The sequence below is a fragment of the Photinus pyralis genome, unplaced genomic scaffold (genome assembly GCF_008802855.1).
Source record: "Photinus pyralis isolate 1611_PpyrPB1 unplaced genomic scaffold, Ppyr1.3 Ppyr1.4_LG1, whole genome shotgun sequence".
Lineage (NCBI taxonomy): Eukaryota > Metazoa > Arthropoda > Insecta > Coleoptera > Lampyridae > Photinus > Photinus pyralis.
In genome coordinates this window covers 9,776,044-9,843,321 of record NW_022170249.1, presented here as the reverse complement: position 1 = coordinate 9,843,321, position 67,278 = coordinate 9,776,044, and the positions used below count along the sequence as shown (strand labels likewise).

The 67,278-nt window shown below is 36.1% G+C and overlaps 3 protein-coding genes across 4 annotated transcripts; 2 read left to right on the top strand and 1 right to left on the bottom strand.

Annotated features, from left to right (window-relative positions):
* The first annotated feature begins 2,026 nt into the window (after positions 1 to 2,026).
* LOC116167592 lies at positions 2,027 to 4,381 on the top strand. Its single transcript, XM_031482987.1, has 2 exons — positions 2,027 to 2,250; positions 2,531 to 4,381. Exon 2 carries the CDS (start codon positions 2,537 to 2,539, stop codon positions 4,331 to 4,333), a length of 1,797 nt encoding a protein of 598 aa, XP_031338847.1. The 5' UTR covers positions 2,027 to 2,250; positions 2,531 to 2,536; the 3' UTR covers positions 4,334 to 4,381.
* A 21,878-nt stretch (positions 4,382 to 26,259) lies between these two features.
* LOC116159018 lies at positions 26,260 to 27,392 on the bottom strand. The gene is made up of 2 exons (XM_031471910.1): positions 27,119 to 27,392; positions 26,260 to 27,066 (listed from the first exon to the last, which is right to left on the bottom strand). Exons 1-2 carry the CDS (start codon positions 27,296 to 27,298, stop codon positions 26,446 to 26,448), a joined length of 801 nt encoding a protein of 266 aa, XP_031327770.1. The 5' UTR covers positions 27,299 to 27,392; the 3' UTR covers positions 26,260 to 26,445.
* A 2,292-nt stretch (positions 27,393 to 29,684) lies between these two features.
* LOC116159261 (4-coumarate--CoA ligase-like 7) lies at positions 29,685 to 40,673 on the top strand. 2 transcript variants are annotated; one of them, XM_031472216.1, is made up of 9 exons: positions 29,685 to 30,032; positions 31,309 to 31,386; positions 33,476 to 33,677; positions 33,732 to 33,942; positions 39,005 to 39,135; positions 39,189 to 39,414; positions 39,464 to 39,649; positions 39,705 to 39,848; positions 39,894 to 40,673. In XM_031472216.1, exons 3-9 carry the CDS (start codon positions 33,477 to 33,479, stop codon positions 40,523 to 40,525), a joined length of 1,731 nt encoding a protein of 576 aa, XP_031328076.1. In that variant the 5' UTR covers positions 29,685 to 30,032; positions 31,309 to 31,386; position 33,476; the 3' UTR covers positions 40,526 to 40,673. The 2 variants fall into 2 exon arrangements, with proteins under 2 accessions (XP_031328076.1, XP_031328075.1); XM_031472215.1 differs by lacking the exon at positions 29,685 to 30,032 and having other exon boundaries at positions 31,241 to 31,386.
* Positions 40,674 to 67,278: the final 26,605 nt, after the last annotated feature.

The following is a 67,278-nucleotide window of genomic DNA, read 5'->3' as shown; positions in this document are numbered from 1 at the left end:
ACATTTCGAATAGGAGAAAAATCGTTTACTTAAACTTAACAAAAAAGGGATGAGCGGAATCAGGGATTAATAATTGTAAACAAGGCACAACTTTGACAACGGAAGAAAAAAGTTTGTGAAATACTATAAGGTGTGGGTGGCTGCAGAGAAATTTAATAATTTCAAAATCTATGTAGCCTACTTTAAAATTCAAATCAAAAGTGAAAGATGAGAAAATATTACATTTCGTTCTCTATTCTTGATAAGCATACCTTCCATCGCCTTACGTATTTTCTTGCCGAAATACAATTTTGCCAAACGAAATTTTAAATGAAAAACGTAAATATGGGAAAATGTTTACTAGGGGACGTCATTTTCTACGGCTTTGTTGCGTCCTGTAACTCATTATCGTTTTATGTACGATATCCACTTAATGCAAAACCCATTCTATTATCTGTCGGAGGAGGGTAAGTGGAAACTTTATCTTTAGGGGTTGTTTTCATAACTTATTCTCGTCTTTCAGGTTTTAATGCTTTAATGTTGTAATTCGCAGTCTTTTGAATTCCGAGCCTTTTTTGTCACAGCAGGTTTTTCTTGATAACCTCTCGATTAACCATTTTACGTACCTATGTTTTGTTACGTTACTGTTCTCCTTTGTTGGCTTAGTTGATTTTTCACCGTTGCAGTTCTGACAATAAGACACTTTCTGCCCTAGTAAATTTATTCTCACCACGTAGCTCTATGGAAAGAGTAATCGGCCACTCCGCTTCTGGACCAAAAGGACCAGAACACGATGTAAAATGACTTCCGGACTTTCCTCTTGTGCACTGACTATTATTTTTATCCCTGTTACGTTTCTCATTATTAACTGGAAACTCACTCTCCATTTGTTTTGCTGGTCTGATTCGCCCCATAGTTGGCCACATTTATTGATGCATTCAAAGAAACGCTGGTCCTATCAAGGAAAAATGGTTACATTCTTGACACCTTTGTTTAGAAGCGGTGCGCCCTACATGTGTATTTTCCGTGTTCATTCCAGGAATTTATTTTCAGCAATGCGGATATCTCTTAAAATATTACATCCGTTTAAATTAGGGCTACGCAATCGTTACTTATATCCAACCGTTACAGAGAACGAAAGAATAAAATCTTGAAGAAATGAGTTACCTTCATTATTAAGAGATTCAATATTTGCTTGCTCTGGGCGTTGACGTATCCTGCTTTTTGTGTTTGCAGTTGGATTCCCTTAAGCGCAATTCAGGGGATTGATAAATTAACGGTTCCCGCATATTAAGGGCGCCAAAGGCATCCGATATTTCGCGGCCGAAGTTCCGTTTCATATAGCAGTATACGCTGCTGATATACATACGCCTGATGAAATTTGTTAAGGGGTTTAAAACGCTTGCAATCCAAAACTTATTGTAGGTCACGCTTCGTTTAATGTTAAAAGGAAATCTGTGCCCGGTAATTTTTTATTTCGACGAATGCTTATAAATTTAATATCTAAAGTTAATTGAAAAATTTCAGGAAATTGAGTTTTCGTTATATTAAGATAATACTGTGGGCGTATAAATAGCGCCATTACAAATTAAGGCGGGTAGCGAAATTAATAGTTATTTACATAAGAGTCAGGAAAATGTCATATTGCTGGCGAGGAAATATTGAAGTACGAGGCCTCAATGGGGCCGAGTACTTTAATTTCCGAGTCAAGTAATGTCATTTTACTGACGAGTTTTGTATGTATTAAATTTTACCCGAAATCGTGCTTTAATATAACATTTCAATTTTTATATAGAAACTTTTGTCTGTTCTGCCTCTGTCATGGAAACCAAAATTTCCTGATAGAAAGTAGGCATGAAAATGAAGGTTTCAGCACGATTTTGGGTAAAAGGTGCTCAAGCTCATGTAACACATTTTCTCCGAATATCCATCAGCAGACCGTAATGTTATTGATAATTTTCATTTTTTCCTCGTATTAGATTTTGTTCTCTTTCTGTCTGCTTTGTTTGGTATGTTTGTTTGGTGTTTAGTCATGTAGGGTAAGGTAGCCATAATCGTACCGGGGCCTAAATCGTACCACGTTCGTTTTTCAATAAAGGCGCGACTTTTATCGCCATCTAGTATAGTATTCACCAGGACAATCAAACATTAGTCAGTTATAGCAGTATCATAGTTACAGGTGTAACCGCATTTACGCGCCAAACAGTGTTAAAAGAAAGTGATCATTTTCATACAAGATTTTGCGGCTTTTTGTAAGGGCGTGTTGCTAAGGTAAGTGGTGTAGTGAAGTATATGTTGTATTAGTTCTTTAGAGCAAAATGTTTGGAAATGTTTGTATATTTCAAAATTTAGTAACGATCCTCAGATTAGGTTAAATTAATTTTTTACTGATTATGCATCAAGTTGCCTAAATCGTACCACACGCTAGTCTCCAAAATCGTACCAGTACGATTTGGGAAACTAATTGTTTTCGCGCCACATTTATAAAAACAGTCTAGGCACATTTTTGAAAAATAGGTAGGTACACAATTTACATTGGGTTCATTTGCAGAAAAAAATGCCGAAGAGAGAATATGGAAAGTGGTCTTCCGAAACTATGAAACGGGCATTGAGTGAATATGAAAAGAATGATATAGGTTTTAATGAATGTTGTCGAAAATATGAAATTCCAAAACCGACATTTAGGAGGCACCTATTGGGACAGGTCAAGAGAGGAAATGATACCACGCATCAGGCCAAAAGACGTGTTAATGGACGTGAACTGGCCTTACCAGAAGAAGTCGAACGCCAATTGGTGGAGCACATTTTGAAATTTGAAGAATTGCTTTTTGGACTAACAATTAATGACGTCCGTAAGCTTGCGTATGACATTTTGGCAGCGAATCCGCATATTCCGAACCCCTTTAACAAGGAAACTAAAATGGCCGGAAAAAAGTGGTATTACGCATTTTTGGCAAGACATCCAAACATAAGTTTGCGACAACCAGAGAACGTATCCATTGCACGGTGCAAAGGCTTCAATAAGACAAATGTTTATAACTTTTTTGACATACTTGAAAACGTGGTCGATGAAAATGGAATTGACGGATTTCACATATATAATGTCGATGAATCTGGCTTCTCGACAGTTCAAAAAAAGGCTCCCAAGGTTTTAGCATCCAAAGGGAAACACCAAGTAGGTTTTGTAGCTAGCGGGGAACGTGGTATAAATACCACATTAGTGTGTTGTGTCAATGCTACTGGAAATTACGTGCCACCCATGTTTATATTTAAAAGGTTACGCATGCACCCGGCACTAAAAAATGGATGCTTTCCTGGTAGCATAGTTGAAACCAGTGAAAGTGGGTACATCAACTCCCAGTTATTTGTTTTGTGGTTGAAACATTTTATCAAGTTTGTGAAACCCAGCCCACAGGAAAAGTGCCTCCTATTATTGGATGGGCACACCACTCATTCGAAAAATCTGGAGGCAATCAAATTATCTAGAGAACATGGAATTATATTACTTCAGCTTCCAGGCCACACAACTCACAGATTGCAACCACTGGATGTGGGTGTTTTCAAATCCATGGAATCAAATTATACTCAAGTGATGGCTAAATGGCTTCGCACAAACCCTGGACAAAAAGTTACCCAATTTGAAGTTACCGCATTATTGACAGAAGCCTTTACAAGATCGGCAACTATCGATAATGCAGTGAATGGTTTTCGTGGTACAGGTACATGGCCAGTTAACCGCAACGTATTTACGGATGCCGATTTTGTAGCCAGTGAAAATTTAGATCATCAGTCCACCAATCCCGAGCCAGAACACACCGTAATTGAAGAAAATAACGTGTCCAATTCAAGTGGAAGCAAGATTATTCAACATGTGCTCGATGAACCTTCAACGAGTGGTTTAAACCATGAAGAGCTCGCAGAATTAAATAAAAGGTCCTCCTTAAAGGTGTCAATTGCAGAAATAAGCCCTATCCCAAGACCAACAAAAAAGCATGACACCCGAATTAGAAAAGGTGCACAAAAAGCTGCAATACTAACTGAAAGTCCCTACAAAAAGGAACTCGAGCTAAAACAAAAAGAAAAAGAAAAAAAAGAAGAAAAATCCAGAAGTAACAAACAAAAGGCAGCGGCGAAAAAAGAAAAGGTAAACAAAAATATTGCAGATAAAGAGAATGTAAAACCAAAACAACCCGTCATTATAATAGAAACAAACGAAGAAGATTGGTATTGCTCGTTATGCAATGAAAGCATAATCGAAGACATGATTCAATGCATGCAGTGCAGGAAATGGGCTCACGAAATGTGTGCCGGTGTACACGTTAAAAGCTCCTATATTTGTGACCTTTGTAGTTAAAATTAATTAGTTTTATACATTTAAACAATAAAGTGTGAATTACTTCCATTACACGGTTTTTATTAATGAAGAAAGATTTATAGTTAGTTCATAGTTCCTATACCATTTTCTCATAAGAAATTAAAAGTACGATTTGGGAAACCGCAGGTACGATTTGAGCAACTGGTTCCTTAAATCGTACCACTTGCACGCTCTTAGGAAAATTGAAATTTTGCAGTAAACATAGAAGTTTCGTGCCTACAAAAATTACTGTTTGAAGCTAAAACAGTATTTTATAATTTGCAACAAACGGATTCACATTTTATCACATAACTGTAGAAAAAATAAATAAAAACTGGAAAGCGGTACGATTTTGGCAACCTTACCCTATAAGGATTGGAAATAACAATACTACAAACACAGCATTTCGTGTCTAACGACGCACGTTTAGGGCTCTATCTGGTGGCTAGCTAAAATATTAGCAATTAGGTTCATTGGGAGGGCTATATCACAATGATGGTTTTGTAAAGTACCTCAATTTGGACTTTGTTTACCAAGTGTGACTTTAATGTTTTACCGGTCTTCCAATATATAGGGGCAAGGATCTCAAGATAGGTTCTTCTAACTTTAAGTAAATTGCTGAACATTTTTCTGTATACGAATCGTAGGTTCCACACGGCACATTCTCTACAATATTCATGTCAACATTTTTAGGGCCGGCCTTTGGTTTCAAACTCGACGCATCATTTGTCGAGTGGTTGGGGAGACTTTTCGCACCGTTGCCACAGCGAATACAGCAGATGCTGCCCTAAACTAGATCCGCTGCAGTAGGTAATACACTTCTATGTAATCAATGGCAATAATAATAATAAATAATAATATATAAGTAATTCGTGTTGTTATACATATTGTACTTACACATGTCAAGGTTGTACTGGAGTGAAGTTAAAACAGGTTACAATTCACATTAAAGTTTACAATTTAAAAACTTATCGTAAGAATAAGAGGAGTGAGATATCAACAGTTGCTTGATGACTAGTTTAAATTGGTGTAGTGGTAAAGACCGTATTTTTGGGGGCAGTTTATTATAAAATTTGTGAGACAAATAGGACAATGTGGATGTCGATATTTCGTCTAGACCGCTGAATTAATAACTGTTAGTCAAATTGTCTTTTCAAATTAGTTAATTAGTCTGGGGAGGTTTTAAGCACGGAACGATTATTGCGTATCTAGTTGTGGTTTATTTTTACCTTGTAAAAGATTATTCCCTAGAATTTTTAAATGTAGGGCAATTTATCGTTTATTTCTGTTTTGTGAAATCATTTAAGTGACAGTTCTGTTTTAATTTATGGGCACTTTGATTACTTTTTTTAAAAAGTTGATGTCATTTATTAGCAATAAGAATGCATTTTAAGGGTCAAACTGCATGCTTTTCGTAGAAAATTATTATCTGAGATAAGAAAAACGTAGTATTGATTGGTTGTCATGTTACGTGCTTGATAATTGGAGGAGGCTTTTTGAATTTTGATAGTAAGAGAGGCACATTATATAACATGAGCTTTTTGCCAATTTCGAAGCCGGGGGACTGTTCGTTAAAAGCTTAGAAGCGTCGCGTCTTGCGTTTCGTATTGTTCGCCGAGTAAAAGTCGAGGTCGAATGGATGTTTTGGAGAAAGACTTAAAAGTTGGGTGTAGCATTTGTATTGAAGGTCTCGTCTATTTCGTTTCGAACGGCCATCGTTTCATATGTCGTGTGTTTGGCCAGTCAGTCTAGTTCGATGGAGTAAAATTACATTCCTGTGACCCGAAGAGAAGTTAAAGAACAAGTGTAGTGCGATATGATTTATAAGTTCGGTAATGGTTTTTGCTCGGATTTTTGTGATTTTAACGGAAAACTGTAAGTAGTTCAAGATTTCATTAATTTGTTTAATTGTGATCGAACGCTTATGCGGGGTCATAAACGGCCCTTGTTAAGGATTGTTTTTATGATTATTTTGATTTGTGTGTTTAAAATAAGTTTCGTTTGTGTGAATTCATGTAAATCGTGTTTATTTGAACCCTTTTAACGATCCGGATGAATGTCTCATACTTAATTATGGCCTCGATTATGGCAATCAAACTCATATACGGATAAAACCTTTTATACGAAAATATTGATTATAAAATTTCCCAAGGCACGTCGGCATCCGCTACTACGAAAAATCTCGACAAGAGTTAAATTTAATTATGCCGGAAACTTAGCAGCCTTATCCCTCTCCCAACAAGTCCAAAAAGTTTGACATCTACCATAACCCTGGGTGAGGTGAAAATTTATCTTGAGAACACATATCCTGGGTCGTAATTTGGGCTCGATTAAACACAAATCTTATCATGTACAGATGATTTATTCCACAAAAATCAATGAACAAGGCTGTAAGAAAGAAATGCACTCGACGCCTGAGGACAAATACCACCCACATGTGATCGATTGAAACATTAAATTTAAATGAAGCTCTAATTACGTTAATATTAATAAATCCTTAACATCCAAAAGATCCAGAAAAGACACCAAAAAAATACAAACACCAACTGATGTTGCAATAGTGGCTTTTTGGTGGTGGATAAACTTCACTTTATCGAGTACCGAGAAAACCTTATAGAAAAAAACCCACCTGTCATTACTGCTTAATAGACACAACACTAAGTACTTTTTTATAAGCCTAAACAACGCTTGAATTATAACATTCACTTTTATAACGACGTAACAGAATCTCTCCGACCACTATCTAAACTTTCTTCTACATCAACTTTATAACCACCAAGACTGACTGTCTTCACCAAAATGCTTACAGAAACTTTTTCTTTATCATCTTGTTAACGTACATCAATCAAAATCACATTAGTCACCAGCAGAACTTCGAATGAAAGACCAGCGGCCCCCTACCGGAGGTAAGCCATTAAAAAATCACTACGCAATTGTTTCAAGATGTCCCTCAAATGTTTTAACGTAATTTCACTGAACGATAAAGCAATCGCAATACAAGGCGATTATTTATACAAAATTAAACATTTAATAATTCTTAAGCAAAACAACACTGACTTCGAACACAAATACTATGATCAAAATTGTGGCCAATTTAAATTGACAACCACATTTAATCTTAAGAAAGCTTGAAATTCGGCTCATAGGGGGTGGCCCATCATTACTATAGCTGCTGGTACCATTGTACGAATGACGTAGTTTACATAACAATATATGTGTCTTTCAATAATTTATATTACTTTAGATTTAAGTGAACTAAATCAATTTAGATGTAAAAATGCGAACTTAAACGAAAGAATTTTGTTTGATTGTATCATAGTGTAAGAATGTATACTCATAGATACCTTGTAATGTTACGATTCTCACGGTATAGGTAATAATAAATTCCAATTTAATTGTAAGATTGTTGTACAAAAAGACTCCCAAATTCAAAGAGACACAGAGTACGGTATAATGACTATAAAATATGATGCAAGGACCAAAATGTTTATATGCAGGTACCTCAGTGTATTTACACTATGCCATTAATTATTAATTTGTGATTGGCGTTTCATGGTGCACCTACTGTCACTTTTGCCCCTGATTACCTTTTAATACATCCGGGAAGAAAAGTGACGCTTGAATGGAATAGCAAGTAAGCGGATTCAGTCCACGGAATAAAAAAGTGTCATTTCTATGCCAACGCATTTGCAACTACAAGTCGTTTTCTTTTAGCTAAAGTACGCTTAATTGAAATAGTGATTGAAAATAAACAGAAAACGCACGATAATGTTTCACTTACATTGAAAGAAATGGTTTGCTCTGTTACCTTTCCATGTCAGCGAATGAACTACTAAAAAAGGGAACACAGTATTCATTTGGGAAACGATCGACAAGTGTCAATCGTCGTTCCGAAGGGAAAATACTTTGTGGAGTTATTTCCATACGTCTAGTTAACGAAATTTTCGATCCTTAAATTTCCTCCCCTTCAAATATATTCATATGAAAAGAATTCCCTTCTATATTTTTATCACAGCGCCCTTATATTTCTCCATTTCCAATGTTCGCAAAAAATGATTACATGAGAAACGTGGTCAAAACGACCGCGTCTTCAAATAACACGAATCCAACTGTATATAGTTAGAAAATAGGAAAAAATTTGGTTATTTGTACAATTTTATTTTTTATGGTTACACTACTGTGGTGGACATTATCGCTGCTGGAGGTTTACGGTTGAACGGATCGGATTATACCCGAAAATAGAGTTTAGCATGGTATTTCAAAAGTTCTCTAAAAACTCACAAAGGCGAAAGAAATAAAAGGAACTATTTGTTTTTCAATATTGTGCTTTGACGTATTGAAGTTTATCAAGCTCTGCATTTCGCAACATTTACATCAATTTTGATTACATTTTAAAACGTAATCCGTCTAATCTATATCAGATTTAATCATAAAAACATAAAAAGAGATTTTTTCCCTTTACTAGTTCACGATTATTAAAGTTGATTGTAATTACCCTTTTTTTAGGAAGGTGAACTTTGCTTCTTTGCCTGAAATTATAAAATAATTCGCGCTCCTACGAACCCGTTATAAAGTCGAGAACTTACTTAAGCCCTTTTTAAACGAAAGCAATTACAACCCCATCTTTTATAGCGCAATTTTTAAAAATAGAACATTCTGAAACTATAAGGTATCCACTCTTTAAAATTAGCGTTCTATGTGAAACAATGTTTTAAATCCGTTCTAGGTGGGTTCAAACTAAAACATATCAGCACATTTCGACAATATGATGGTGCCAACAAAAGTTTAATTCTTTTGACCCTTAAAGGCATGGTAATGAGTTGAGCATACAAATACAAGAAAAATACGATTACCTTATTTTAGGTTATTAAATGCATTTAAATCACAAAAAAACATGTTCTTCGGTCTAACTGAATTGTTTATATCCCTTCATCAACAATTTAATTCTTCACGCAAAGCTCGCGGATGATTGATTTAAATTTTTTTCTGTCGGCGCGGGTTAATCCACCACTTGAAGCTAATTACCACGCTACTATGACGCAAAACATTAATATCCTGCTATACTGTTGTAGGCGGTAGATTAACTTTTCTGCTCGCATGGTCGAATGCATAATATTATTTCTCGGGTCGCGCTTCGAAAAACTCGCGCTTTCGTGGCTTGACACTTAATGCCCCCGGCTACCTTCCACGGACGCGCTACCCTCCACAATATCTTTTTTTTTTAAATTCGCTGCGAATCTGTCCGACCAATAGAACTCGTTTCTTTTCACCAACCACATCTTTAGAAAATCAATTTCTTAGACATCTCGAGTGACCTAGTAGACATTTCTAACGGACTTGGCAGTTCCCATGTACTGAATAATAACGGATCTGATTCAGCGGGACGGTCATGTACATAATATATATCCCATTTTGTCTCACACAACAACTACATCGCCTACGGGATCTTCACTATCCCTGGTGTCCTACTCGACGAAAACCTTTAAAAAACCCAAGCCCGCCTTGCAACACGGTTTTGGAGAGAAGCTCTCGGGTTCGTCCCCTAGTAGTACAATGGGTAGGACTAAATCGTCTAAAAAAATGTCACAAATCATGAAAGGAGACACAATCGCTAACATATTTTGCAAGCAACATCGGTCGCTTTAGGTTTTAAAAATTTTGTGTTAAATTTGCAAATTTGCTGGTATAGGAAATTTGGTACGTGTTCATAATGAAAGAGAACAGAACTAATATTCGAGAAAATAAAGCGCGTTCTGATAAGAAACAAGCGTTCAAGTAGATAAAAGTCGAAACGTTACAGTGTCGCCGGTTCTAAAAACAGTCGTCGTGTATAAAAAACAGAGTAAACGCTTGGATTGAGGGGGGTTCGTTTCGCATTTGGGATTCGGCGAACACTTAAGCAAAAATCTGAAGGGAGAGCGGTATTCCTACTCGGAAATTTATAGAGCGTGTAAAAAAGCTTTCAAGGCGAATATTGTGAGTTCGAACCGAAAGCCGTTTAACTACCGTATATAAAAGAATCGTTAACCGTGCAAACGAAGATTTGTGCCACCATTTTGCGACGAATCTATTGTGGTCTGTATTTTATATATTCACTATTCATTGCTAGATGCCCTTTCGAAATAACCAATAATAAGAATCGTTTTTATATAAGGAGAGTTCGTCGGATATCGAAAACGAGTGGACGGGCTGATATAACTTCCAACCATGAACAGTGAGAAGTTGATTTTTTAATACGTACGTGAATATTCACGAGTCACTCGGATTAAGGTGCTCGTAATCAAATAAAATGTGTAACGAATTATTCTTAACTTTAGCTCTGTTTACGGTTTAGTATTTGTCGAAGAATCCCCGTAACATTTGAAGCGATTTCATAGATGGCTCAACCCTGTAGGTAAATGAACTACCGCTGTGTAGATTCGCACGTTCTTGGTTTATTTCCTGACCCTGAGCTAGTCGGCCATTTATGCGGCAGGTGTGAGATAAGAACAGCGCCAACTCTGCCCACTGTTATAATTGTTACCATCAAAGCGTTGAAGTGCAAGGTGCAAACATTTCGTTGCGCTATTTTTGGAACGGTTAGACACTGAGAAACCGGGTCATTAATCAAAGTTGTTCAGCAAATTTGTTGATGGTGCTAATAAAATTTTAAATCAAACGGCAACCGGTTAAAAGGTTGAAGACAATTAATTTGTCCTTTCGGTAGCTGCAAACCCTAAGTTATAAGGGTAATTTTTGGACATTCCCATAGTGAGGAACACTGGTAATTTTTCCCATAAGTTAGCTAAATTATGAGGGACCTGAAACAGGGTTGTGCCGATTTCAAATTCGTAAATCATTTTTCGAGTTTCGTTTTCGACGGGTAACCAAGTAAAAGGTGCCCTACTATCCAATTTTCAAAATTGCTGCTAACCTTCCAAAGGAAAAAATCAGCTTTCTGTGGGAGCATATTTCAACGCATCGATAAATGTACGTTATTTGAATTTTTTACATGGTGTAAAAACAAAAGTTGGTACTTTTCGGGGATTTTGTATAAGAAATTTGCACTTAAAGTCATTCTAACATCCCTGAGGAGGGTGATTTACGGGAGACGCAAACCAAAGATATTCGTAAATTTTTTCTCATTAATTCTGAAGGGATACTTAAATTCATCCACACCATTGTTTTGTGTGGGTTAAATTTTTATTTACCATCTAGATGTGTGTTAATTAATGTTTTAAATAGGAATGTTGTACCAGGTGTGGAATTAACTACGAATGTAAAGATCTACACCTGTAAATAAGTTTTTCCAAAACGGAGGTGTTGATAGACTTCGAATTTCGTAGGGTTCGGCGCATAGACAAGGAAGAGTTCTCCGATAGCGTTATTATTAAAGTGATGTTTAAGGGTTGTTTGTTTATTATTTAAACATAATCTATCAAAGAAAGAAAAGTGTTCGGTGTATTACAAAAGTTACAACCCCCGCACCGTAAGTATGCTGTAAGTGATGGTTTGAATTACTTAAAATATTGGGCAAGCTTAAATCATACGGAAATTTATTATTAAATTTAAATTAAATTAAAATTGCTTGATACGTTTCCACATTATGAAAGCGCACGATCCTTAAAATTAAAACGCATCTAACACCTAATTTGTATTTTGTACAAGTTCAACTGAAACTTACAAACATGTGTGATTTTGTGTACATGTAAATATGAAAAGTTCCCTATCGGTAAGGCTTCTGTTACAGCTATTTCTGATGTGCACGTAAAGGTGAAATATAAGCTTCACCTCAGGTGCTTGTATCAAAGAAACTAAATAAGAAATGTCCCCGAGTTGTCACATGAAAGATTTAGGTGAAACGCAACAGAACGTAAAATCAGAAACTTTTGAACTAAAGTTTCCAGTAAATGATGTTTACGTTGCACTCTTACGTTGATATTGATCTCTTGGTTTTTCAAATGACATCAACATTTATTTCAACCGAACCTTTTAATGAATGCTTGCGTGCATACAGCGTTATTTAAACCGGAAAACCCAGCGGCCAGAAAAAGGAATGGAAACCGAACTGCAAAGATACATCATCTATGTATCTAGACTCGTAGATACACGTACAATTACATTAACGGTGAAAGGAAACTAATAAACTGAACATTACATTGTGGTATAAACCAACCCATTAGAAACATTACAAGTAGGTGCGCCCTGGTCGTTACTTTGCAACTAAAACTGAAACAATAGCAATTCATCATTATTAAGGGGGAAATATCATAAACCATAATTGTGAACTCCATTTCAGGAGTTAGTTGTTAACGTTTACTGTGTTCTCGAAAACTTAACATAATAGCATTATCAAGTTCTACTCTAACAAGTCTTCCAATAAAAACTCCTTACAGTTAAGCTATCGATTTTCAATATAATTCCGATATCCCCCGCTATTCATTTCAATTAAGGCGATCATTTTGTTACTAAAATTGTTACAACTCGACGCCTTAGGATAACCAAAGCAAAAAGTTTATTTGAATGAAGTCGTCAGCCAACATTAAATTAGGTTATTCATTTGATCGCGAACTTTTCAGGCAAGTTTTGGACGTCTCTCTTGTTGTTGAGCGAATTTAATCACGCAAGTTGGGAAACTTTCGTGATGACATCTTTTTCCAATGAAGAGCGTACTCCAATTTTACAATACTTTAGTTTTATGTATTTGAAAAATGCGTTATAGTCAGTTGGCCAGTGTTCCTTAATTCTACGCATGTGCACGCAAAGTGGAAGTTATTTAGTGATCTCGTTATTTAGTCCAGTCAAATCATGATTAGGGTGGTCACTTCGCTCAACGAAACCAAGTGTATTCTATGTCAAAAAATCCGCTGAATTCGAAAATCATAGTCCTATTTTCTACACTTTAATTTTCGGGATTAGGTACTTTTTAGCGCATTTTTGAAAAAAATACGCTATTATATTCGTTATTGCTGGCAGGCCGGCTGTCCGCGTTAGATCTCCACAACTATAATAGCTAGAGACTTCAAATTTTCACTAAAAGCTTCCTGCTATAGTGTAGATGTGCAGGCACTAGTCTATTTTGAGTTAGATTACTTGTGAGATCGATAGTTGAAGAAAATAATTTCGATATGGGTTTCGGAGGTGCTATAATTTTACCGTTAGATAGCGCTACCAGTATAAAAACTTATTATTTACTTTGTGATTTGTTTTACAAAATGAAGACGTACCCTCAATTGAAATTAAATAAAATTAATTATTTAACGCAGCCAAAATTACTCGTGAGATCGATAATTTTAAACTTCGCTAATAAAATACTGACCTGCATTACCAAAAATGCGCTTTAATCATGCATATGCTGATTTACAACTTGTTTTATACTTTTACATAAAAAAAAACAATAATATTTGAAAATGAACGTTCCATACCAACTGAATCTTATAGAATATTCGATCCTAATTAAATTCATTTCTGTTCATTCTTTTCCTCAGAGCAATAGTTAACGAGATAATTGAAATCGAATGCGCGAAAAACGACATTTTCCCGTTTTTTCTTCGTTTTTTGTTTACGACATTTTCCGGGAGTTTCCGGCCACGGGGGGCTATGATTTTCAGATTCAGCGAATTTTTATACATAGAATGCACTTGGTGTCGTTGAGTGAAATGGCAACATCCAGTGGGTGTTTCATCTATGATGAAATTGGCCTGAAACCCCAACAGAAGTGCTGAAAGTTGTCACCTGCGATTTTTTGTTATTGTAACATAAGGACAAGGTTGTTCTTTACACAAATCTTCCTAGGTGAAATAGATGCAATCTTGGGCTATTTATATTTTTGCGACTTTGTTTTCGATAGGCACTGACTTACAAAGCCAGGACTGAATTGCTCTCTCGTACCAAAAATTTTCATTGTAGAATGTTGCTTTCTTGCCGTCAGATAGCTCAATATAAAGGAAATCTTTGAACAAAACTTTATAGGAGAATGGACTTTTTGTGTTGTGTAATTTAAAGATTATCTCCGGTCAATGCGATAAGAGGTCGTTTATCGCTGGCTAAAAGTCAATTAAGTTGTAGACAAGTGAATGCTTTTTACGCCGATGTAAATACAGATGTGAGTGTATCGACTACGCGCAGGAAAAAGAAGGAAGGAAGGCAGAAATGTTTTAAATAGACAAAGCAGCCTTTGCTATTGTTTTTTTAGTGAGCATTTTGTTAAAAGACAGTCAGTCTTTTTGCTTAGTATTTTGATGCAAGACGTTCAGTCTTGGTGATAATAAAGTTGCTGTTGAAGGAAGTATGAATGTTGTATTAAGAGATTTAAGCAATAGAGATAAAAGCGAATAAAGGTATCTGATTTAATGAGTTCAGTGGTGCATCACGTATTCAAAGAAGTTTGTGTGTGTTGTCTTTATTGCAGTAATCGCAGATGCTTCCAAGTTAAAGTAAAGATCCACAGCCAAAAAAGCCACAATTACGTCTAAAATTACGTTGCTGCGTGGTATTTGCCTTCCGGCCCTGAGTGCCATTTTTTCTTACAGCTTTATTAATCCGTAAATGATCTATTGCGTGTTTAATCGAGCCTAATGTTAAAACGTTTTATATATTTTTTGGGATGGTCTATGATCTCTTTCTGCAATACAAATTTTCAACCAGATTGTAAAATTGCAATTGAAATCGGAAGCATGTTTAAATCGTCTCCTGTAAAAAGAACAATTTTTTACTACTGCATATGACCATAGACATAGAACATAGTACCTAATTGTTGCACAAGATATAAACAGGCACGTTCTTTGTTGTAAAGACAGAAAACCAGTGTTCTTCAATTTTCTACAAAACCCCATATACGTAAAAACCAACTGACTTTATTTTCCAGTGCAAAGTGCAAAGGCTTAGAAATCAATTGATTTTTTGTCGAATAATTGCTCAATCTTATATCCCACCAGATACTTTTTACACTCACTGAATCCTGCGCCGCAGCCTGTAACTGGTGATAGCTTTACCGTTAAAAAAAATTTGCGAAAATGTATTTCGTTCAATATACGGAAATTTGTACCGCTTCATAGCAAACCTGGACGTGAGTAGGTCTGGTGATAAGCGTAGCGCGTTTAGAATTAAATGTGGACTGGAAATCTAAGCGAACATGCAAGTATAAACTGTTTGTAGGTCTGAATTAAGCAGGGCCGAATTCAATTAGTGTAAAAAATTGACGCGAATAAACCGTTGAAGGAAACACATTGTGTCAAGTTACGTGTCGGTAAAATTACGAGAAAAAGAAATCATTAAATTATTACAAATGACTAGGGACATCTTAATTAAGCGTTTTCAACAAAAAATTTGCGGGAGAGGCCCGACATTTTCCACAATCTTATGACAAAGTTCACATAATTTCGTCGAAATGTGAGGTAATGTTACTCTGTATTTCATGATTACTTTTAAGTTGGTAAGGGTGTGCGTAACATTCCAACTTCATCTTCTTAGGAGGTTATGCTATTTTTCCACTATTTGAAACGTTAAAAATGATGTATAACCATACATAGGTGTCTAATTATACCATAATTATAGCAGTAAGTAGTTCTCTACATGATTTTCATTTACAGATGAGCAGCAATTTTTTAGCTTGAAATACGAATACTTCTGAAGATTGTCTATTACAACTTGATTGCACTCAATTTTTACAATCCTGTACGTAAAGGGTTCCATATATTGATCTGTCGAATCCGTCCTTTGAGACAGATCGAAACGATGAATCGATAATTCAATGTTTGTCTCAGTCTGACGTACTGCTATTATCAGAATAACCAATTTAGCAACATTTTGAATCACATCTTAGAAAAGTGCCCTCAATAAATGGTAAATATTACATTAAAAATGGCTCACACCAAAATAATATTTATTTCACTTCGGTGATTTACAAGTATTGGAAGGGCGTCATGTTGAAGTCCTTGCAGTCAGATTGACAATGTCAGCAGTCGGTTCGAAAAAGGCGTTCGAAGTTAATCGGCGGTCGCTAACAAGGAGGTGGTCTATGGAAGCTGCGAAAGATATACCTTCTTCTTTCGAGTGATAAGGCGGCGGTCGATGCTAGTCACCGGCTGATATAAAAAGAAGGCGTTCGAAGTCGGGCGCTAACAAAGAAGCGGTCTATGGAAGATGCGAAAGATGTCCCTTCTCCTTTCGAGTGATAAGGTTTCCTCTCTCGGTGGTCGATACAGAAAAGGCGATCCTTGCCAGATGTAAAATGTTACCCTCTCTACGACATTTTTCTTTCCTAGGGCATTCAAGTTTAGACGGTATGCGCTTCCAAAAGTGATTTTATTAAACTGTATCCATATGAAATTCGGAAGTCTCGCTTATTTTGTGTATAAGCCGAACTAAACATCACGTACCCATAAAGCTCCTATCAGAGACATGCGGACAATTGACTTGCACATCTTGCTTACAGCAAAAGCCATTTAATCAACAGGCAAAATTAATATTCGGTGCAGTGGGAATTTGGTTTTTGATCCCAATGACTAAACCAGAGATTTTCTGTGTTCGCAATCAATACGGACTGCATCATGCCGAATTATCCATTCAACGAAAAGCATTATTACCAGGGCGATACCAAAAGTTCAATTGAACCGTCACGGAGTGATCCATTTTACAAATCTATAAGTTAAAGCTGTCTTGGTCAATAATATTAATTACAACCTGAAGAAAACACCAGTCTCATCCATAACTGTAAGTTACCTAAACTTTTTGTTTTGTATAAAATATTGGTTAGTTATCTTTTGGAAGTTGTTTAGTAATTTTATTTAACGTACCCATAATATTCCTAAAGAAACCGATCTGTGAAATTTAATTGCATTAATCGGATTTGTATTGCATTTGTTGATAATAATCAAATCCATACAAAGGTTATTTTTTCATTAGTTCGGAATTTGTGTTTAATTTCAGTGAAATATACTCGTATTCCTTTGGTTGGATTCAAATTTTGTTTAGCATTAAGCGGAGTGAACATATTTTGAATAGGAGAATATACAAGGAGTTTATTATGTAAAAAACGAAATTTTACATAAGCAGTGAATCTAGAATTGACACGTGTTCACCACAGAGGGGTTGTATTTTTTGTTACGAACCGAACTAATATTTCAAACAAGGAAGATGCAGAGGAAAACGGAATTGGCTCGATTTTAATTCGTTAATATATTCAGTCAATTCATTCTACGTGCGTATTTATTCGAGTTCAATCAAACCAGAGCATCGAGTCTTGATTCTTAGATGTAAAGAAGAGAGAAAAGGCCAAACCAATTCAAACTTCCCCAAGGTAAGGGGCATTTAAAATTTTTATTGCCGTAGAAGTTCAATTTTATTTAATGCAAATAAGGATCTTCAACCTTTGTAAATGTAACTAAGCCTATTAGAGGACAGGGGTCATCCAACATGGGTATATTATAGGTGTTTCAGATTTCTACACTTCGCAGTGTAAACTAAGAACGCGAACTTTCAGCTGTTGTGTGAAGAGGGGGGTGCGGGGGGGGGGCGGGCGGACGCATGAAGTCACTCATGTAAGTGATCAGTATTTACTACATTCCGCATCATTTTTTAATAAGATTTTAGAATGTGAAAAGTTTCCTTTAACCACCTACATTTACAGGGATTTCTTCCAGCTGTCATAAACATCAAGCAACACAGTTTTCTTCAAGAGAGGTACTTTTTTATTTCTTAGAAATAATCATTCTTGCAAATAAACAAGGAATGTCCAGTGACCAGTTACCAGTCTACTACATCCTCTTCAGCACGAACCTAGAGTTACATGCATAGGTACTTAGTTCATTAATTAAAATTAAAGAGATGCGCTTGGAATCGATACTGAACGATAACCATTTATGGACTCGGGTTGCAATTATAAATACGAATATAGGAGACATGGCCCGTATATTTCAGTAATATATACTTAATGCAAAGAATAGTCATGTCTGAAAGAAGCTTCAAATGCATCAGATTATAATATCTAGAACCTATCCTGAAATTGTCGCATCTCACTAACGAATCGGTTACATTGATGCCTATCATTTAAAGAATATATGCAAAAGACGGTTTTTTTACCAAAATGCTGAGCTCGACCGGGATTTCGGAGATTTGTACAAAATTTCAGCTTTATTGGAAATTACACAATGTTGAATACGTTTTTCAGCTAGCCGTTCTGTTATATACAACCAGCGGGGTTGCATGTAAATCGAAATCGACTACCGATTGTCTTCCCCGATCTACACTAACAAAATATAAAGATCTGGGGGACTTTCATGCGGATTCTAAAAATATGCATCAGTTGCATATGCCCCCTATGAGTTAGATTTCAGTTCAAGAAATGTCTGTACGACCTAAATTCGGATGCGAATAATTGTCATTCGAAATTATATCAGTTCTCTTCGCACGTTGCGACATCTCATAAAATTTGCAAACTTCTAATGCATTCAGTACAGCCCATTTGTCGTCGGAGATATATTGCTTGAGATTGACATGGCAACAAAGTGAAACCGAATCTTATTTGTACCTATGGCATATTTAACGTTTCCGTGCGCTACTTGCAGTTGTTTTTTTCATGTTTACAGAAATAAACAACTTTGTTTCCTATCAGATGATTTATTACCTTAATGCCTTTGAATCCGCATGATTAATTGTTTCGGTTTGTGTGCGATGACCTGCACAGTCCTCACTTTTCAATGTAGAAGTAGGTATGCTTATTTGCTGGGAAATTAGTCGACCGCTGCGTTCATTTTAATTACAGCGTGTCTCAAGGGACAGTTTGTTCAGAAAGCATCCACTAGAAGTGATGGGTTGCTATTTGGTTAGTTACTGTTACAGTCCCTCATGTTATTCACCTTACTAATAGATCAATATGTTTATTATGTTTTGTCTGGCTGCAGCTTGGAAAAGTGCACGATTTAAGTAATATTAAAGTCTGTTTAAATTTATGCAAAGGAGGTTTCATAATATTCCTAACCCACGCTTGCCAACGCATTTATGCTTCAGCTTATTACGAGTAGATAGTTTTTGTGTACGGTGAATGCTTTATTTAATATAGGACCTCATAAAAGGGAAACTTGAACCTTCAGTGATTCTGGAACCCATATTCTTATCAATATTAATGCTTCAACTTTATTTAAATTCAAGAAGGAAGGAAAACCGACTGTTTAAGACCGTTTAAATACCCCTTTTGCGGAAGTTTGATCTTTTAACTCCCTTTTAGCGCATTTTTGAAAATTTATTTGTAAAAAGGTACCTAGTTTCTATCTCACTTTGGCTGGCTGGCTGGCAGTAATTGCGATCCCGCAGAAAAACGCTTGTAAAAAGTCGAGGAGTGTACATGTACATATCGGGGCCGTGTAGTTAACAACTTTAGGGACGGGGCTACAATATGTGGGGTTAGCGACATCTTGAGTACTATTTTGTGCCGGGTTTTTAGTGAAATCCACCAAAATACGAATTGCGAGTTAACGGGACGTCGGAACTGTAACCGACAAAGAGAATGCGGTATCCCCCGATAATATTTTACTAACGGTGGAGTCAAAATATCAAACTCTAATTGTGGGTGAACGGAACGTCGCGTCGGAAGTGGGTACTGACAAATGGAATATGGTAACCCTCGACCAGATCTTACTGATGGTGGAGTCAAAACTTAATAATAATAATCATATTTATTAAAAAAAAAAATTTTTTTTAATCTCATGGCATAGATTCAGCAAAACGCTGCTCTTCCATCTACACCATGACAAACAAAGAATATTTGTACAGAGCGAAACAACGAAAGAAAACAAAATTATATTAGAGTAACTACTTACTGAGTATAGTGAAAAGATTTTTTAGCTGATTTTTGGTGAGTTGTTAGTGTGTGATAAGGTAAGTATTTTCTGAAAGTTCCCCTCACTTCCTCCATTTGCTTCACCCGGTCGAGCGATAAAAAAGACTTAAGTGGCGCGAATACAATAATATCGCTATTGTGCTCCATCTGCGGCAAAGTTTTGGTGGTTGTGGACATAAATTGTGCTGAATAGTAGTGGTTATGCTAAAGAATAACCACTACAATTCGTGGCATTTTGAACTGTTTTCTTTAAAATGTTTGGTAATTTTTGAGACGTTACAATGAAACATAAAAAAATTGCAGTGTCTAGCACAGATACCACCCGCACAGCAGCGTATGCGCAATTCTACCCATTTATGTCTAAGTGTACCAAATTTGAGTCCAATCGGTTCAGCCGTTTAGCCGGAAATGAAAGTACCCACAGACGGACCGACAGAGCGACATCATTGAGATTTTGTTTGATGTTTGATTCCTGGATCCTGGTGCTTCAAAACGTCTATTTCCGTTCAAAGGAGTGGGTGGTCATTATTGACCCCACTAAAATCCCTCCCTTACTAACGTGCGGGTGGTAAAACCAAGGTAAACCACTGAACATCGCGTCGTAAACGGCACATTAAAAATCAGAGGCAAGGAGACACGAATAGACCCTTATCAGCTGTTTATCAGGAACACTTGCATGTCGAAATGTCCAGAGGACCATAAGGAATATCTCGTATTAGCTCTTTGTGTTGGGTCAGTGTTTGAGAATTCTAACAATGCATTGTCAAATTCTTTTTGAAGGGATGTGAGTGTTTGGTTTATGTGATTATTTGTATCTATCGATTGCTGGGGTGTCGCAAATATCTGTATTTCAGAGTTGTTTAGAACGGGTGTATTATCTTGTACGATGAGTGTGTTGTTTGTGTTGAGTAGTGCTTCAATTTCGTGCCTGATTTGTTCCTGTGTGTCTAATGTAAGGAGTGTATTTTTAATGATAACTCTACGTTGGTCTGCAATGCGTTGTTCTGTCAAGTGTGCTAAATGTGGGTATTGTGTAATGAACGCGTGATATAGTTTACCTCTGTATGCTGTCCTGTCCGTTTCCATCTTCGTGATCTCCAGATACGTACCGAAAATGAAGCGATTCATCCCTTCGTCCCATTTCATACGTCTTTTGGAGGTATCCTTTGCGCTGGTCCCATCCACAAGCGGTTGAGAAGCAGGCACAAAGGTCTCTTCATGGCGGTCCTCTTCAGGTGGTCGTTGTCCTCTTCGTAGTCTTCTTTCGGCTGTAGAGGTTTCGGGTATCCCGACGAGCGGCCGCCTGTTCACCAACTCGTCACTATCGGCTCGCATGCTGCAACGCCCAGCGATAGCTCCAGACGTGCCCTGACGCTCCTCAGGTAGCGGCATTTTTCCGAGGCTTTGTTTAAACTCCATTTTCATAAGAATATGGGGTGACTAGGAACACGTGAAGGCGTCACTCTTCAAGATATTCGCGTAAGCAAATATCCACCTGCGTGTTGTGTATAATGTAGGAAAGTAGGGAACATGGACGTGGGAGTTGGAAAGTAATGTGGGTAGGTAAGTACTAAAGGTGGTTGGACTGGTCACCTTTAGTGCCCATTGATCGCCTTTTACGATCTCTAGGGCGAGAGTGGGCCTATTCTATCCCCGAACCCACAGGGGTTAGTTATTATTATGGTCGGTGTTTCTTGTGAGAACTCAGGTCTAGCCTGGTTAACTAATCGCACGGATTAAAATCAAGTAACGATCAGTGTCTGTGTCTGTGTCTGGTGAAGTTATGTAGGGTCCTAAAAAAAAAAAAAAATCACACATGGGCACAATAAGCCAACGCTATCAGGAAAGAGGAAAACAAAACAAAACAAAAATCATTATAATAATTCCTGTAATTTTATTAAATGGAGTTTATTGTGTAAGTGTTTCTTTGGCTTTGCGTTTGGGTTGAATACGAGTGGGTTGTGATAACGTGGTGTTCTTCGGTGAGGATGGAGTTTTGTGTTTTTTAACTGTGCTAGGACGTGTAACTTTATTGGGTGGACCTGTCTTTGTGGTACATGTTGCCTTACTTGTATTTATGGTGTTTCTTTGTTCTTGAGGTTGTATTTGTGTTATTGCTTGGGTTATTGGTGGAGGTATTACTGTATTTTGTGAGCTAGTAGTGCTGTTTAGGTTTTTGCGTTTGGGTTGAGTACGAGTGGGTTGTGATAACGTGGTGTGTTTCTGTGAAGAATGAGTTATGTGTTTTTTAACTGTGCTAGGGCGTGTAACTTTATTGGGTGGACCTGTCTTTGTAGTGCATGTTGCGTTACTTGTATTTATTGTGTTTCTTTGTTCTTGAGGTTGTATCTGTGTTGTTGCTTGGGTTATTGGTGGAGACATTACAGTATTTTGTGAGCCTGTAGTGCTTTTAAGGTTGTTGCGTTTCGGTTGAATACGAGTGGGTTGTTTCTGAGAAAGAGGAGTATTGTGTTTTTTAACTGTGCTAAGACGTGTAATTTTATTGGGTGGACCTGTTTTTGTAGTGCATGTTGCGTTACTTGTATTTCTTGTGTTTCTTTGTTCTTGAGGTTGTATTTGTGTGGTTGCTTGGGTTATTCGTGGAGATATTACAGTATTTTGTGAGCTAGTAGTGCTGTTTAGGTTTTTGCGTTTGGGTTGAGTACGAGTGGGTTGTGATAACGTGGTGTGTTTCTGAGAAGAAAGAGTATTGTGTTTTTTAGCTGTGCTAGGCCGTGTAACTTTATTGAGTAAGGGCGTCTTTGTAGTGCATGTTGCGTTACTTGTATTTATTGCGTTTGTTTGTTCAGGAAGTTGTGTTTGTGTGGTTGGTTGAGTTAAGGGTGGAGATATTACAGTATGTTGTGTGTCATGTTGTGAGTCTAAAGTGCTGTTTAGGCTTTTGCGTTTGGGTTGAATACTAATGGGTCGTGATAATGTGGTTTGCTTCAGAGGTGAATCTCTGATTGTAGTATATATTGTATCATTTGTTGTACTTGTTTGCTCGGTAAGTTGTATTTGTGTGTTTGTTTGGGTTAGAGGTGGAGATATTACAGTATGTTGTGTACCGTGTTGTGAGCGAGTATACTGTTGTTTACATGTATACGTTGTGGATCATTTGTGTATGTAGTATCTTGTGTTATGTTTAGAAATTTACGAACAATATGGCATGTGTTGATAATGACTGCTTTTTGTAAATGTTTGTATGTGTTTTTGTCCAAACCTAATAGTTGTAAATTGTGGTGTATTGTCTTTGGTATAACTCCAGTAGCACTAAGAATAATGGGAACTATAACAGTAGATTTCATAGATATTATTATTATTATTGTCGGTGTTTCTTGTGAGAACTCAGGTCTAGCCTGGTTAACTAATCGCACGGATTAAAATCAAGTAACGATTAGTGTCTGTGTCTGTGTCTGTGTCTGGTGAAGTTATGTAGGGTTCTAAAGAAAAATAAAAAATAAAATAAATATTCACACACTCACATTGGAAATCTAGAGATAGTATGTAATTCATACTTACCAACATAGCTATTAATGGCCCCAATAGTCAACGCTATCAGGAAAGAAGATTATTATTATTATTATTATTATTATTATTATTATTATTATTATTATTATTATTATTATTATTATTATTATTATTATTATTATTATTATTGCTTCCTTTGTGCCGGTTTGTGCGGTAAAAAGTTTGCCAGCAAAACATACCGTTTGGAAATTATTTCGATTTTTGGAAGTTCCGCTAATAGGCCAGTCATTGAGGATTTTTACCTGGAAATAACTCGGGAAGTACTGAAATTTTGTATTCTTGAGTGCGTAGAACTAAAATTCATAAAATGCACAATTCGAAACTGGTCGCCGGGGCCGCCATCTTACCAAGATGGCCGTCAAAAGCGGTTTTCCGCCGATATCTCCAAAACTGTGCATTTTACGAGAAAATGTGTAGTAAGCAATATTAAAGAGACGAAAACTTCCTACAAAAAATGTAGTTATCACATTTTCAGTAAAGTTAGCCCTTACGAGGGAAAGTAGAAATTTTTAATAACCAGTATATTTTATCCAAATAATTCATCATTTAATTAATTAATCAAATTGATTAATCAATTAGTCTACAATCAATTAGTTTTAAGAAACATTAGATTCTCTATTTATGCAGGCCTGACGGACCTGGCGGGAATACGTTTTATCCCTATTTCCGGATCAACGTCGGCTTCTTTGAATTCGTCGGATTCTCCTTCTTCAGTCGATAAAAGAATATCGATACATATTACACAAATTCCGTTTGTGCCGGTTTGTGCTGTATTAAGTTTACCGGTAAAATATATACCCTTTGGAAATTATTTCGATTTTTAGATGTCTGTAGATGTTTGCTATAACTTCGCACACTTTTGTCGGCACAAATTTCGAAACTAAATAGATTGGTTAATGCTACGTTTGTGTCGGTTTGTGTGGTAAAAAGTTTGCCAGCAAAGCATTGTCTTTGAAGGTTATCTCAATTTTTAGATCTTCTGGAAACCTTGCACACTTTTGTCGCTATACTGATGAAACTAAGTATAATGTTAATGTCGCGTATGGGTTAATGCTATCTTTGTGTCGGAATGTATAGTAAAAAAATTGACCAAAAAAAGAACTGTGTGAAAACTCCCAGCACGTTTTTAATATTATAGCTTTCACTTTCACACAAGTGTAGTGTGCTTTTGATGACACTTTATTGTCTAATTTGTTGGCAATAATTGTATGCCATATATTTGCAGATGGTTTGTTTATATAAGATCTTCCTTGTGTTGGAGAAGAACGTGTGTATAAGCTTCGTTTTTCCAATGACAGCCTTTCACGGCCGTTGTATATTCAAGATAAGTATACGGAATCAGGAAAAAACATATCGGACCTAACCTCATGTGTTTAGTGGAACACCTTGTATATTTTAATCTAAAAAGGTAGCATATTAAATATTTTATTTTATTTTATTTTATTTTATTTTATTTTATTTTATTTGATTTGATTTGATTTGATTTGATTTGATTTGATTTGATTTGATTTGATTTGATTTGATTTGATTTGATTTTATTTTATTTTATTTTATTTTATTTTATTTTATTTTATTTTTTTTATTTTTATTTTTGCTTTTATTTTTGAGTGGGCGGGGTTTCATCCAAGGTCGCTCTACCAACCCAACCCACTATACATTTACAAATATCTATGTCCGAACGCCGATTCGATCCAGGGCCCCACAGTACCGCACTCCAGCCAAACTGAATTGCCCACACGGCCTGGTAAAAATATAACACACCGTGAATGATATTGGTTTTCTATGCGATTTTTTTTAACTTTATTACTTTAAGTCACAGGCTATGAAAAACAATCTTTTATTTCGTTCTCAAGTTTCTATAATTTTTTTATTTTTACTTTCTTGTGCCAGACTCTTTGTCTGTTAAAATGTTGCCAGCTACAATGTCAACACAGTTTAGTTTCTAGATCAGCTTTTGTTTCATATCGCCTACTGTGGTTTAAAGTAGTATATAAAATGTATATAAATCGCATATATCATCTATGATATTACTTTTCCGCACCTATCTATGGGTAAGTAAAGTATTGTTTTCATCACAGAAAAAAGTCCGTTGTCGTTGTCCGGGTTGTTTTTAACACGATAACTCAAAATTGAATGGGACAAATTGCTTACATTTTTTCAGTCCTTACCGCGTGGAGACGGCACCTATATTAATTTCCAAACTGGTAAGCCGTATTTTTCTGCGCATGCGCTAAAGTAACTTTGTTACTTATGGGCAGATCTTACTGAAATTTTAACATTAGCAACCTTAACTTAGAGGCAAATCGATTGATTATCTCAAACATATCAAAAGCTTCTTTCGCTCATGTGCAAAAGAAAATTTTTTATTTGTTGACAAATTTTTGTGAAATTTTAACGATAAATCAAATTGAACATCCACGTAGGTAGTTAATTGTTAATTGCCACATCGATTAGATACTTCGCTCAATAAAAGTCGAAGCGATGCATGAGAAGTAACAACAATAAAAGGAAAGTGCTGGGTCTCAACAGATGCTACTGTGCAGAAAAGTTAAGTTTTGAAAAATAGTATATTGTGCAATAAGTGCGTGAAGTGAGATTTTGTACACGAGCGTGGAGTTTGCAGCACGAGCGTAGCGAGTGCTGCAAACCACGAGAGTGTACAAAATCCTTCACGCACGTGTTACACACTATACTTTTTCTACGACCATACATATAACAGAGTAACTTTTTATTGAACTAACATCACAGACAAATTAAACATTGGTTAATTTTCTTTGTTATAATAATTATTAATAGTAATGGTACAATTTGTCGGGTTGCTAATTTCTACCTTCGCTGAATCGCTTAATGGTTTTTCCATTACAGTGCTTTTAGCAGCAGTGTTATTTTGGACTGCCAATATTTTATTGGAAACTTCAATTTTCTTGTTGAGTGAATTTTCTACGTAACTTTCTGCGACGGTCGAAGATTTCCATCCTCCATGCTTTTTTAGAGTAAGTAAATCTCCGCCGGCTTCTACTAGTAATGTAGCAGAAGACCTTCTGAAAGAGTGACCGGTGTACTCTTCAGAATTGGGCAATTTTAAATATTTCGCAATTTCGCAAGGTACTTTGCCAATTTTATTTATGCCAATCACCTGACGAGTGCATTTTCCCCTTTGAAAATTAATAAAGAACTTGGTTTCGGGATAGTTTTGTGGACGAAGTGACGCATATTTTTTATATAATTCCAAGTGTTCAGTTACGGTGAATTTCCTTGAAATCTTGTTCTTGGTGTCATGGACATGCACTATAAGGATATTTCCCATATCTTGGATGTCGGTTGTCTTTAGTTTGTAAATTTCATCTCTTCTGAGAGCACCAGCCAATCCAAATACTAAAATGACCTAGACGAAACATAACAAGTACACATTTAAAGATTCATTTATAACAACTTACTTTAGCCAGTAAAAATGTTTCATCAGGTGCCTCCTTTATAAACTTCAAAATTTGTTCTTTTTCCAAAACTCTTGACTTTTTTGGACTGTATCCTTCATTTTTTCTTTTTAAATAGGCGCGTACTTTAGGATATTCACCAATATTTATGTTTTGCTTGACACTGAGAGTACTCTTCAACATCGAATAACTACTCCAAAGTGTTGAAGATTTAAAGTTTTTTGATAACTCAGATAAGTAAGTTAAAATAACATTCTCGGAGAAAGAATGAATGTTATTTTGATGCCTCCATTCCATAAATTTCTGGTACGTGTTCTCATATATGGTGAAAGACTTAACTGGTAGTAGGGCGGTGCTCGCTTGGTTGGCTATAGCCGTGATTTTAGGCGGGGTGCCTGGCAAATCGGTATCCATCATATAGCTGCTAAATTTTATAGATTAATGTGCTGAAAATGTCTCTTAAAGCTACAATAATGAACTTACGATTGACAGTAGTAAATCTAGCGTCTAATAACAAAACGTCAGAATTGCAGCCAAAGCACACTACGCCATAACAATGCCGATGTCGAAAAGTGTGTACGCTCTTATGGCAGCGATGCGTGAAATAAATCCCATAACAATTGCATTGCATTTCACGCATCGGTATTAAATATTTCGCTTTACACATTAATATCGATATGTGAAATTTCATTTCACGAATGGAAGTAGAAAAACACATTTTTTTATATTGATACTGAAATTGATTAAAGAACAACTTCAAATACTCATTTAAAAGATTGAAACGGGAATCCAAACCGTAAGGTTTTTTTGGCGGTGGATTACAGCATTGAACATCAAATCAAAATAGCCGTACTTAAGAGGACTTTACACCGAAGGTAATGGGATTTTGCAAATAACGGGCAAATGCTTTGAAAGAATTACCTGAAATTTTTTTACTGTCATTTCTAATTCATAGTCTATCATGGAAAGTGTAGATTCTGACCATTCCATGCTATAGTAATTTATTTTAGAGATTTTAGTCCATAAAACAATAACTTCAATGCAGTATATTATTATTATTAATGGAAAAAAGAAATTTCCCTTTCAAGCGACGAAGGTTACCAAAAGTAAGTGCTAAGTGGGCGTCATTAGGGATAGAAAGAGAAACAGTGGTGCATGGTGTTCTTGCGTGGGAGCGTGATGGTGTGGTTAGAGCTGCATATCAATAGTCACGTGCAAGGTCACGTGGTATAGGTATGGCGCTCTTAACGTAAAATTAACATAAATAATCACAAACCAAACAAATAATGTTGACTTAAACGGATTGAATATAACAATATAACTCATTGATTTAACTAAGAGAATTTGACAATTGACATGTCTATCACCATTGAGGATGGCGACGACTAAAATAAAATCTTAAAATTAATTGAACATAGACCAATTGATTAATCAATTTGATTAATTAATTAAAAGATTAATGAATTATTTGGATAAAATATCCGCCATCTGGTTATTAAAAATTTCTGCTTTTCTGCGTGTGGGCTAACTTTAGTGAAAACATGCTATCTACATTTTCGTCTCTTTAATTTTGCTCACCACGTATTTTCTCGTAAAATGTACAGTTTTGGAGATATCGGCGGAAAACCGCTTTTGACGGCCCCGGCGGCAAGTTTAGAATTGTGCATTTTATGAATTTTAGTTCTACCACTCAAGCATACAAAATTTCAGTCCTTCCAGAGTTATTTCCAGGTAAAAATCCTCAATGACTGGCCTATTAGCAGAACTTCTAAAAATCGAAATAATTTCCAAACGGTATGTTTTGCTGGCAAACTTTTAACGGCACAAACGTAGCACTAACCAATCCACCTAGACTCGACATTTGTGCCGTCAATGTTCTGCTAACTTCACGGACCCGCCGTATGCACCGTAAAAATGTAAGCTGAGCTTAGCTTAAGCGTAGCTTAAAATTCATGACAACGATTATTGACTAAAAGCTACGCTGAAGCTAGGCTCCAGTTAAACTTGTCGGTGCAAATGGTCATAAGACGGCGAATTTACGAAAAACTGGGAGAAATTGAATTCCGTCCAGAACCTAATGAGAGACATTCAAAGAAATTTGCGCCTGGTACAGGAGAATGGGCCGCTACACATAATTCTATAGCATAGTTTACGTAAGTATTGAGTTGTAATTTATGATGACTAGCTATAGGGTTTAAATAAATTTCTTCATTTAAAAAAACCGATAAAATTATTCTGTGCCAAAACTTTTAGAGCATACGTTATGTGCACCGTTCCTGATGATCCATAACCGGATGTAGCTAAAGAAACAAATATTACGACCGTGGTTACACCCAATGATAACGTGTCAATAACTATAAAGGAAGATATTTGGCGAACCTTCACCAGAGGCGTACAGTACTCGAGCGATTGAAATTAAATTTTTGAATTCCGCTTCTGCAATTGAGACATTTTAAATTCAAAACAAACACTAAACAAAAATATTTACAATTATGCAAAGTACTTATCAAAGATTTATCATGTATTTACGCAGATCATTTTACAATTAGCGCATTTATTTATATCCCCTTGTACCGAGAACATCATGAATCAGCTTATACCTACAGTGTCCCAATGCCACAACAAAAATGTATCTTTGGCGTGGGCACAACTCGAGTTTGTGCAGACTCCCGCGTGATCCCCATGGAGAGCCTTTCAATCAGCACCATGAGTCCTTATCATCGCTTTACACAGTCGCAAGCGAAACCCTCCGATTACCTCACTACTATGGTACTTACAAGATGTCTGTGTGTGATGGTTTTTAATCATACTCTCGATTCTATTCTGTGCCATGAATTTCTTGTAAAGGCGGATGAGCGAATTCCATGTAAGAAACAGGAGTTGGTTGTGCAAATTGTTAATTTGTGATTGTGACCCGGTAATTATGACTTTCTTTTCAACTGTCGCTTTTCATGTCACCCACATAATTTAGCGTGTATTACGTGTGCGCCGAATTTGATAGTTGATGTTCGTGGAAATGGCATACTCTGATTTCAGATAGTGGGAAATAAAGATTAAGTACCAGATAAAAACTAATTTTCGTGAGAGATTACCTCGAATATTACCAAATATGACCTGGTAATGCCTTACTTATAGTTTGTATTGAACTGGCCTTGATTTCTCCTTATTTTGCAAGAGTATGTTAATGACCAATAAGTATTTTATAATGTGCCTATACCTAATTGCAGTGGCGTAACTAGGTATTTTTCAAAGCGGCGCCGGATCAGGTTTTGGCGCCCTACCAAATTTTGGCGCCTTATCACTTACCATTGAGCACTAATGAATAAAACACTGTGTCATGTTCGAGAGAAACTTTACACGAAATTTTAAAAGCACGGCACTACTTAAATTTTAGAAAAATGCTTTGAATAATGAAATCTTGCACTCAACGAAGAATAGAAATACATTTATTTATAATGTTTCCAATTCTCGCGTCAAATTTAGCTATGACATAGGGTACAAGTCGTAGAAATGATCGCGTCTTAGAATAAGGTGCTGGTCAAATGTGGTAGCCCTCGACAAGATGTTACTGATGGTGGAGTCAAAAGTGGCTAATTAAAGTACTGATCTGCCACACAAAAATGTGCTGAAATTCCTTGTACCTCACACGAAGACTTTGATAATTTTTTTCATTTTTTAACAATGTTCGGTTCATCCTAAAGGAGCGTAAATTTAGTTTTAATTATATTTCAGTGTACCCTGTAGTCGACTTTAGCAAAGTATTAGAATTTAACTGCCGTTCTTGTCTTTTATGACTGGCCTATACCGTACACCACGTACTGCCCATCCCGACAGTGCCCTCGGTGCTTCAGCGCCTCCGGCGCGCCCTCCCCCTTTCAGAGCGCGGTGCCGTGGCACCTTTGGCACTTACCTAGTTACGCCACTGCCTAATTGTTTTCACACAAATACATTTGTGTATGTCGAAGACCACCAAGTTAGAATTAGGTATAACGTGTTTAGTTTCATCGAGCAATTCTCAAGGTAGGTACTTCATGACATAATTTTATCTGTTTCTATTTCTTATCTTATCATGCTGATCATTCATTTTACAAATATGGATAATACAATACATTTGTCCAAAAAACGTTACCATGTAAAATGCGTACCCCATTATGCTTTAGTTCATCGAATGTTTTCTAGTTTTGCCTCCGTAGGTAATTAGGTATCTAAATCGTACATACCAAGCAAAGAAGATAGTCTGGTTGACCAATTCATCTCAACATCAAAGTAAGGTATGTTGATTTTTTTTATTATTTTCGCTGAGTTCTGATTATGTAATCCGTGGCACCTTTTGACTCCTTTATCATTTGAAGAAATTGTAGCGTTCTAAATTTATCGCTCCCGCACTCGCTTCGGATTTCTAAACTAAAATTTATCAACTAGCTTCCAGCGGAGGGAGCCACAGAGTTATAGTGTTTAACAAGATTAGTGTACAACCCCTTACAACTATTGGATAACTGTGATGTGAACCCCAGTAGCCATCTATCGTTCGTCACAAGACTGTTCAAAATAAACCGATACAACGAAATATCGAAGGATCCTCAGACATTTTCGAGATTGAGTAATGTATGACCTCCAAGATCCTGCGATTTAACACCTCTCGATTTCTTTTTGTGGGGGTATAGTAAAATTAATCAATTTAAAGGTGCTATTTGCAGAATTAAAAATTATTTAGTATAGAAAAGATCGGGTTTACGCGAACAATCAATCTACAAACTCTTGATCAATTGAAGGTGAACATTCGTGATGTTATAGCCAAGTGAGCGCCCGGAATGGGACAACAAGTTAAAAAGTGATCGTAAACGATTTACATAAAGCGCATTTCCACTTGCATTCATTTCCCATTTATAAGATGCAACTTCTGTTAAAATCGTAAAAATCCGGCCACAAATGTGAAAGATAGCGTTGCACATGGGCAATCCATTTTTGACGTGTTACTTCAATTTCAGTTTATGAGAAGAATTTCATTTCAATGCTTTTCTAAATAAGAAAGTTGGAACTGCGCATGCGCAAACCTAAATTTTAAAACTAATGTTAGATTTTCCAAGCGCCTAAGTATCAAATTTCACTTAAATAGTGCCATAGATAAAAAAGTTGGCACTGCGCATGCGCAAAAGAAAATTTTGAGACTGGCGCTCGATGATCCTTTATTCCAAGTGCCTATGTATCACATTTCATTTAAATTCTTCCATAAATAAAAAGTTGGCACTGCGCATGCGCAAAGCCAAATTTTGAAACTGGCGTTTGATTTTCCTTTATCCCAAGTGCCTATGTATCAAATTTCGTTTAAATTCTTCCATAAATAAAAAAAGTTGGCACTGCGCATGCGCAAAACCAAATTTTGAAATTGGCGTTTGATTTTCTTTTATCCCAAGTGCCTATGTATTAAATTTCGTTTAAATTCTTCCATAAATAAAAAAGTTGGCACTGCGCATGCGCAAAACCAAATTTTGAAATTGGCGTTTGATTTTCCTTTATTACAAGTGCCTATGTATCAAATTTCATTCAAATACTTTTATAATTAAAAAAGTTTGCAATTCGGTTTACAAATGGTCGAGATGCGAAAAGGGCACTGTGAATTTTAAATATATTCGACTCAAATTTTGGCATGCGTATTATATGGCTAAAGCTATGCCCATATTGAATTTCATGCAATTCAGTTCATAACTAACGGAGATGTAAAAGCGATCGAACATTTCTAAACAAAGTTATCATTCACACGGACAGATGGATGGACAGACAGACAAAGGAACAGACGGACAGACCAGCATGCAGACGACAGATAGCAATGCAAAATTATAAACGATCTCTAGGATCGTTAATAAACGGCAAAAGTGTAAATTTATGGAATATGTAAAAAAACGGTTTTTTGTTTTTTTTACAATAACTTTTTTTGTAAGCGGTACAGAAAAAATTCCTTCCTTGGTACAAGACTCGACACCATAACGAAACAAATAGCGAAAAAAGTAGAACAATAGCTCTTAAGATAAAGAACTAGTAGCGTCGCAAAACGAGCGGACGGACGGACGGGCGGACGGACGGACGGACAAAGTGGCCACAATAGCGCATTTTTTTTTATTTTTGTGGAAATGCGCTAAAAAGTCATTGAAAAGTAGCTCAAGAGGGTCGAGTCCTGTAAGAAGTTCTACATACAATAGCAAGATCCAAACAATAAAGCCAAATTAAAATTCCATAATAATCTGAATGCTTAATCTGTTTTTTTAACGTTACTTTCCCAAGCGCAAAATGGATAACACATTATGCAATAAAATATTCCTTTGTACCTAATTAACGTTTAGTTGTTATTGAACTTTGTTACAGCATGTTTCTCGCCCGCAAAGCAATTCGTTCACAAACATCTAAGAAGAATAGCCTTATCAAACAACAATTTACATACTTGTCCTCAAAAAGAGACATTGCCGGAGTAATCCGATCTGACTTTCCAGATATAGACATCCCAAATACTACAATACCAGAATACATTTTTGAAAATTTTCTGACGTATCCTAACAAAATCGCAGTGGTAAGTGTTTGAATGTTAATCATGTATTTTGTACCTAATTTAGAATTTGAAAAGGAATGTTCTCTTACTGAAAAGAAGTTTACCTTCGACGAGGTACTCTGTAAGTCCAGAAACCTGAGTGGAGCACTGCGACAGAAGTTAAAGTTGAATCCTGGTGACGTCGTTGCTGTATTACTTCCCAATATGCCAGATTATCCGATTTGCGTGTTTGGTAGTTTAATGGCAAGTTTAAAGGTTACAACGATTAATCCTATTTATACTCCAAGTAAGTAAAGCTGGAGGTGGTACAGCTGATCAAAATAATCCGACTTAGCCTAATACATTTTTGTATCGAAATTGATATCCACAGATATGGTAGGTAAAAAATAACTCAAGCTGGTATGAAATCTGAAATTTAGTAGTTTTACTGCTTAAAATAATATCAAACATATAATAAGATAAAAATCATTATAATTTTTAAGATACAAGTATTTTCATACAACTCCTATTACGAGCACAAACTATCATCGAATGAATATGCAATGAACATTTAGCAATAAACATGTAAATTGTTTTTATCAATATACATCTTTTGTGTAGAAGACATGATGGATTCGTCTTCTTAACATGCTTGATGCATACAGGGTGCGGATGCAGGGTTCGGCGTTTACCACAGCATTATATGTTCTGCAGGCACAACATCTGTACCTTTGCAATGTACAGGGTGAGTCAACGATTGCGCGGAGTAACTTAATGCCTTGAAGATAAGATTCGATAGAGTGCTTTTGTATTATGATATGGTTGAATATTCTCTACATTTTAAAAATATTTGGAATTATACAGGGCGCGCTCACAAAGTAGGGCGCCAAAATGGTACATTTTTTTAAGTAGAATCCCCTGTATATTTGAATGCATTTTTGAATTCTATGTGTAATTGTACGTCTTTTTTATTATATAGTTAATATCCGAAGAACTAGTAGTTTTAAAGATAATTCAATTTGCAAGAAAAATTGGGTATTTGCAAGCGTCAGTATATTGTCCAAATTATTTTTAAATTTTGATTCCAGGTTTTAAATCTGTTATCCTGGGTTAAATAAAAGTTAAATAAATACATCTACTATGAAACATTAAAAAATAGCTTATAGGGTGTTTTTTTGTAGATCCAAATTTGCAAAACTTCATATTAAAAAATCTCACTTTTTTAAATGGAACACCCTGTATATTTTTCTGCCATCTTTTAGCTCCTCCAAAAACCTGCAACTTGTGATAATAATGTTCTATCTATACCTATCTCTGATAGTTTTCGAAATATCTTGGTTTTCTTGGTTTTTATATTCTAATCTTAAATAAGTTATTATATGTAATTTACATAATAGTGAGGTGACAATGCAAAAAAAGGCAATTCTTATACAGGGTGGTGACTTGCGTAACGCATCATAGGGATTTTAATGTAAAATTCATAACATGCGATTTTTGGCTCCCCAAATTACTTTAGAGCAAAAATGTATTAAAGTTTTTTGTAAAACAAAATTTTTTACTCCAATCAACCGTATTAGTTTTCAATTTTTTGCATAATAAAGACGGAAAATTGGAAAAATAAAACCCGCATCTTTTTCAATAATCTGCGATGCCATGGAATTTTCTAAAACGCGAGCTTGTTTAGGCATCATTTAGCTACCTTTTCATGAAAAAAAAATCGAACCAATGCATTTAATTTTTTTGAGAAAATTAACTATTTCTGTCGGAATGGAAAAAATTCCTCAACCGGTGATATGTGAAACTAACAAAACTTCAAATAGTATAATATTTGTAGCTGAAGAATAGATCTTTTGAACTAACCCGAGTTTGTTTAAATCGGCTCAGCCGTTTCGAAGATACAGGGTGTTCTTTACGGAAACCTTTGAATGCCCCCCACCACTTCATTTTTAGAGATACAAGAAAAATTTTCAAACAACAAAAAAGGTTCAGATTATTGTCAGACCGGACATTTTTTGTTAGGTTAATATAGCGGAATTCACAGACAAATCACTTTTTTAGATCCCAGATTGCAGTTACGCCCCCTAGCGGCCATTGCACAAACTTAAAAATATTTTCCAGGTTTTTCTCGTGGCCGTTTTAGTAATAAATTTTTTTACCGCAAGCCTCTACGATGAACAGGTTCCCAGATACAGTACCTCGCATTCTTAGTTGGCCACCCTGTACACATGTAGCTTACAACTACATTTAAGCACTATAATTTCAAAATGAAACCCCCACCGATTGTGCCCATGCCGAAAGGTGGCTAATTCACATTTCTAATTCGAAGGAACTACGTACTATTAGTATATCATAACAGAAACACTCGCGTAGTTCTAATACTTTACAATAACGTTCAATAACACGTAACTCGTATAGCGTAGCGAGCATAATTTGAAATTGCACAGTTGTATAAATCTTATTTCCCTAAGAATATTGCACGAATTTTCCTTTGTGATCATAATACAAACACACTGCATCAACTTCATATTGGCCAAAAAGTTGTTCAGAATTAAAAGGTGCATACAAAACTGTTTTTACATGTTTTATTAAGCTTTTGGTATACCCTCAAATTCATAAAACAACAAAAGTCATGGCTATTGCTACTAATATCAGAAATGTTGAAATTTATTTTTAAATTTGCGGGTATACCAACAGCTTAATAAAACATGTAAAAACAGTTTTGTATGCACCTCGGTATGCACCTTTTAATTCGGAACAACTTTAAACTACAAACTACAGTTTTTTCTGTAAAATTTACAGGAGGGCAGGATATCGCATAAAACTAATTTCCCATTTTAAATTCCTATGTTCCTACTTACCGTGCACCACCCGGTATACATACATTGGTCAGCCAAAAACTATCCGCACTTTTTCCATACACATGTTTAGGTTTGCCACATTGCCTTCTGCGCATGCGTGCTTCGAGTTAGTTCTTCGGTGGTCCCCTGAACGGCGTGTAATTGTTGGCATCAGTTTCCTTGTTGCTGTGACAGGATAAACATGCCCGCTCCGCTGATAGTGTGCACCAAAACTCAAGAAAGAGTGGTGGTCGCATTTCTGTGGTCAGAAGGTGTGCCAGGGGTCAAAATTTTCTATAGCCTTTGCACACAATATGTTATAGTGCTCTATCGCGTAGAAGTTTATACGAGTGGATAAGAAATTTAAAAGTGGCCGAACAAACCTGAAAAATGAAAAGGGAGCAGGACGGCCGTCAACCCCTACCACTAACCTGATGAGGAGATTTGAGGTGTTTGAACACCCTCTCTACAGCCTTGATCTCGCGCCAACAGATTTTCATCTCTTTGGGCTACTCAAAGATTTTCTAGGAGGTCGTCGATTTGCTATACCGGCAATAAAGAAATAAAGGAATACGCAAGCTTGTGGGGCACTGAACAAAATGCATTGAAAAGGGAGGGGACTATATGTACAAAAGTAATGTACTTGGTTAAACCCTACATTGTTTAAATAATATTTTAAAAAAGTGCTGATAATTTATGATGGCCCTCCCTCGTGGATATAGCTTCCCATTTACTTTCAATAAAGAGCATCTGTGCCAATGCACAGACAGAGATATACTTTGCACGGTAAGTAGAACACAACACATGCGCAGTAGCATTTTAACACATTAAAATACCAAGAATTTAAAATGTGTCCAGTGTGACTATGCAACGAATCACAAATCTAATTATAAAATTTATTAACATTCATAGTCACCTAGGAATTAGAGTGTGCCCAGAGCGGTTTCATCAAAATTTGTTAAGACATGGATCTGGCGAGGATTTAAAATGTGACCGGTGTGATTGTGTCACCAAGTACAAATCCAAAACATAATAATTCCTGGACACGATATTGTGTGATCTGTTGACGCGAACATCTCACGCATTATTATCCTCAGCTTGATGGTGGCAAAGTTCATATAAGCTCGTTTGATTGTTTGCCCGTGTACGTATATTCGGTTTTATTTTCTAATAGGTGATTTTGTATTAAAAGTGTGACAATTATATCATGGTGCGACGTTGTGGAGTATAAACGCATTATTACTTTTTTGAAGTTATATTGTTCTTATTGTGTTATTAGGGCCAGGGCTGAATAATACAGTACGAAACCTGAGCCTTCGGAAGGAATACTATACTAAAGTTTTATTTTTTGTAGGATTGTATCTTCTTATGCAATTCACCGAGTCTATGCCTATCATAAGATTTCAAGCAGCTTTTCGCTCCCGCAATACAATTGCAAGGCCAACAAGTTTCGTGTCAAACACCAACACTGAAATGTTTCTTCTGAAATTTTTACTTTAGAAGTGAAATTTTTTCAATGATTGAAACTATCACTCTACAGTTCTGATTTATTCTCTGGAAAAGTCCGCTCTTAATGTTTATAATTTTTCGATAGTTACAGATACGAAATCTACCACACGCTGGTTTTACCGAAAAAGTATCGTTACTGAATTTTCACGATCATCATACTATAACCTAGACACCGGGGCAGAACCCACCCTAATGTTGGACTAATTACCGTAAAGCGGAGTGATCTGAAAGAACCTGAAACCCGTATAAAATATTAAATACAATCAATCCTGCACCACTTAAATATTTAATCATCACCACTACATCGCCAGGATCTTCAACATTTCTGGTGGCCTACTTCTCTAAAACAAAAAACTTTTAATGTCGCGAATACCCTAGACCCACGGTTCCATTCCTGAAGACTGGCTCTCGGGTTCGTCCCCTGGTACATCGAACTATGAGAGTAACTCATCTAAGCGTGACAAAACACGTACATTTGGTGACACCTCAAACACTCCTTCGCCTTTCAAACTTCTAGCGCACATTCGCTGCTCCGCCAACCAGTTTTTAAACTCCTAGGAAGAAATATGTTAATATAATACAAAATGCATTCCAATTTGCGTTCTTTATTTAATAGTAATCTAAAACAAAATCTAATGTTCTTTCATGCTATTGTAGTTCTCTAGTAATCGTTCAACGACTACGCTGACTTGTTTTCTATCTTGCAACAATATTATATTTCGTATTATTGAAAGTTTATTACTTTGTTAACTTTAATTAGCACGCGTCCTTGACCCGTGACATTTAATACGTTGTATTACTGTCAACTGGTTACTACCAACTTTGTGACTATTAAAATTTAAGTTTTCACGTTTTATTTTTACATCGAATTTACCCGGCCGATAAAAATCGCCCTGCTCGAGTATTGAGGATCAAAATAATCAAATAACTTACACAACAACTTTGTAAATAAGATTTATCGCTACACGGTTTTGTTATGCAAGTCCAAAATAAAAAGCTATGTCATTTTTCTTTCCTTTTCAGCCGAAATAAGCGTACAATTAGAAGATACCAACGTAAAAGCTCTTTTTACACTTATGGAACATGTACCAAAAGCACAAGCTTCGATGAAACTTACACATAGGCGCGTACCCATCATTGGAATTAAGATGAGAGTAATTGTCTTCGACGTTGGTCTGTGTAGTTTTAAAAAATATAAATTTTGTAGGAGGCAGATACGGTAGCAGAGGGTGCGATTGATATGAGGGAGTTCGTTAACACCAAAACAGATATACAAGACTTCCCATCGGCCGATTCAAACGATACCGCTCTACTTTTCTATTCTAGTGGTACAACTGGTTTGCCAAAGGGGGTAGAGCTTACACATCGGAACATAATCTCAAACGTGATGCAAAGTAGTGATCTGCGAGTGCGCATGTTTCAAGAGGCAACCGGTATAAGTAAGTCAAAAATCTGGACTGTTAATTCATTTTTATCTCGCAGCTGAAAGGCAAGATGTTGTACCCGTCATTGTCCCCATTTTCCATATATTCGGATTTTCATCAGTTCTCCTTGTACACCTGCATAAGATGTGTAAGATGGTGACCATGCCCAAATTTGATGCCCACCCGTTTGTAGAGTTGCTCGCCCGTCATCAACCGCACATACTGATGCTAGTCCCTACAATAGGTGAGCATAGCTCTAGTGTACGATAGCTCAGACTTGCATTGCCTTAGTTCTGCAGTTAATTTCATGGCGAAGGAACCGTTAGTTAAAAAAGAGTATCTAGAATCCGTGCGGTTTGTTCTCGCAGGAGGAGGTCCCTTAACGGCAAGCGACCTAGAAAACCTCAGCCATAAGGTGGCTAATAATGTCGCTGTCAATCAAGGTTAGTGACTGGTGGAACTTTAATGAAATTATTGCGGTTTTGTAGGATACGGACTAACAGAAACATCGCCGGCGGTATTTATGCCTAGTATACGGACTCGTAAGCTCGGAACTCGCGGAAGTGTTGGTGAATTATTGTCCAACACCTCAGTAATGCTAAGAAAAGCTGATAACTCTGATATTATAATAACATCTCCCAATGAACCGGGGGAATTATTTGTCAAAGGACCACAGGTCATGAAAGGTTATTACAACAGACCGGAGGAAAATAAAGGCGCATTTCTGAACGGCTGGTTTAAAACCGGAGATTTAGCCTACTATGACGAAAATAAACTTTTTTTCGTTACTGAGCGATTAAAAGAACTAATAAAGGTGAAGGGGTACCAAGTGTCTCCGGCCGAGCTCGAGGGACTCTTACGTGAGCATCCGGACGTTCTTGAAGCTGCAGTACTTGGAGTACCTCACGAGCGGTACGGCGAAGCTCCTACAGCCTACGTGATTCCAAGACCTAATCGTAATATTAACATTGACAATATTCATATGTACATCGCTGAAAGGGCCGCAAATTATAAACATCTGGTTGGAGGAATTCAAATTACGGACAATATTCCAAAAACGGCGTCCGGAAAGATTTTGAGGAAAGAATTAAGAAAAAAGTATATGGAAGAAATTTCGTGAAGCACTCCTGTATTATGTGTTAATAATTAATCAGACTAAAACCGCATGGATTGGTTTTCGAAATACGGTGGTTGCATTAGTACTGTGTATAAAGAACCTGAATTATTTCAATAATTATTGTTACTAAACAACTAGTATTATATAAGAAGTTCAAAAATAGCGTTTTAATCTGAACAATAAATACAACAATAAATCCAAAATAGCAGGGGATATAGCTACTACAGCAGCGCACAACCCTAGCACGCAACACAGATTAGTAAACCCCACCTTCTTGCAACATCTACCGGTACCTGTACAGCCTAAATTGCTGCAGCCAACAAAACACAACATTTAAAATTACCCGAGAAATCACAGAAAGTGAATCTTATTTCAACTAATTATTAACATCGGGGATTGTGAACCCAATTCGCCAAACAATTAAAGATTCCCTGTTTGACGTGAATTTCCAATCTCGCCCCAAAATTTACAAGTGACTAGTCAATATCACCGGCAATTTGCACGAACCAAAAGTAAGTACGACACGTAGCTCAATCTTATAGGGTCTCGCCAATCCAAAGACACTTCTCGAAGAACTCCTACTTTAGTAACCTTGATCGACAAAACACGTCTACCTCCAACCACAATCTTTCGCGATCAGTTAACGGACAGCTTCTCTATGCATATTCAAATTCGTTCATACTCTATACGGTGCTCTCAATGGATAGTAAGGATTTTCCCCTGATTACAGTTACGTAAAACTAGACCTACCGGATCCCATCGGCACCGTTAAAAATATTTTATTTTATTTTATAGTATTTTATTTTATTTTATTTTATTTTATTTTATTTTATTTTATTTTATTTTATTTTATTTTATTTTATTTTATTTTATTTTATTTTATTTTATTTTATTTTTCAGTGGGCGGGATTTCAGCCAAGGCTGCTCTACCAACCCAACCCACTATACATTTACGAATATCCACGCCCGCACCCGTATTCGAACCAGGGACCCTTAGCACCACAATCCAGCTTTTACTGAACGCACCACACGGGCCGAAACCAATATACCCCAAATGTAACATCGAAACAGACAGAGACAATATCAGAACGGTTCTCACCTTCTTATAGAAACGGATGTATAAAATTAAATTCACTAAATCGCTTTGTTACCTGTCCGGTAACCAAAAAAATACAGCGTGGTTCCAAAATCCAAATCTACATAATTGGATGTAGGTAATTGGTCAAATCCCGCAAGCGGGATCAAGACATCCCCAACTGCTTTCTTCAAGCGGTCTTACCCTCTACAAAGACTCGAATCATCCCAATTCAGAAAACTAACGAAGACACGAGCGAACCAAAATTCTTGGTTGGTTACGTCAAACAATGCTACTTTTTATTTTAAAAAACTCGTTTGGAACTATTCTTTCGAAAAAGGCCTAAATTATGTAAACCATCACATTCTTAATAAAATGTGACATTGCAGCTTTAAATGGTTCCTGTTACAGTACCCCCTTTAAAATTCCAAAATTCCTACTTTGAGCAAAATTCCTACACTGCTCCAATTCTTACACATAAACTAAACTAAACGTTACACCAGAGCCGTCTGAAGATAGCACGTCGCAGCTAGAATCCACTTCACCCGAGATCAGATGACGGAAGGATCTGTATCTGCTGTCCATTGGGGTCAATGGACACGGATATCCTGATAACATCCTTACCCAGGCATAGAATCGAATATCTAGTGACAATTACTGGTCTGGGTTGCTCCAGTCTAGGTGGAGTATTGGAGTTGAGACAATTGTGTAATGTTTGAATGAGGTCAGCTAATGTTGCTTAAAATAAGTAGTTGATTTGTCGATCTGTCATACATCATCAAACGTATAACACGTTCACTTTAACTTTCTTGAAAATAAATTTCAAAATACTTTTTTTGTAAGCGAAGGAAAAAAGCGAAAACAATATAAGAACCCACTATTTAGTTAGTGTCATTCTCTTTAACTTCAATTTTATTCTTAATTGTGACTGTTGTTTCCGAGGTAGAACAAAAACGATTTTGAATACAAAAAGCCTAAGATGCTGGCGCCCTGGTTACAAAATCAAGATTTGAAGAGTATTGTATTCTCTGTTTTTACACCCAAGTAATAGAAGGTAAATCAAACCAAGGAATGGCAGTTCTACCAGAGTATTCTGTATTACATATATTAATTATTTAAAATAATAAAAACTCAACCTAATATATTTGGGTAGACTAGGCTTATCCTTAGGATTCAAAATATAACTGCTATAGATGTGGTCACTCGCGAGGTCCCACGAAAGCGCATTTTCCCACACTTGATCAGTAATAACTCGGGAAGGAAGTGACTCATCCAAAAAATCTTTTGTCGTTCTGGTGTCGGGGCTACGCTACATCGTATAACAACGAAACCACAACGATAAAGCTTAAACTGGAGAACTAATAGTGGTGCAGACAGACGAACAGACGGACAAAGTACGGACAATAGCGTTCATTCTCCTTTTGGAAAATGCGGTAAAAACAGAATTACTTATAGCCTCAGCTTTAATAATTTTCGTTTCAAAGATATGCAACAAATTTTGAAATTAGCATAGGAAACACAGAGTATGAATTCACGCGTTGTTCTTATCTTTTCGTGTTCGCATTTTAACGAGGGTCAACGTCAATCATTTTTAGGTAACGCGCCTAATAACTACAAAGCAAAACACGAAACTACTTACAAAATCATACGCAATAAATACATACGAATTTGGTAATAAACTATTAACCTTCAAGATCTAATAAATAGAAGTCAATGATGGCCGTAAGTATAATAAAATAAAAGGTCCTAAAATATTCATATCAAACTAAGAAATTGTTTCCTTATTTGAAATATCCTAAGAAATAATAATAGAAAGTGTTTAATAATTAGTACGAAAGCGAAACTTGGCAATCTTTACCTTATATTTTGATAACATGATACCGCAGGAACTTGGTGAAAAATACTCTCGAGATTTGTAGGGAGAGACGGGAACCGAACTTGTAACAACAATGGCTTATCTGTGGAAGATAGCACACAACATGAATTATGCAGAAACCAAACTATTCTACCTCTTCTTGCCAACAGCGAACTTAGTATCTTAACTTCCACTGTACTGAACTTTCAAATTTCATATAAATATTGAAATTAATTTTAATAAGGCAAGATATCTCAAAACTTGAAAGCTCAGAATGATTTAACTAACTACCTACGCGATTACATGTTAACACTTTACTCAAAATGGATTTATTTCAGATAATATCGGCCACACCTCGAGAAATTTTAAGTTTATGGACATGCCTCGCTCGTTTAAGGTCGGATTAAAAGTTAATCTTCTGTTATAATAAACGTGGGTGTGAATAATTTAAGGTAGGTGCATGCACAAATATTTATAGCAACGCGTGCTGCTCGAAATAGCAACCGGTTTCGTTCGATATATTGAAGGTAATTCGACGCCGCCGCCGCAGCCGTTATCAAACGAATATTTTTTGCGAAAATGAAGACATTTCGGAGTTGATGAGCTTGAATGCGGGGTGTAACAACAAATGGTAGAGATAGCGCTAATGGCTGCAGCTGCCCTTTCACATGAACGGCAATCTATATAAATAACTATCATTAACTATTTCATGTTTCTTTCTTCCGTAACGATTTCGGGTTAAATAGTAGAATGCTTTGAAAAAAATCAAGTTTTATATTACGTAATAGGTGCCTTTTCCACCCAAAGTATAATCAGGCCTAAAATTTACACATCTGTAGGTAGACGAGGGATGTTGGAAAAATGATAACTACATGTGCGGTATTACTGCGTAAAGTTCAGTATTTAAATACGATACACAAATGCACCATATAGATGTATTATACTTTCTTTTTTCTACTTCATAAGCAGAATATATTATTTCTCTAGGTTGAAACAATGCCGAAGATGAGAGCGAGCCACCTTGTAGTGTAAAATTAAGTGCTGTTAATGTAATTTCCCTCTGAATATCTCAAATGGTAATCGGGACATCATGTGTATAATATAATTCAAGTTATCTCATAGGACCTGGGAATTTTTTATTTCCAATAATCGCAGAATTGAGTTTGTATCATAAATTAAAAACGGGAAACTTAAGGAACATTTAATGGAAATTTTTACTTAACTATCCGAGCAGCCACCAGCTCGGCCCCACTGCACCCTCCTCGAGCATGTCGTCGTTGGTTTCCTGCCACTCAGAGTTGTCCTCTTCATCATCGTTTGCAAAACCCTAGAATCCTTAATTTTCCGAATGCGTAGACTCTTCTTCATCTGCGGAATGAGATGGAAATTTGAATCCCGCAGATCATCGAGCTACTAAGTTCTCGATCTCTGTTTCATCTTCTGGTAGATCTGGAGTTTTGGGTATCGAAACGGAGAGCTTGTCCTCCTGCAACTTCACGTTGTAAGAAATCAATAGTTGACGTTTCTCTAAAGACCATTTTTAATAAAATGTGACATTGCAGCTTTAAGTGGTTCCTGTTACAGTACCCCCTTTAAAATTTTCTGAAAATAAAATTTTTAAAATGTATACAAAACACCTATCCTCGTAATCAATACAGCACAATTTGCTTTTATTTTAATTACTTGGAGTTAAGAGCATTTCACACACGAAGGATAAGTACTAAGGCACAACGCGAACACACCGTACGCTTTTACCAGAACACTGGGTAACTTGAGGCAAAGATTTGCCTGCGCCCTCATGTTAGGACTAAGCGGGACCCCGACTTTTTCACTCACCCATCTCTAGAGCCACCTCAGCTCAGTAGTTATAAATAACCGAACTCAAGCTGTAAACATTAACATGACAACACAATAAAAATGCAAGCAATGAAATAACAGAAAAATGATATCAAATAGAGCAACCATACTTATACATAATCAAAAACAGGATATGTAGCACTGATGGGCTTCGACAGGTGACATATTTGCATCGGCTTAGCAAAGGATTGACAAAGTCAATATTCAGTCACTACTTGTCAAGGGTGAATTAAAAGAATCAATTAACAATAAGGTAACCCTTTTTTATTACACATAAGAACAGTTTCATATTGCTATGTGCAATGGTATGTAGTCACTATATCACGACTTGGTTTCGACACAATAAAAAATCCTAACATTGACTTTGAGAGGTTCCACCGTGTATATACAAATTACGACGATACAGACATTTTTGAGAGTTGGCAACCATGCAATTTCTAGGTGGGAAAAAGCTGCCTGCGCCATCTAGAAAGCACGAACGAGGGTTACGTTTGGCATATTGTCTTGAATGGCTGTCGTGAACGCGTCGCTCCATAAATGTTTGTTGTTATTTTGTTATTTAATGCAGGTAGTAATTTTTTAATTTCTTTATATCGTATTTGTGTTTTGTATGCCGCATTTTATATTTTTGTGTGTATCAACCTTTGTTTTTGAAATTTACTTGGTTTAACCGTAATGCAGAATGACATGTTTAACACCGTTATCCTTTTGTATGTATTCGTTTACGTTTTTGGTGTAATGTTTGCTTAATTTATGTTTATTGATGTTGATTACTTGGTCTTGTCCCTGAAGTAACATTCTTTTAAGTTTTGATCTTTTATTTTAATGTGTGGAAATTACCGATTCGTTTGATGTATGTACTGACTTGATTTTTGTAACTAACATTTTCTCCGTGAATGAAGCAGTCACGGGAGAGGTAAAAACTGTGGTCAAAATTGAGCTACGACACCAAATTCCGTGATTGTCTTCAACATTCAACTGTTGGCTCGAAACCCCGAACGAGGGGTGACGCTACCTATCTTGCGGGGGCGAGGGCGAGATTATGCTAATCAAAGCTCTTTAGTTTAGAATCTATGTGCGATAAATGAGTTAGGAATGAATTATATAAATGAGGCCATGAAATTTTCCATCTTGCATTTAACAAAAGGACATTATTGCACCAAAGATGAATCACATCCTATGTATTTCATCCTTTCTTAGAATCTTGGTACCTCCTTACTTGACTCATAATTCCCAAAACTTGTTTTTAACCTATATGTTACCTCTTGAAGCCTACGTGCTTTTTTGTTGTTGTTACACTTTTATGTTACACATTAGAAACTATTAATTTTACTACACAATTTAATATTAATTTGACGGCTGGTTTTTTTATTGGTAAGTTTTTTTTTCCAGCCTATTTCCATTTTGATTCAGTGAACTACCATTTTCAAAGTTTATTTTTGCAATGTAATTTATTTTGACTTAACTTTCCGAGCTTTTACTATCATAATCATGATAATTATTAAACAAACTTTTCACAATTTGAGTGTTTTATTTTACGTTCCCTCCCTACTGTGCTTCACTATTCAAATTTTGAATTAAATTTGGTTAAAAAGAAATTAGATAAGAAAAATCTGACACAGAAAAATAAAACTGGATCTCAAATTGTGATTCTGCATAATTGATTAATAAAAAGAAATTATAAAAATTTATTCTAACACACAACATGAGAAGAAAATCAAATACAAAGCAAAATCTGTAAGAAAAATTGAAGGTTAACAGTACCTTTTTGAAAACACACCCCCGGTTGAGTTGAAATTTTAAAAAAAATACTCAGTTTAGCTCATTAATATCCAAATTATCTGGGAACGGCAAACCAATATTTTACACAGATCTGACAGCTTTTATAACATTTATTTAACAAGTAACAAAGTAGCGGCTGATCGGATGATAAATATAAAACTTGACTTGTCTTCTCAACTTCGGACCGCACTTATTATTCGGCGAAACTGACCGTAAAATGTAGCGTAACAATGACATACGCACTTTTACAATCGATCCAGACAACAGCAGCGTTTTCGTGTTTTCTATTTAAAAGAAAAACCACCTCCACTCATAAATTCAATATCGTTGTTTCTGGATGACACTCGACATTCTGCCACCATTGCCCGAACTCCAAACACCTGCATTGCTTATCTTGCACGTGACGTTGTTAATTGCATAACTAATTGCGACGAATTGGGGTAGTTGGCGTACGAGCGGTGAGTTTTAAAATTTAAAGAATAATTGCGGAATAATAATTGGTGTTTAATTTAAAATAAATAAATAAATGAATATACATATATTCATAACACAGCAGCAGGTCGCACGGGCGGGTTTCTGTAACTCATATAACTGGATTTTTACTTTTGTTCCTTGGAATGTAAGGTTGAGCGGCACAAATCGGTTATCACGTTGATAGTTTCCTCAAACTGCACAACCTTGCCGGATTTAATCCTGAATTTTCGTATACCATTAGAAAACTAAGATCAATAAATTATTCGGTAATTACTTAACGGACCTAAAACTTAATAACATTGTTTATTTCTCTTCTTCCCTGGCAAAAGAGCTTTCGGCGGCAATAAAAACAATTTAAATATTCGTACCGGAACGATTGATAAACTGATAACTTTTAATAATTTACTTGCATGCTTTATTGGCGGAAAGGCAAAACAATTAAACAAAAATGAAAACACACAAAACTCTCCCTTTGTCTCCTAGCGAAAATAAGCAAAATCAAGCAAATAACGAAGAGCCGCACTGAAAACGTTCTCGATACCAAGTGTTCAGCAAAGCTGTCGACTCCACAAATATACGGTATGGTCATAAATTCGTGTATGAAACTAAAGACGGAAAAGGGGTGCTTCGTAACACAATTTCTAATACCTAAGCAGATGAAACTTTAAAAATTACGATTCAATTTCGATTACATGTTCCCTGATTTATGCGTTTGAAACTTATCAGACAATCTAAATACAAAAAAAATAATTAAATGAATTAAACAATTACTGACTAAATTTACAATAACATTAAAATGACAATTCAACCATTTTTTCTAATTCTGTGGCTACCCATTTGCCTTCTACCTCAAATACTATGTGATAGAGCAGCAAAGATACATAACCTGATGGCGTGTATTAATATAATCGTTAATCCGATTTTGAAATTTATTTATTTTTTTTATAGTGAGAATTTCCACATAATGATTTAATTGCATTTTAATTAAAACATGGAGCCAGAATAAGGGAGTGGAATTATTCGAAACTGTATTGTCAATTTTCAAGAGCAGTAAAAAAAGCATTGCGTGGTTCAAACTTGGCATTTCTTAGTCAATATTTCCAAATATTTATCTAAAAAAGGTAGTAATAAATGTAAGTGCATGTGATATGTGCGGAAAGATAGTAATATGTCGTTACAAGGGCGTAAACCGTGTATGTAATACCGCAGCAGTAGATGTGTAATATCAGAACGCATCTGCCGTCCGATTGAAGTACGTGCACAAGATTTAAATCGGGCGAGTAGATTCAACTTGAAATGGAATTCTTTTTTCTTATACATGTGCTCCCTGTCTATAATATTGCATAGTAATATAGTATATGTATGTACATTCCCCGTCGCTAACGCTTATAATCGCCGTGGAGCGGCATTCGCACGGACCCCTTCTCGACCTCCTCGGTAACATCTTCCATCACCTAATTGCGGGAAATCCGCCATTAATTTGAACGTAAATGTAGGAAATCGTGCACTCCTGACCTCGGCTCGACACCATATAGAAAAAGACCAGACTGATTATCCCTAATAAAATTCCGCAGTCCCGGATTGTACCGGCGGAGAGTAACTTTACATCAATATTTAGGGTCCATATAACTCGACCGCCTGAGATTTCATTCTTTTTATATTTCGCACGTTTATACGTCGCTACTCTCCGATCAAAATCGAGCAAGAATACATACCATAACATCAAAAATATAATATCGAGTATTCGGAATGGTTTTTACTTCCCGAAATATTAAAACTTCTAAATCTTATATTTTAAGATAAAACGTAATTTTGAATTCACCCCAAAAAAACGTATATATTCAAAAACTGATATTGTCACATTTAGTGAAATATGTTGTTTAAGTTGAATTTAATGGTGGATGCCCTTTTCGATTTGAATATATCGAACGTCGGCTATGGGTGCCGGTTGTCTTTATTGATAGTTTTTCTATTAGCTCTCAACTACTGGATGCTCAAGCACAAGATGTTGGCCGTGGTAATTATTAATAGATTTCGGAAATTTAATCGATAATTAATCCGAGGAATTACATACTCAAATTAATTATTACCTTTGCTAATCGTAGTTATACTGTAAGCAGGGTAGTCAATTCTGAATTTAGAAGAAATGTGAACGGATACTTCCAATTTGTGTCTTTAACGATGAAAGTGCTGTAGCTGATTTCAGGAGTACAAAAAATAGCGTATATTCCTACCACAGGAGTAAAGTGCATTCTAATTCAAACACATATTTTAGTCCCTTGGTATATAATATACTATTACTCTACATTCTAGTTTGTACATATAAAAATTCATATGGTATCGTTAACGTTCTATTTTTATCATGCGATTACATTACGTCAAAGGACGCAAATTTGTGTAGGTATTAAGTAACAGTAATAACTACAAAATTGAAGAAATAATAGCAGTGCGTGTTCAAGAAATTACAATAGTGAAATTGTAAAGGAGTGCAACGAAGTAAAACAAGGCCGCACATCGTAGATAAATAAATTAACCGGAGTGCTAAACTAAGTGCGCCGATAATTAAGAATAGAAATTCATGATAAATCGGAAATTATCCATTCCTTAATGGAGATCCAAAGAACAGCGTATTGTTTTAAAGATTTGCAGCGTGTCGTTTTTATTCTGCTTGAAGGTTGTTCCAAATAATCATATTTGTTTATGAATAAGCCTTGGATTTGCAAAGGTAAAACAAAAACACATATAAACCACAATAATATATTAAAATAAGGAACGCGTTCCAACAACAATCCTGTGATCAGCTACCGTTTACGTTTGTTCAACGGCCACAAGCTTGGATTGTTTGGACGAAAATTTAGCCGTTTGATGAGGTCCGTGAAGTTAGCACGGTCATTAAAAGCACGACCGTCAGTCAGTTGTCAGTAAAACTTGAACACTCCATATCTGAGAAAACGAATGAGACAAAAGTTATATAGCAAACTGTCATTATTTTTTCATGCAGAATCACCCCCTGAAGTTTGTCGCACTTAGTCATTAACAACCTGCAGGTATAATTTCGAATCATCGAAAACACTAACGATTAGCACTAGACCGGTCGTTAGTGCTTTCAACGTGGATAAGAAGTCAGCACTATACAAGGGGGGTCGATTTCTCGGAAACGGCCAGTCGTGCTGATGCAAGTTATGAAGCACTAAGAGGCACTAACGATTAGTACTTGTCCAGTCGTTGGTGCTTTCAACGGAGGTAGGAAGTCAGTACTACACAGGGGGGGGGGGTATCTCGGAAACGGCCGGTGGTGCTGATGCAAGTTATAAAGCACTAAGAGGCACTAACGAAGCACTAACGATGTGATCATGTAACGTTGTTAATGTTTTTAAGCACCGTACTAACTTCATAGACCTCATTTGATAAGGTCCTTTAGAGTCATATGTCTCAACGATACTACCCGAAATCAATTTAGAAGAGATGAGCAGTGCGGGACATCGACCACGATCCCGATCTGCAGCCGAAACCCGGTGCGAGTGCAACCGGCGATATAAGGGGCACCAAATTATATCTTTATTATTTCGGTTTTATGCAAATTATCAGTGAAAGAAATTGAATTGCGTATATTTTCACGCTTAATTGATGATTTATATTTTACCTATTTAAGAATACTTGTGAGATTGTTTACTAAAATTACCTAATTATCTGGCCAGTAGGGATATTTTTTTAGGCCTTTTTATGTGATGATTGTGTTAATAATTTGTTTAAGTTTATTGGTTATAGTACAGGCGTTTGTGTTAATGAGGTTTTTATTAAATTTCTGCGAATGTTTGGGAATTAAAGTTAACAATTTTACTTTAAAAATCAAAGTGAAGGTTCTTATACATAAAAGTATCAACGTAAAACTCGTAAATAACCGTATCTGGGAGCTGGGCATCCTTGTTACGACACCTACATCTCGTCTATTGAAAGAGTGAAAGAAGTTTTTGTAGTATTAGTATTTAAAAGCGGAAGGATTATTATTTCCATTAATTTCTAAAGTAGATTTAATATTTGATTTACCGGAATATTTGCGTTTAGTTAGCAGTTTTTGTTGTTGGTTCGAGAGGTTGTAAAAATGGGGCTTTTTTATCGTGGTGGTCCGACAGTATTAATGCACGTTTTAAAAACTATTTTGGACAGTCCGCCTGTTGGATGTTAAGGTAGATAGAGTTTGTGAGAAGTTGTAAGCGCTTTATCCACATCAACTCAAGTAAGACAAGTGATAAATATGTCTACGACTAGCAAGGAAATGTAGGACAAGTTACATTTAGTTTATGAGCAGAGATCAGAGCAACTGCAAGATCGCCTTTTCATCAGTTTTTTAGTATAAGAGAACAGGCACCTGCGGATTCGTTTACCAAACGCATTGCCAAAATCGAGAAGCTATGGGCAGAAATTCAAGACGAGACTTGGAGGGAGGACAAGGTAAGATTGTCAAATTCATCGTTCCTGAATCGGGTTTTGAACACGTTGCCTTCCGAATACAATGAATTTATTAGTGCTTGGGAGTCAGTACCTAAGGAAAGTCGAACGTTGAATTATTTTAGGGAGAGGTTATATGCTGTTAAGTAGCCGCTGAATGCTTATTTTTCCAGTAAAAATAAACCCAACACACCGAAGCAGGAGAATGGTTACGGTAAGGGCGGTGGGAGTGCCGACAAATCAAAGAAGTTTGTCTCAAAACGTTACAAATGTGGCCAGTTAGACAGTACTGTAAGAATTCCAAGAAGTCCAGGTCTGAGAGGAGTCATGACGGGTCTGCGTTTGTTGGCCAAACGGATATCGTCAAATATGTGGATTCCCCCAATGTTTGAATTGCAAATTCCGGTACAACGCAGCTTATGACCATGAACTGTAATTGGTTTTCTACTTTGGAGGTGTTCTCTCCAGAAAAGTACGTAGAAATCCGGAATGGTCAATCACTGAAGACTTTTGGCAAGGCCATTGTCAACATTGAAATGATAGTCATTGGTGATGCTAAAAAGGGTTATCTTGAGGATGTGTGGTTTGTTCCGGAAGACGGTCTCGGAGACTTCTGCTCTGCATAAGGGGTACTATTCGGGTCTGAATATTAATAATTACTACATTTACAAGGACAAGGTTTTGTTTGCTCAATCCAAGAGATGATAAATTTTATTATAATTTAATTTTTAATTTAATTTTAATTTTATCCCTCTCTTGTTTTGGGCCCTCAACAGGCATGCGCCCAATTACAGAGTGACCCGCATAATGCTGTTTAGAGGTGCCTCTGCAGAAGGTCTTAAGTTGGTCTATACTACTCCGGTGTTTACCTTACAAATTAGGAAAACTGCAGGAAAACCTAATTCGGAGTAACCGGTAGAATGCTCGGAACTGGTCTAAGGTAATTTCCATCTCCGCCACAGATGAAAAATTCACCTCAACCCAGGTTCGAACACCCGACCTCCGGATTTATAACCCAATGCTCTACCACTGAGCCATAAATCCGGTGATGAGAGTGATTACACCAACGTCGGCTGAAAGTCACGTTGTTGCTGTACGTACCTGACTAACAAGTTTGTCATGAAAGACGCTGATTTTGTGAACAAGGACGTTCAAAAGATCACAGAAGATCATGGTTTGCACCACTGAACATTTATGCCATATAAGCCACAACAAAATGGCGGTGCCGAGCGAGATAATCGGGCATTGGTAGAAGCTGCCGCGACTATGTCGCAAGCTTCTGGACTCACACAGAAATTTTGGGCTGAGCCTGTGATGACAGCTGTGTAACCAAACAGGCCCATCTACAAGACCAGTGGTTTCGCCATGCGAATTTTGGTACAAGAAGAAGCCTGCGATCAGCCATCTTAAAGTATTCGGTACTGAATGCTTTGCACACGTACCTACCAAAAGAAAAGAGGATGCAGTTTGACAAGAAAGCTCATCGAGGTTATCTGGTTGGGCACCGAAACCATTGGAAGTTCTCAAGCCAAAAATTGGAGAGTGGCAATGATTGAGGAAGTAAATGTGTTTAATGAAGGTCACACTTGGGATATAATAATAATGTTTATTTCCACCAAAAAAAAACAGAAAATGGAAAAAAATACATAAAAAAATACAAATATACAAAAATACAAATATAGTTCCTAGGCCATCTGATAAGAATTGACTATCCGTGGGTGTACTATAGCGCGTTCGCACCTCCAAATGCAGTATGGGGTCTTATAGACTAATTGCCTCTCTTACTAGTTTACGTCATTCTTCCATAATACTATCCTTGTTTCTGACCGCATTGATGTCATGATTAAATTGAAGTATTAAAACAATACATAGGGCCAATTGCACCGTCAAAATTAAGTATTGCTTAAAGTTAAGCATAACTTAAATACCATAGCAACGATTGTCTTAATAATCGTTGCCATAGATTTTAAGTTCGACCTAACTTTAGCAAGGCTTAATTTTGTTGGTGCAACTGGGGCTTAATCTCCTTGCGCTGTCATTGTCACGTTTGGCAAGCATGTACTGTATGTCCATAAGCACCATACTGCATCTGGAGGTGCGAAGCGCTATAGGTCAGGAATGCTGATTTCTGAAATCTTCAACATTAACGTGAGATGGGATGCCTCAAAATTAATCAAGTCAAATGTGCTTCGCTTAACTAACCAGAAGGTTACGATGATGGACTGGCAGGATGTGTCAACTGAAAAAGGGCATTTATGGACTATGCCAAGGTCATAGACAGAATTTTTTGAGAAAATGTGACCTTACTCAAAATGAAAATGATCTCTGTCTTTTTGTGAATTTCAAAGCAACGTTGATGATGACACTTCACGTGTATGATGGCCTGGTAGTTAAAGGGATGAAAAAGATTTGCAAAAATTTTTCAGGCACAGGTCAGTGATTCAAATTTTACTCAGGATTGAAAATTCAAAGGTTGGACGACGGTTCCTAGGACGGTTCAATTTTTATTTCCCGCGAAGCCTACACTCGTAAAATTCTTGACCGGTTTAGAATGGCGGGTGGTAATCCAGTTTCAACGTCTATTGAAAAGGTGGGAGACAGGACAGGAATTGGAGACCAAAGTTCCATACCGTGAATCGTAACGGTTTAAGACTCGGACTCTAACCTCACAGGTCGTGAGTTCGAATCCCACAACTTACCAGCTTTTAGTGGTACAAAACATCTACTGACTACCACGCTTCGTAGAGCATATAAAGTTGGCGGTCCCGGCAGTCATACCAAGACTGTCGTTAAGTCACACAGACGGCTGTTGATGCGACCTGAAAACGTCTGTATCTAGGGAGTTCCACCCATATGATTTATACATACATTGGGTGGCCTCTATCCCTAGCTGTAGCTTCAAGACCGGACAATTGCATTGATAATTCGAGAGATGGGATGATATTTGGATGCGACGGATTTCTCTTACCAATGAGCCAAATGAGAAACTGGAGAAGTCAATGAGATCCCCAGAGAGGGTAAAAAGACCGTCCCTCGTTACGGTTGAAATTTTTTGGGTGTTTGAAGATCTCAATGCCCTCGCGGATTTTTCTTTAGTAGAAAAAGAGGGAACGGGATAGATTTGGCTTCTTGAAACAGAATATTGTGGTCGTTTTCAAGAGAATGCTCAGCAACAGCGGACTTAGAGCTATAATGACCTCGAACATACTGTTCCTGCTAACTGACCACCAGTTGCGTGAATGTAGACTGAACCTGAATGTTCATTTGTACAATTGTATATTGTTAAGAAAACATTTAATTTTTTCGTAGTTCATCTAGTAAATAGATGACCTAGTTTAGAGGTAACATGCATTCTGTTCGACTAAAAACACGGCGAAAATGCGAATTGTCATATATAATATATAATACCATAAGTAGTCGAAGTATTGTCGAATATTTTTGAGGTGCTGTCACGAATGCTAGTTACGCTGAATAATACCACGAGCGCTTGCGCGAGTGGTATTAAAAAGCGTAACTAGCATGAGTGGAGCAGCAGCTCAAAAATAATCTACAAATACTTCGACTACGAATGGTATTCGGAGGACTATTCAATGAATCAAAAGAAAAATTAAGCATAATTACCCACGCGAATGTATTTCCATGACAACAATAAACGTCAAATTAAATTATGGAAGTTGCTTTTCATTTTGCTATTGATTCTATTCGAACTTTTGTGCTCCAAGCTAATTCGTTATGAGTGATTAAATTAAAAGATGTGGTGATAAGTCGGTTGTCGAAATTGATTAACAAACTAAGAAGAATGTTCCGGTTAATACGACAAAATTTCGCGTCATTTCACTGGTGGAAGTTTGACAAATGTCATTGAATAATCGCATTGAATTGTCGCTGAAATACCACACGTGAAATTATCGCTGAAATACCACACGTGCAATTATCACTATAATTCGTTCCCATTGGCGCACCAATTTGAAATCGAGATGTACCTACCATTCGTAACAAAGAAGGATTTTAAAACTGAATTATCTTTTGAATTTCCAACGTAATTTGATCTCGCGGTTTGCTACACTCTAAATCTAGTTAATACGAGTAAGAATCTCATATTTAATTTTTCTCGTAACATTTTTTTGTATAAAATCTGCTTACAAAAGGATAATTCAAACTTCTTAAGCGTTCCTCACAAAGCAAAGCTTATAAACTTTACAAACGACTTAATTTCAAGGCAAAAACAACTAAATTACCATAATATAATCAAAGCACAGCATCTCAGTTGAACATTGTTTTGCTAACGACATTGTTAACTTGATACAGAATACAATTGTATGTGTTTAATTCCCACGGCTTAGCAAACACCCTCGGGGTAGGACCTACCTTACCCCGTTTGGATTCTTGAGTTAGCTAACCACACAGCACATAATTGCAACGCTGTTGTCATAAGATCGCAAAATCTCCCTCTAAGACTAGTTATAACCGCACAAGTGAATTACTACGTCCAACGTAAGATTCGTAGGGGTTAAACCGCGCTGGTCGACACTGTGGCGAATTATACATCTAAGATTGAGATATTTACATACAAGGATATGTGCTAGTTATAGTTCTAGGCCCGTTCATTGTTTAACAGATTTTGTATACAGTTACTGTTAGTTTAGCGGCTCTAAGGATTATAATTAAATTTCGGGATGTAGGTATACTAACCACAAAGACCTTCTTGAGTTTAATTCCTACCCGCATACTTAAAAATTTACACGGTACCGAAATGATTGCCACTGACCCGACCCTCCTCAAAGAATTCTACTCCGTGTTACTTATTTACGTAGCGTACATGTACTTAATTTTGTTTGAACGCCACTACATCTCTTGTAATTAATTTCTCAAAGCACTAACTGGTATCTTACATCTGCTCTTTCTGAGTTTACCTTCGCATTTTCATTTTTAGGTACGGATGTACCAACTTATATGGTGAGGTGATGTGTTAGAATAAACTCCTGTCCGTCTAGACAATCGCTTACAAATGGTTAACTTTGCATTGTTTATTCATGTTTTATTAAAAGAACACTTTCACTGTGCTTTTCCTATTACGAACAAGAAACGCTTTGAACGGTTGCAGTTACAAAATATATATCGTCAGTGGCATTATTAGGATTATATAACGTCTATTGAATCTAATTGGAAGCACACTAGACACCGCCTAAAAGGAACAATTCATTTTCGAGCAGCTGCTGAACCCAAACCGAAATGTTTTAACAAAATTTAAACAGTCCAGGATTGACTTTTCTTCTACGCTTGAATAAAACTAGAATCGTTGCACTTCTGATTCAGCTCACATAATTACAATGACAAGGATCTGAACTTTAGTGTATTTACAAATAATTTACTTTTTAAAAACCACGATTTAATATCCGTTTCCTAGTTAAAACAATTTGCCTATCTTTTCAACTTTCCTTATCAAAATTACTCCGTCGTTGAATAACTAACATCTGTATTTACGTCGGCGACACTTGCTTATTATCTTAAAACTTTTTTTTTTTTTTATTTTTTATTAAAGGCATCGACAGCTAAGGTCATTAGCCTATTATATGTCTAACCTACCCAAAACTACTTATAGTTTTCCGAATACATCAATTTCCTTTAAAAAAGCTATTAATTTTCTGATATTTCCAGCTGTTCGGGTCATTTCTAGTGGGTTCGCAGGTAGCTCAAAACGTCCCCTACTGATCGCCAACTGGGGACACACATGTAAAATGTGTTCGACAGTGATCTGTTCCCCACAGTAAAGACATAGGGGAGGAGGCTCACCACGTAATAGGAATGTGTGAGTGAGATCAGTGTGGCCTATCCGCACACGATGTATTTTTACTCGTTCCCTTCGAGTTAACTCTAGGGGCGGTTTCCATCTTTTCAGGACACCTACTGCCGCTCTTAGAGCCATTTTTAGACCTACATGTCTTAACTCGCTGACATCTATACGATCTCCTCCTGCAGCTTGTTTAGCTGCTGCATCGGCCGATTCGTTACCCTCTATACCTACATGGCCGGGTATCCATCTCACTAAGATCCTTATATAGGGCCTGAATTCTCTGTATAAGAGGATCACGGGAGAAAAGATTTCTTAAACTGACAAGGACACTGACGTTATCACATGCTATTAGAAATCCGCGTCCTTTCTGAAAAGAGGAGTAGAGGAGAGCTTGCCACAGCGCATACAACTCTGCTCCATAACTTGAATACATGGGAGAAAGTGTCCACCCATACGACGAATCACCGACGCATATGGCACTACCTGCTCCTGAATGAGTTAGTGATCCATCTGTATAGATCGCAGTTAATTCGCGATATTGGTCCAGCAAAGCATTGAAAGAATTCCTAAATATTGTCGGCGACGTAATCTCCTTCCGGTATTCAGCAAGCTGGAGATTAACTTCAATTTCTGGCATCGTCCAATATGGAACCTCTCCATGTCCAATCGGGAACACATGAGGGACGTCAATATTCAACTTGTCAAGCAGAACTTAATTAGCTGACGCAGCGATAACGGAACTTCTTATCGCAACTACCGGAGATAACACTTTTACAAAAAATAAAGTTAACCTAACACGTAATTAAATAAACAAATTACAAGCAATTATTTAAACAAAATTAACAACATCAAATAATTCGGAAACAAAATCACATTGACCTCAAATTCAAATGATATGATCAGATTTGCGTTTAATCTCAAATTAATGACCACATTTAGGTTTAAAGAAAATTGAAATTCACACATACAGGGTGACCTAACATTACTGAACGTACTGAAACGAAATAAAACGTCCGCATGGCCTGGTTTGCACAACACTAAATATCGTATGAAAAATATTATTTTCACACAATTGAACACTTTAGATGTGCGAAAATTACAACGCACAATTCAATAAGACAATTATTCTAATTTTCGAAGTCACCGAATTTATTTCGTGCGTTTAAAACTTCCGCTATTATCCATATTTACTTTAATAGTTTCTAATTCGCAGATGATCACAAGATTGCCAAAACTTTAATTCGTGCGTTTAAACTTTTCGCATTTATTTAATTGCTTTAAACGTACGAAACTTCTCCAAAAGTAATACACGCTCTCGATTGGCACACCAATATATTATTGTGTGAACAACGTCATGTAGGTGTTTTAATGACGGAACACTCTATGTATCAGAATATTTCAATTTATTAAGTGCGAATAAGCACAAAGTTGGTTTATTGTATTTACTATTTTTCCTTTTTGAATTGTTTATAATTGCGTAATATTCTTGTTTAAATTTTATCGCTTTTGTAATTTATTCAACTTATATAAGACGCTTTAAGTTAGACGCATCTGGTCGTTTGCGATAAGAAATTTTTATCGGACGAACATTAATTAAAGCACGTGTTCTTAGAAGAAGAAATAAGTTGTTAGGAAGAATTTCACGTTATTTCGACGTAAGTGGGGACGTGTTCCTTCAAAGCTGGCGTTATCAAATCTAATTGTGATTGGCGGTATCTTTAAAAATCATAAAGAAGAACATTATTGTACCTGAAGGAACGGCCGTTTTATCGGGAATGCAAAAGGCATCTTCTGACTTTACAAAACTCTGTTATGTAATATACCTATACGTGAACATTTACAATTTAAGTTTTATGCTGCCCCTGAGATATTTGTTTTTTATTAATTTAAAAGTACGGCCAGTATTTTTTGTGTTTTTGATAAGTGAGCCCGAATATCGTAAACCTTTTACGACCAAATTATTTTAATTATATTAGAAAAAAAAGTAATTTAAGTTTTTTTATCTTTAATTATTGACTGCCTGCGTACGAGGTATTGTCCAAACAAAGCTTTGAAAGCAAGTCGTGTAATACATTTTTTGAAATTTTCTGGAGATGGTCGAAACCGCTTAGTCTCTAATATTGAGAAGTATTGTCAGCATAACGGTTTTTCTTTATAGCAAATGCCAAATGTTTACGAGGAGAGATTCTAAAATTTCTACCTGCCATGAACGTGGCTTTTTTATTGTGTATCCAAAAATAAAAATGTTACAGAGTGTTCTAAATTTGATTGGTTGTTGCCGGGCGGAAAAAATGTTATCATCACCAATGAATTCTTTGCTTTTTCTTCTAAAGTCTTTTCTAATTTAAAAGAAATTGAAATATTCGACCGTTCAGGACTTATGGCGGCACACTCTGTATAATAAATTTTATAAACATGGAATCTTGCTATTATTAATAGTGAGCACGTTTGATAAGAATTACAGCATTAAGGCAAACACTATTTGCGGAATTAATTCCAATTTATAAAAGAAGGCCATTATTTTTACTTTAAATAATGGAATGGTAAATAATTATCCATTTATTATAAAAATCAAAACTAATTTGTTTATAATGTGTGTCAAAGTGTGTGATTGATACGCTTAACACGGTAAATATTTTTTAAATAGGAAGACCCTTTTCAAGCCAATTGCAAGATTGAAGCAATCCACTCATTGTTAAAGAACCGTTATATTTAAAAAGGATGTAGTATTCAAATTACCATAAAGGAGCATTCCTTATCCCCAACCATTAATCTTTCTTTATATTCTGAACAATTTTATGCAAAAGTTGCTATTATCCGTTGCGAAGAGTGACGGACTTATCTTAAGGCTCTCTCGATTACCGCGCAAATCGCGTGTCATTTGTTAACTCCTGGAGCGTTGGGAGCGCACAGGTGCATGTCGGGTAATTTAGCAAGGATTTACTGTAACACCAAAACCTCGCACCCTCACTAATAGTTCCCCTAATTTTTTATTAGCTTAAACAGAAGAGTAATTCGAATCATTTCGAATTCTTGCGTTCAGGTGTTGGGGAAGTTTGTCGATCGCGCGCGATTTTATCTTTTAAACGGCGGCGGATGGGGCGGATGGTACGGTTACTGTATTCATTTGCAGCCTAATATATCATTTAATCTGTATATAATGAATGCTGCGTGATAAGGGCCCATTACTGAAATCTATACCTGCAAGAGGAAAATCTCCGAAAATGTTGCGAAGTGAAGTAAAATATAGTTTGTTGCACGCTACGTTTAATTAATAACACAATTATAACGATATGTACTGTTATAATGGATGATACCATTTATTTGATAAGAATTCCCTCACTGAGCAAGTCAACTACGAAATATCTGTAATCATTTGCTTCAGCCTCAATTTTTCAGTTAGTGAACTTTCTTATGTCAATGTTTATATTAGGTATTGTTATAACCATGCGTCTTTGATGCCAGCATTGCTCAGGTAACGAAATGTATTTGTATCTTATACTAGATCAGAGTGTCATTAATATTTTCCAGTAATGTGAGATTTGGCAGTCCAATAGCCTTAATTTTCTAGGCACTCTATTTTTAAAACATCGCTAGGCCTTATAAATTATGTGTGTCGAAGTATTTAGTCAGAATGGGAATACGTAGTTGGTACTATTAAAATCTACATTTCGTCGTGAGAAAATCAAGAAGTGAGAGAATCGAACAGTCAGCCTTTCTCTGGACCTCAAAGGTAAGTTTCACAAAGTTTGTGCTTGGTCAAAGATTCCGGATTAGGGATTCGGGCTAACCTGGTGTATTTTTTATTTGCCTAACGTATTTGTATTCCTTTATTTTGATTTGTTTGCCGAAGCGAGGATCATTACAACGTTACAAGGATGCCAATACAGTGCTATCTATTGCAGTAAACAGAGCATCAGGATAATGATGGGTACTTCGTTTAAATAAGCAAGGGTTAAGTGGAAGAACAGATGGTAGAATTTTTAACTACCAATCTGAACTTCGCCCTTTTAAACGGATATTATTATTATTATTATTATTATTATTACTTTCACTTTTCTTTACTAAACCAAAAATGTTAACGGAACGCTAATATACAGGGTGTAACAATTATGCGTGTCAAAACATACGGTTCTTCTAAATAAACGGAAAGTTCAAAATAGATCGTATGCGAACTACGCCCTCACAGTCTATATTTTTTGCATTTCTAGATTCTATAGTTTCTGCAGGATCGTATTTCTTGTAGTTTCATGTGGTTTTCTTACTTTCTGTATTCTGTAACTTGTTACGTGCACGCAACAAAATTACTTTTAGTTAAGCATGGGAAGCTCAAGCAGTAGAGATGGGTCGGGGTGTACATAGTGTAGATGTAATCGGTTATCGGTATCGAAGCAATTCATAGTTAACAATACTCTTCCAAAAGGATATCGGTAATACCTGCAGGAACATTAAGTAAATCTTCGGGTGTAACAATTTCTAAAGAGGTAAGTGATGTTTTATTGTAAGATGGCGGTAAAGGACTTTTCCAAAGGTGTGTCCCAATTCTGGGCATTTCTCAAGGATTTCGATGTCGATGTAGGATGCTGTTTTCGCTAGCTTGTTTAGGCATCAGTTACCTACTTTTTCATGAAAAAAAATCGAACCAATGCATTTAATTTTTTTGAGAAAATTAACCATTTCTGTCGGAATGTCGAAAAAAGCCCTCAAGCGGTGATATGTGAAACTAACAAAACTTCAAATAGTATAATATTTGTAGCTGAAGAATAGCTCTTTTAAACTAACCCGAGTTTGTTTAAATCTGCTTAGCCGTTTCGAAGATACAGGGTGTTCTTTACGGAAACCTTTGAATACCCCCACCACTTCATTTTTAAAGATGCAGGGAAAATTGTCAAACAAAAATTGTTCAGATTATCGTCAACTTCAAAGACCGGACATTTTTTTGTTAGGTTAATATAGCGGAATTCACAAAAACATCACTTTTATAGATTCCAGATTGCAGTTACGCCCCCTAGAGGTCATTTCAGAAACTTAAAAATATTTTCCAGGTTTTGCTCGTGGCCGTTTTAGTAGTAAATTTTTTTACCGCAAGCTTCTACGATGGATAGATTCTCAGATACAGTACCTCGCATTCTTAGTTGGCCACCCTGTACAAATGTAGGCAAAGAGACGAACCCAACAGAAAAGAAAAGCGTTGGAACCTTTGATACTTTACGTCCCAGGCTAGCTCCGATAGGAAAGGTTCAGGATAGGAACGAATTCAATTCACGTCCTCCACTAAAAGAACCTTTAATTTGGAAAAATATTAACTCAAGTTTATTTGTGAAATATTCAGGAGTAGTTTGACTACTATAGTCACAGATAAATGGGTATTTTATCTGTGCTATAGTACATTTGGAGAAATTACGCAACTTCATTGTTAGCGTGCTTCTGAAATAAAATCTTAATTTTTATTTATTTATTTTTTAAGTGAGCGGGGTTTCAGCCAAGATAAGAATCATCAATGCTATTAAAAATCCAAGAAATTATGTCAAACTGAATACATTTATTATAATTAAACGGTGAAATGAAACAAATTCTCTCTAAAAGGACAAAAACCTAATTTTAACTAAACTCAAAAAAATATTCCTACTGGCCAGATAGTTAATTAATGTCACAAGTATTCTTAAACAAAAAATCTAAATCATTAAATAAATGTTCATTAAGACGCGGAAAATTACGTAATTCAATTTCTTTCACTGATAGTTCTCATAAAACGGAAATAGTAAATATATAATTTGATTATCGTCCTTGAATATCGCCGGTCGCCAATCTCGTGTTAGCTGCTTGGAAAAAAAACGACGCCGGAAGAACGCGTTTTGTAAACAAAAGTGTCACGGAATTAAAATTCATCCGTTCAGGCTCTAAATCTTGAAGCTTCAGCCACATAAATCGTGTGTATTGCTTTCATGTTAATACCTAGAATAATTACATCCCGCAATGCGTGACATCAGCCTTAGATGCAACAGCAAACATCGATGACAGACATTTCCGAATGTTGTCCTTAAGAATTGTGTGGAAGGCAGCAAACTAACTGCAACTCTTAGATGGTGCTTGTCAGTCAAATGAATTTGATAGATGCATTGCTTCCGCGTTAGATCACATTATTGATATCCTAAAAATTATGGCGTGAACATTTTCACGAAGAAGTTCCATTCTGTTACAGAACCACTTCATCCTAAAGACCTGTAAATAAAAGTAGTTTATTTTTCAATTGATACATAAACTGACAAGTTTTACCAAAAAGAAAAACATTGACGCCTCTGCAACTTTTAAATTTTAAAAACCTTTCCAAGCTTCGAATAAAAAGTGGGGGAAAATTTTTTAATGTGCACTTAAAAGTACTCGCAATTCGTAATAGTGTTTATACTGTTAAATGTTGATTGTGAGTGTGAAAACTGTTGGGTAGTTTTATTTAAATTTTAAGGCATTTTAGAGGAGAGAAGAGAATTTAAACTGATAAAATTTATGTTTTTACTACATTTTTTGCAGACAATAAATATTCAACTTAATTTTAATCCTTTTATAGTAGAACTTTATTTTAGGTGCAATTATCTCGAGCGAAATAATTTCTTCAACTTAAAGGATAATAAAGTACAGGATTGTAAAAATATTAATTGGTAAAGTTGGGGAGTACTCTTGGGAGCGTTCAAGAAATACGAAGAAACGCCGTAGTCGCTCGAAGGAACCTCCATCCTCCATTGCACCCCGTACACTCAGCAGCGAGCACAGCAAAGGCATAACTAACTACAATTTGCTCATTGTTCCGGCACGGGCATTATCTTTATTAAGTTTTACTGCTGCCGAGCTTTACGCTATACACCAACACTCAACTGTCTGACGCCAAGACGGCTGCTCTAGATATTTAATATTGATAATGTAACCCTTAACAGTTAACCGTTCCACTACACAGACGAGCTAATTTATTTTCGGGAAATGTGGAATATAAATTTTACCGCGCGATAATTAAAGTTGTCACGATAAACGCGTTATTTCACCTAAGTACTTCCAATTCTCTTTATTACGAAATAATTCTGTTCATCATCATCGCTACTGCCGACGATAACGCGTTTTATTGCCAAGTATTCTTATTTCCGGAATGTATGTGTAGCCCAGTAGGTAATCCTAGAAATGCAAACCGAAGGAGTAGAAACGTTTGTGCACATATCCAGCAAAAGGCTTTGGCCATTAAGCATAGCATTTTTACCAAAAATCACGAAAACGCTTACTTCATTTCAAAATTTGAGCTTCAATAGTTTATATTCCAAAAAAGAGTGCATTGTTACTTCGAAAGTACGTCATGTTTACGTCTATTTTGTCAAAATGGGGCGTTCGAACAAAACTGTATAGCTCATATTTAAAATATGTACGTTCGCTTTATATCAAATGATATTGATGATGATTATTTTTACCTGAAAGGCTGAGGTCGCTTAACCCTTTTTTACACAGCCAGTCACTGCTCAATCCGATTGAAAATTAAAAATTAAATGGTAATTATATCATTATGCGGGTCACTCTGTAATTGGGCGCTAGCCTGTTGAATAAAATAAATAAAATAAATAAAATAAATAAAATAAATAAAATAAATAAAATAAATAAAATAAATAAAATAAATAAAATAAATAAAATAAATAAAATAATAAAATAAATAAAATAAATAAAATAAATAAAATAAATAAAAAATAAATAAAATAAATAAATATAAATAAAATAAATAAAATAAATAAAATAAATAAAATAAATAAAATAAATAAAATAAATAAAATAAATAAAATAAATAAAATAAATAAAATAAATTTAAAAAAGTCAAAGTTTTTGGTTCACCACATTATACCAAAAAAACATCCTTTTTTTTAAATAATTGAAAATTTGGAGTAATTTACTCGCATTTATGTCGATAGACGAATCCTAATGACTGATTTCTGTTTCAGAGATATCGTAGCTCTCAGACCTCAGCTGAAAGATGGTAGAGGACGGAAAAATCACTTAGTGGTATCTCCCACACGGCTCAGAAGAGATTCCCCTACCAGGAAGCTGGCTAAGTTAATAGGGTACAGTGGAAATGGTGGGCTCCTTCTTGTGGTTGGCTGTGATGCAAACGCACACCATATTGCGTGAGGCAGCACGCACACGAACTCGATGAGCTACCTCCTTCTGGAACACTTGCAAATTGTTTAAAAGCAGAGAGCAGCACCTATCTTCGTCACAGCGCGGAGGCAGGAGGTTATCAAACTGACGTTGGGCTCCTTTTCAATAGCGTGTTGGAGGTTGGCTGGTGAGCTGTCGCTTGGCATCCCACTGCGGGCCTTGTAGGTTTCGGAATCCCCGATCCACTGGCTGACTACTATGTGGCGAAACTGTCAGAGCGCTTGGATCGCCACCTTTGCTCTGTCGAAAAGCAGGTCAGTTAGAAAAGGCGGCCGTATTCGTAAGGACAACTGTAAACTGGGGAGCTTTCGAGAACACCTTGGTGGAATTCAGACATACAGTGTGTCCCCGGGGCCCGGATGGACTGAACAAGAGGGAAAAAATTTTTAATTTTAACTTTACGCAAAAATGTCATTCTTTATAAAAATTTTTACTTGCCTCAAAACCAGCTATTCTGAAATAAAAATCTAGATATTCCTTTTAGCAGCTGAGAAAATTACAAAAAACGCAAAATCTACAGCGGAAAGTTGCATGTTTTTGATTAAATCAGACTATCATTGAGACACCTTAGACTCCTTAGAGCTTAAGAGAAACATTTTATTTTATTCAATGTGGTATCCTCAAACCTCTACACACTTTTCAGCTCTACATACAAATTCTGTATAAACATTGCGGATCGTATCTTCATTGACAGAATTTATCGCTTCCGTGATTTTTTGCCATAGAAGATACAATGATAGTCTGATTTAATCAAAAACATGCAACTCAGAAAAATTTCCGCTGTAGATTGTGCGTTTTTTGTAATTTTCTCAGCTGCTAAAAGGATTATCTATATTTTTTCTCAGAATAGGTGGTTTTGAGGCAAGCAAAAATTTTTATAAAGAATGGCATTTTTGCGTAAAGTTAAAATGAAAAATTTTTTCCCTCTTGTTCAGTCCATCCGGGGACACACTGTATAATATGACTTTCGTTATGATTATGCAATACACTCAATTGTGAAAACAGTAGATGGTGTTAGCAGTAAAGGAAATTGCTTAACCATTCAATAAAAATATTACTTAAAAAACGAAATATTCAATTAAACTATCAAAGGATTATATTAACTTTATTATAAATTAAATTAATAGAATATCTAACAAACATTATTACAATTTCACGGAAAATTTAGAATTATTGACAAGGTTCAATTATTGTTTCTTCATATTTAATTTATCGGGATTAAATTGTTTACCTTTTTTTTAATCCGATCAGTAAATTTGCACTATAATGGTAGATATAAGGTGAAA

Excerpts from the sequence above, each read along its gene's own strand:
- LOC116167592 (XM_031482987.1), top strand. The coding sequence starts at position 2,537 with ATGCCGAAGAGAGAATATGGAAAGTGGTCTTCCGAAACTATGAAACGG.
- LOC116159018 (XM_031471910.1), bottom strand. The coding sequence starts at position 27,298 with ATGTTGAAGAGTACTCTCAGTGTCAAGCAAAACATAAATATTGGTGAA. Across the intron at positions 27,067-27,118 it reads AAACATTTTTACTGGCTAAA|GTCATTTTAGTATTTGGATT; the intron begins GTAAGTTGTTAT and ends TGTTTCGTCTAG.
- LOC116159261 (XM_031472216.1), top strand. The coding sequence starts at position 33,477 with ATGTTTCTCGCCCGCAAAGCAATTCGTTCACAAACATCTAAGAAGAAT. Across the intron at positions 33,943-39,004 it reads TAATCCTATTTATACTCCAA|CCGAAATAAGCGTACAATTA; the intron begins GTAAGTAAAGCT and ends TTTCCTTTTCAG. Across the intron at positions 39,415-39,463 it reads CATGTTTCAAGAGGCAACCG|CTGAAAGGCAAGATGTTGTA; the intron begins GTATAAGTAAGT and ends TTTATCTCGCAG.